This window comes from Lepisosteus oculatus, chromosome 4, assembly GCF_040954835.1.
Source record: "Lepisosteus oculatus isolate fLepOcu1 chromosome 4, fLepOcu1.hap2, whole genome shotgun sequence".
In the NCBI taxonomy this organism is placed as follows: Eukaryota; Metazoa; Chordata; class Actinopteri; order Semionotiformes; family Lepisosteidae; genus Lepisosteus; species Lepisosteus oculatus.
In genome coordinates, this window is record NC_090699.1 from 9,162,824 (window position 1) to 9,223,933 (window position 61,110).

The 61,110-nt window shown below is 40.8% G+C and overlaps 4 protein-coding genes and 2 long non-coding RNA genes across 15 annotated transcripts in view; 2 read left to right on the top strand and 4 right to left on the bottom strand.

Annotated features, from left to right (window-relative positions):
• Positions 1–3,037, bottom strand: part of LOC107077241 (uncharacterized) — a 25,047-nt gene extending 22,010 nt beyond the window's left edge. The window contains exons 1-2 of the long non-coding RNA XR_001478311.2: positions 2,905–3,037; positions 1,593–1,640 (exon numbers count right to left, since the gene is read on the bottom strand). This is a non-coding gene — a long non-coding RNA (uncharacterized lncRNA). The remainder of the gene's footprint in view (positions 1–1,592; positions 1,641–2,904) is intronic.
• Positions 3,038–7,278: 4,241 nt separating this feature from the next.
• Positions 7,279–11,080, top strand: LOC138238319 (butyrophilin subfamily 1 member A1-like). The gene is made up of 4 exons (XM_069188584.1): positions 7,279–7,613; positions 7,966–8,259; positions 9,598–9,626; positions 10,779–11,080. The coding sequence occupies exons 1-3, from the start codon at positions 7,376–7,378 to the stop codon at positions 9,606–9,608; spliced, it is 543 nt and encodes a 180-aa protein (XP_069044685.1). The 5' UTR covers positions 7,279–7,375; the 3' UTR covers positions 9,609–9,626; positions 10,779–11,080.
• LOC107077244 (zinc finger protein RFP-like) lies at positions 11,074–31,582 on the bottom strand. 5 transcript variants are annotated; one of them, XM_015346063.2, is made up of 11 exons: positions 31,280–31,582; positions 29,746–29,810; positions 29,436–29,483; positions 27,860–27,982; positions 26,278–26,343; positions 25,163–25,204; positions 25,001–25,042; positions 24,834–24,875; positions 24,678–24,719; positions 15,749–15,775; positions 11,074–13,982 (listed from the first exon to the last, which is right to left on the bottom strand). In XM_015346063.2, the coding sequence occupies exons 2-11, from the start codon at positions 29,801–29,803 to the stop codon at positions 13,459–13,461; spliced, it is 1,014 nt and encodes a 337-aa protein (XP_015201549.2). In that variant the 5' UTR covers positions 29,804–29,810; positions 31,280–31,582; the 3' UTR covers positions 11,074–13,458. The 5 variants fall into 5 exon arrangements, with proteins under 5 accessions (XP_015201549.2, XP_015201553.2, XP_015201550.2 ...); XM_015346067.2 differs by lacking the exon at positions 29,746–29,810; XM_015346064.2 differs by lacking the exon at positions 24,834–24,875.
• A 2,940-nt stretch (positions 31,583–34,522) lies between these two features.
• Positions 34,523–45,506, top strand: LOC102694932 (butyrophilin subfamily 1 member A1-like). Of its 5 annotated transcripts, none has more exons than XM_069188565.1 (12): positions 34,523–34,861; positions 35,332–35,447; positions 36,014–36,090; positions 36,702–37,040; positions 38,060–38,353; positions 39,883–40,002; positions 40,595–40,621; positions 41,187–41,222; positions 41,323–41,349; positions 42,144–42,170; positions 43,782–43,808; positions 44,464–45,506. In XM_069188565.1, exons 3-12 carry the CDS (start codon positions 36,021–36,023, stop codon positions 44,991–44,993), a joined length of 1,497 nt encoding a protein of 498 aa, XP_069044666.1. In that variant the 5' UTR covers positions 34,523–34,861; positions 35,332–35,447; positions 36,014–36,020; the 3' UTR covers positions 44,994–45,506. The 5 variants fall into 5 exon arrangements, with proteins under 5 accessions (XP_069044666.1, XP_069044664.1, XP_069044663.1 ...); XM_069188563.1 differs by having other exon boundaries at positions 34,525–34,861; positions 35,953–36,090; XM_069188562.1 differs by lacking the exon at positions 35,332–35,447 and having other exon boundaries at positions 34,525–34,861; positions 35,953–36,090.
• Positions 45,507–48,482: 2,976 nt separating this feature from the next.
• Positions 48,483–57,745, bottom strand: LOC102694347 (E3 ubiquitin-protein ligase TRIM21-like). Of its 2 annotated transcripts, none has more exons than XM_069188575.1 (9): positions 57,408–57,745; positions 55,662–55,726; positions 55,108–55,170; positions 53,664–53,750; positions 53,195–53,314; positions 52,429–52,461; positions 51,200–51,229; positions 50,139–50,165; positions 48,483–49,255 (listed from the first exon to the last, which is right to left on the bottom strand). In XM_069188575.1, the coding sequence occupies exons 2-9, from the start codon at positions 55,717–55,719 to the stop codon at positions 48,699–48,701; spliced, it is 975 nt and encodes a 324-aa protein (XP_069044676.1). In that variant the 5' UTR covers positions 55,720–55,726; positions 57,408–57,745; the 3' UTR covers positions 48,483–48,698. The 2 variants fall into 2 exon arrangements, with proteins under 2 accessions (XP_069044676.1, XP_069044675.1); XM_069188574.1 differs by lacking the exon at positions 57,408–57,745 and adding an exon at positions 57,147–57,386.
• Positions 57,746–58,076: 331 nt separating this feature from the next.
• LOC102694145 (uncharacterized) lies at positions 58,077–60,344 on the bottom strand. Its single transcript, XR_011189373.1, has 3 exons — positions 60,121–60,344; positions 59,140–59,229; positions 58,077–58,860 (listed from the first exon to the last, which is right to left on the bottom strand). It is a non-coding gene; the product is annotated as an uncharacterized lncRNA (long non-coding RNA).
• Positions 60,345–61,110: the final 766 nt, after the last annotated feature.

Here is a 61,110-nt window from a genome sequence, read left to right on the forward strand (position 1 = left end):
AATGAGCAGGTGCTCACCCTGCTCCAGGGGATAGAAGGTCACTGCCAAGCTGCTAGAAGAGACAGACAGATGAGAAAGCAAAGGAACCTGAAACCTGAGCTGAAGAGGAAACTGGTTGAACCAGCCCTGCTGCATTGAGAGGTACAGTCTAAATTAACTAGAAACTGAAAGGACTGCATTTGATTATTAAGAATAATAACTCTGAAACAGTATGGATTTCGAAAATAAATTTGATGCACTCGGCCATTTAAAATGTGTACAGAATCTTTATTGATTAAGCAAGTGAAATTCTTTAAGGCTTATCCATCCTTACTAAGAGTTTCATCAGTTGATGTCTATATGTCTGATAGATGATATCTATATGTTGATGTCTAGAGTGACGCTGTGTAGATCAGTTATAATAAACTATGCAGATAATACTGCCAGGACAAATCCATACACACAATGCAGATCATTTACAAAAATCAAATTAAAAGCACCAAGTCCACATTCTGTACAAATAATGCCAGAGAGTGAACAAATTTGGGTGGTGACAACAGGTGTTAAGGACTGTCCCTGCCTACATTTTGGCTTTAGAATGGCTAGTGTCTTTTTAAGGTGATATATTTGTCTTTCCTTGTTCTGGAGCTTTCCATTGATTAAAGGTCCCCGCGTAGATACTTATTAATCACCACACAGTTCAGTGTGGGATTGCAAGACTGATTGTCTTGCAAGTCAAGGTCTGACTGGGCCACAGAGTGAGAGGAGGGCTCTGGAACAGGGTTCAAACACACAATTCTTCATTATACTTGGCCATCCGCGTACAGCCTGTTGATCAAGGAGCCCCAAGCTATTAGCTCTGCCCACACCTGATACATCAAAGGGACACTTCCACCCCCCCCCCCCCCAGAACATGTACCTTTTTTACCAAAGTAAACCCAGTTTGCACCACTGCACCCAGGAAAGGACTCAGACACCAGGGCCTCTACGCCCCAGCATGGTTTTCCTCCCCCCTCTAACCCCAAAACTGAGTCTAACAGGGTAGGTTGCCGGTACGGGGGACCGTGAGGGAGCACGTTGCTCAGGGCGGCCGGGACTAAGAGCACGTCTGGAACTACACAGAGCCTTTTCTCTGTAGCAGAAGGAGGCACACCAGATCACCAAACTGAGCTGGTTTTGCAGAATAATGCTGCTGGGCTTTCCCTCTGGGACACTGGTTTAGGTAACTGGGGTTCCCGGGGTTCTGGAACTGTTGGGTGTCTAATTTGTCTAATGTGTTCTGTTGGCAGTGATAGAAATTGCTGTGTAATGGAGATAGTTTTGTATGTAGACTGATAGACTATAATTAAGAGGGAAAATGTATAGTATGTTTGTCTGGTTTGTTGGCGCACTGGTGGTTCTGGAAGATAAAGCCTGTTGTGGGGGAAATAGAGTCCCAGCACATTAAAAAATGCTAATTATTGTAGCCTGCTACAAAGTCTAAAATTATCCCGCATTTAGTGGTCACCATACCCTGAGCAAAAATTAGTTACTATAAATATGTTTCTTTTTTGGTTGGTATTCTTGAGGATCATGTAATTGCAACAGCTACAGATTTACTGTCGTAAACTCACCATTGTTCAGAGGAGTCTTGTCTTCAGGTTCTCAAAATCAGGAAAACACTGTAATAAAATACACAGTTCTTTTTCAAGACTAATGTATCGGATAAATTATGTGGAGGTGTCGCAGTGATATTAAATTGATAATGCATTGGTAATTTACTTATTTTCACATTATCCTTAAAACCTGTTTGCTAAATTAAATTAAAAATGTAGGGAAGTGTCAAAGATCTTTCAACATAGTAATTGTTAGTGCAAAAAAACCCACATTCACACGTTTCTATTTTAGCACATTATGAGCTTGTATTTTCTATTTCAAAACGAGGTTCAAGCAAACGTTTGACGAGTACGGCTGAAATTTCACAACGCCTGTACACTTGAATTAAAACTTGGTACTCCGGGGGGTTACGGATTCTCGTTTTCCTAGTGTCTGATTAAAGATTTTATCCATTTTGACTTCGGTTTTAATGTAGTATCATTACGGAGTTTACGACAGACTGTGACAATTATAGTTTCAAGTACAGTGCTTTTCTTAATACTCAATACTCAATATTTTCTCAGTTTCTCAATATAATCTTTTTTACTGTATATCAGTATATCATGTACTTAATGTCTCTGCTATATGGATTAGATAAATGTAAAAAAAAATACCGAATGAAAGCAATCAGTATCTCCTGGAAATCTGTATCCACATTTCAACATGCCCATGTGTGGTTGAATACGACACCAGCTTTATTATTCTTAATTTAATTCACCGCATCTACAATATCTGTCCTGACTGCGCTCTAAATTCAGATGAGCTCAGCTGTACCCTAGTTAATAAGCTAAATGCAAATCTTTAAAGTGAATTTGAGCTTCGTAACATTAAAGTGAAAGTGTTTCTGTCTCCATTTTGATCAATTAAGCGTCAAAAACCGTCTGAAATTCGTGTTCATTTCGTAACTGCGGACCCTGAATGTCTCTCGAGACCCCTGGTTACTTATTTTCAAATCGTTAAAAATCGCCTGTCAAACACATACTGTACTGTAGGTAACACACCTCTCACTACCTTTGCAGAAAGTACTAGCTCCCTCACTGAACCAAATGAAAACTTTCTTTGATGATACACTGCACATCTTCTGTGTCGCTATTTAAGAAAATGAGCCTGTACTGCCAATTACGCCCTTAAATCACAGTGAGTTGTTCATAGTTTGGACAGTTACAGCGCAAACAAAGTTTTGGGTCGTAGTTGTGTTTTGCGACAAGTCTCACCGTAGACATTCGTTGTACTAAGAGAACATATTGATAGAAGAATCACGATATTGAAAAATGTGATGTCTTGTGATACCTGTTCCTGGGGGTCTGTAGCCAGGCTTAATGGATCCGTCCGGGCGATACAGCTCTGTTCCAGCTAGTTGCTACTGTATATTACAGTTCGACAACAGCACAGCTGTAGCTCAGTCAACACAGGAAAATAAAACCCAGGAATGAATCTACCTTCAATTCTCGTCTCCCACACCCACTCAAAGCCTCCACTTTTAATTCTGGTATTTCCTTTGTTCAGTATAAGTTTCATTTTCTTTTAGATTCATTACAGTGAATTGCTTGAATTGCAGTGAATTATTTGAGATTTTCAGGCTCATCATTTTGATTATACAAATTGGTTGATTTAGAACTTTAGAAAATATAATTGTCTGTTTTGAAATAGGTCAAGCAAGCACTTCTGATTGCAACAACCAGGCTCACTGCAAACACCATTCGTCTGGGCAGTAGCCAGCAGAACACTCCACCTGAGTTTAAATAGCTGGAGAATTGAATAAGAACAGAAACGAGCTGAGTGCAACAGTCCCTAAAACATTAATAATTCGTAGTGTCAATTTTATTGTCATTTGAATCACTGTGAGTAATCATTTCAAAGTTTACCCAACCCAAAATGGTGTTATACAACCAGAGAGTGCATCATTGAGGATTTCGCGCAGTTAATGTCTCAAAGGGAGATGCAAATACTGACCTGTAAATTTATTTCAGGTAACGTTACTGTCCAATTTACGTGTGTGAATACAGGCATCTTTCCATCCTTAAGATGATTTGAAATAACTGTTTTGAACACGAAATGTTTCTCATCTAATATCATTAAATGTACTCTATGTATTGTAAAGTTGGAAATAATCTTTGAACGGAATATGTCAGCTTTAATAAGAGGCTTGTTCCTGAATAATCAGCATTAAAGAACATTTACTGTACGTGGGTGTTTCTGAGTCAAGGTTATTTTTTACATTCTTAATTACCTTGAAAATGCAGTGCATGGCTCTATCTGAATGAACCCCCTCAGAGCAGTTACTGACGTGAGGAAAAACTGCTTTAGAGTGATGAAGTGTGAACTTAAACAGAAATTACTATTTTTTTGCACAGCAACAGAATATATCGGTTACACCCAATGACATTATACAGTACATTAGTCTAGAGTCGGATCGCTAGGAAACACCCAGGTGTACTATAAAAAGAAGCCATTACTGTGAAAATGTTTTTACAGTACTTGTCAGTGGATACTCTGAAGATATTATGGTGTCCCATTCACAGCCTCAATCCAGAACTACATTGTGCTCACTTAGTTATCCTGAAGTGTGTCCATAACGTACTGTACCAGTCAAAAAGCACACTGTCGAAATTTTCCTTCACTCACCTCCAGCTGTTCAAGTTACTTTTTCACAACAGGGTGTATGAAGCGCTGATTGACCCAAACAACATGTACTGTATCATTACCCTTACACATTCTTACAAACAACATACTGTACAATAGGGTCACCTTTGATGTCTGTGCTTTACTATTTCCTAGCTAAACAACTAATCTTACTGACTGAACTGACTGAAACATTTTTTTTAATGTCTCTATTTTTTCTTTAATGTCATGACTTATTTTTTGTTCAGCTTCGCCTTGTCTCTCTTGTCCTGTTCTCTCTGTATTTATTCCAGTAAAACACAAATCTATTGTCCTCACATCACTAGTAACACTTATTTTTTTAGCAGCAGTCATACCACAGCTTTAGAAATGTACAATAATGTGTACAAATGTGGATTTAAAAACTCTTATGTGACATGGTCAAACTGATTAAATTATTTCAACCACGAAACAGAAACAAAAGAATAAAATTACTGAACAATTTAAGTTGATTTTCTGTAGGAAATTATTTAGGATCTCGAATGACTAGTTGAATCGACAAAATGGTCCTTGTTAGATTAAAATGTTTTTACATATCTAAAGCAAGACGCAACAGACAAAAAAAATGACACAACAGAAATAATCATATGACTAGCTAAGTATTCCCAGGGCTAGCCAGCAAAAGCTGGATCCTGATCACGACGAAGAAAATTCCCCTTAAACAGTTCTTGGTGACTAATCCGCTTACTAAAAAAGTGAATTTATCCGTGAATTTCTTCATTTTGAGTACAGGCGCAGCCTTCCAACAAGTAAAATTCTTGTTGTTTAACATACTTATTATTCATTAGCATTTTTTAATTTACATTGGAACTGCCAAGTCGGTCACTTTCACTTTCACAGTTTACGTTTAGAAAATATATATATTTTCTCTATACAGTATATATTTCTGACAGTTGTAGGAATGGGTGCCACACACATTGTAACTTAAACATACAGTATATAGGTTTATATGTTGTATAAAATACTTACACATTATACAGTATATGTATGTGTATTATTTATGTATTAAAAACCCTAACTCATAATGAGTACTGTAAAGTCCTAAGGGCTGAATAGCCCATTATTTTAAAAAGTAGCTTCAAATGGCCATATTATAAAATAATGGACCATTCAGCCATCAGGAATTTACAATAATCATTGTAAATAGTAATAAATTCCTTACACTTGTATAGAGCTCTATGGCGCAGTACATAACAAATGGAGATGACTATTACAACATACCTCATATCTCAGTGTTAAAAACATATTTCATATGCAATTAATTTAGTCGATTGTGACTCTTAACTCTCAGCAAGTAAAAAAGATAGTTAAGACTTTTTAAGCACTAAAATAAATTGGATACTGGGTTAAAATGACCAATATTCTTTTTCATATTTTTTTTATTTTTCCAAAATACAGCAAAAACAGTGAAAAAAAACATATTAAGAGTAGGAGCCCATGCTTAAAAAGAGATAAAAGGGTATACTAAACACAGATTTTTAAGATTAGACATCTGAACATACTGTGAATTTATTACGAGCAAAGACCATAGGTGGAGACTGAGGACTTCTGTGAATGAATACAGTCGACCGAATAAGACTCTGTCCATTCTTATATGATGCATTTTGCTATCTGCAAAGATTTATTATGCATGAAATGTCATCTTGCTCAAACACTGAAGGTAACAAACATTGTACAATCATTGAGAAGGAGCAGTCAGGCCTTCAGTGGCTCAATCACAACCCAAAACATGTTAGTCTCATTTTCTAAAGGTGCTCTAGAACAGGACTTTTCAGACCCCAGACATGTAGAAGCGTTTCATTAATCAATAATCTGAGATTGCTAAGATAATCAAGAGCTGTTATACCTCTGTGGGAGTTAATGATAAATGATAAATCTGTGCAGAGACATCAGGTAACCCTGCTAAACCTACTTTCTTTACATTTTCCCATATAAATCTCTTTTCATTTGGTCTAAACATTATCTCTAGTCTTTCATCTTAAAAATGGTAAAGACCCACTGAATTACACTACATGTAGTCTGTCATCACTATTACACACAGACATAAAACTATAGGCAAAATATTTTTAAAAGCAGACAGAACAATCAATGGGCTCATCTAGAATATCTCTGCTTTCTTTGCTCATTAATACACGTGATTCACAGCTGTGCACCTGTCCCACTGCTTGTTCTGTGCTTCCTCTCAGTTCACAGCATTATAGCTTTACTTTCATTAGTACACATATTATAGGACAGACTAACAGCATTACTGCTACTGACGTGTCACAGTCCAAACATCATATTTCACTGCCTGTCGATTATCTTTTCTTGTTTTCCTCTGGTGTTTCTGCTCCAGTTTCTCACATCTTAAACTTTAAAAGACCCTCAGAGTTTATAATAAATGTTTTCAGACCAGATGTTTGCTAATGCGATTTTAGTTGTATGTGAATAAAATGCTTGTCCCCTCCTGATGAAAAATACTAGCATTTTTCTGACATCCTGTCTTTTATTTAAAAGTTAAATTTGGAACAAGAATCCTCATTTCAAAGACTGGATAGAAAACAGAATAATTCTGTCTTATCCACTTCGCAATTTTATGGAATGAAGTAGAACTAGTTTACATTTTAAACCTGTGATAGTGTGGTCAGGTGCTTTCTCCAAAACCTGTTTGATTAGCGCATTCTCTTGTTTTATCTTTTTTACTGCAAGTTTCCTTTTTCGTCTATCTATTGGAATGTTAAAAAGTTTCTTTGCAAAAATAATTATCGTCCCTTTGTGGAGGTATAGAAGCTGAGGCCTTTCAAAATGAAGACAACTCAATTCTCAGCATAGATGATGATTAGCCCTGATGGACTAAATGGCCTTTTCTGTAATTGAATTGTGCTTTGTGTGTATGTCCTAAAGATCTGTCACATTTAGCAATCATGTGTGTCATGTGCATGATTGCTAAATCATGTGGGCTGTGGTAGGACACAGTAATGTCACACCAACTGTGTTGATTTTCCTTTGTTCCACTGTAGATAAATTTGAAGTCATCGTGCCTCTGGTCCCTGTGGTCGCTGATGAGGGCAGCGACATTGTCCTGCCCTGTCACCTCTCACCTCAGACCAGTGTGATAGGCATGCACGTGAGGTGGTTCAGGCAGAAGTTCAGTGAATACGTCTATCTGTACAAAGACAATATGGAGACAGTAGGATCGGGCTATGAGGGCAGAGCTTCGCTCTTCAGTACAGAGCTGGAGAACGGCAATGTCTCCCTGCTGCTCAAAGAAGTCAAGATCTCAGACGAAGGCCCCTACAAGTGTCATGTCAGCAGACCAGGATTGTTTGAGGAACCCCAGCTGCAGTTAACTGTTAAACGTGAGTCCATGTTCTTGTCACCCTGCTACTGAGTAGCATAAGACTGATAGAGATTTACACTAATTTCTTACACTTACATTTCCGCAACATAAAAGATTAAGTAAGGAATATGCATATTTTTAATGAAAGGACAGAATTGGTTTTAATTCCAGCATAACTTTAGCATAGAAGAAAGTGGTAACACAGGGAAATCCTGATAAAATATGTATTGTATTCAGCTGTTCTTTTGACATTACACACCTTTGTCTTTTTTATAACTGGGACAGACGTTAGCCCTGTCATTTGTTCTCGCCCATCTGTTATCCACTGATGATACTTGTTGTATTTGAATGTGAAATTAATCTGTCCACAGGCCAAGGCTCTGTTCCCCTGACTGAAGTTGAAAAGCTTGAGAAAGACTCTTTGAAGCTGAGGTGCAGCTCTCAGGGCTGGTACCCTGAGCCTCAGATGGTTTGGATGGATAAGAAAGGAAGAAACATCACATTTACGGCAGAGCCAGCCAGGCAGCAGGACAAGAACGGTCCCTTCTCCATCTCCAGTCACCTCTACATGATGAGGACCAGTAATGAAGAGGTCACCTGTGTGGTTGGCCCAAAGGACCGTACAGCACATACAGCACAGCTCAGGACCTCCGTAAAAATCAACGGTAGGTGAATTTGCTCAAAAGAATATAAAGTGCAAAGAATATATCCTCAATAGCCTTTGTACTAGAAGACTACAGTAGGGTAAAAGACTCCCAGTATGAAAAGCTGAGGACTTGACAATACAGTATATACTTAATCTAGAGGGTTATTTTGGTGGCTTCATAGACTCGCAGTATGAAAGCTGCTTAATGAAGGACAATAAGCTTTACCTTGTATTTAGCCAATCATGAATATTCTGTTCATTGAGAAGCAAACAAAGGTGACAACACATACACAGTGTGAATAGTAGCATTGTGTCCATGCTTAGATCATTTGATTGATTGAAATTTGAAAATTGATATGATTTTTTGTGAATTCTCCCTGGGGCACTTTAAAGGGACGAATCATCTTTGTAATCCAGAGTATTTAAAGCGACACCCCTCTATTTTATTACCCCCATTATTCCAGGGTCAAAGATAACTTACACGTAAGAATGAATCTTTAGAATATCTAACTGAGTTGTTACAGCTTTGACCGCAGATTGCAAAATAAAAATCAACAACCTGATTTTTCTTCCAGAACGGTTCTATGTAAGCATTCACCCTGTGAGTCTGTATGTCTCAGTTTTTTTTATCAGCCCTTGTCCTGGCCATGGTGTGCATAACAGCTGTGTTTTTGGATTAGCAGCCAAATTCCAATCCTTCGTCCATTCATATCAGTTATCCAGTACAGATATGCACCCTTCCGGTCACATACTATTGGGGATAACTTGTCAAAAATATGATTCAGTGTTTGGGATGAATTTGGCAAGGTGCTTTTAATTGAACAATAGCAATATGGTCTAACACAGAATCCAATTGGACCTTTACAACCTCAGGCAATACAGGTCTCTCACCTTGCCTCTAAGTGAAAACACATATGCTGGACTGTTTGCTCAATGGAATATTGGAATTATGATTTTGATAGTTAAGCCAAATAAATGTGTATTGGAATGAACCAGGGAGCTGCTGGAAGAGAGAAGATGGGGTGGAGGGGGGAGGAGAATGAATATCAGCTGGTGAGATATTCATGTGGAGGCAAGTGGAAGTGGCTGTATGTTCCTTCAGAATGTCTGTTTTTTAAATCATTTTAGTATATTAGTATATAGTATATAGCATATAGCATATAGCATATAGCATATAGTATATAGTATATGGTATATGGTATATCGTATATGGTATATAGTATATAGTATATAGTATATAGTATATAGTATATATTATTTAGTACAAACATACATTTTAGTATATTATGATATAGTTTTTTCATATATTGTTATACACCATCAAACATTTAAATGTTTTATGCATTCTGTCCTGTAGAGATGCTGTGAAGATAAACCCAAATTCAGGTATGAATTCTTCTTTTCTAAGGAAAATCTTGAAGAAAGTTTAATTATTCCTGAAACTGATATTACTGTATTGTAATTTGTTTAGTTTACAGCATGAAAATCAATTAATCTGGATTTTCCTGGTCCTGCATTCACTGATTGGCTGAAGAATGTATTTTGCTGTTTATTTCAGGAAATATGTTTAAAAGCATACTGAATAGAAAGAGCACAGAAAAGTCAGATTATATAAGGATCTGGCTTTATCAAACTCTTATTCCCTGAAAGAAGAGCAACAATGATCAACTGCACAACACTGTAGTTTCTAGAAACTATTTTATATAGTTAAAATTGTCACTATTCAGTTTAGTGGATTTATAAACTTTATTTGCAGATAATAGGCTAGATGTTAATACTGTTATTTACTGTTACTATGTTTTAATACTTGTGATCTAGCTTAAGGGCGGTACATAATAAACAGTCCTGAGCTGTGGAAAAGAAAGCGCTTTTAACAACCTAGTTGTGAAACAAAAAACAATACTCTTTGAGGAAATAATTACCTGTGCTAGAGAACATTTATACTGTATAACTTACAGTTTTCAAACTACAAAGTTGAACCGCTCAAAAGAAGATTAATACCCAGATGTACTTAACCTATGATTGGAACTGGTGGAGTAGGAGCTGGGAGTGCTTCCGATATGGAGTCCAGAGTAGAAATACAGAAATACTGTATTACAGTGATCTGCGCTATAGAAAGTCTGAGGTGTTTTAAAAAATTAAATTTGACTTAATATGTGATGATCAGCAGACATTTTGCAACATTGAAAGGGTTTGGTTGCATTCTACATATACATCAAAATTAGTCCGAAAATGCTACATACATGAATTTGAAATATATTAATTGTGCTTGCATTTTTATTTAAGATATGGATCTGAAGACAAGGGCTAACAAAAATCTTGAGATGACTTTGCTCCCTGCAATCTTTTTCTTTATGTCTTAGGTCTACAATAGCTTACTGTATATAATTTACAATATATGTAATATATCACATCTTAAATGTTATTGGCTTATGGTGGCCTCGGGTATGTTTTTCATTTAGCCACGTGTAAGTTGTATCTCAGCTGTGTTATCTGTAAACACTGTCTTCAACTGTGTTACCTGTGACCACTCTCCAGCTAGGACTGCAGTTCATCCCCTGCACAGAGGTGGCATGACAAGTGCAGATGTTTTGGTCTGAGGTTCTGACATCTTTGAGCAGCAGGGACACGTTGCCTCTCTCCAGCTCCTGATGGAACAGCTGCACTCTGCCCTGGTAGCCTGGGCCTTCTGTCTCCCTCCTGTCTGTGTACTGATGGACCAGCTCACCAGAGCTCCCTTTGCACCACCTCACCTCCAGAGACACAGCGCTTGTCTCAGGTGTGAGGTGACAGGGCAGGACAATCTCTTGTCTGACATATTAAAAAACTACAAAAAGTCATTGATCTCAATTGCCTTCTATGACCTACCATTTCTTATTCATTCAAGCAAGCTTGCAAAGCCAGACTCATCTCTGTGTTGAGCTAAGATGACAATACATGCTGAATTAAAAGGTGTAAATGTGGGGACTGGGGTTTGAAAGCAATGTGTGGGCTTTAATACGAGGCTTATCCATGAGTGATCAGTATTGGAGAGCAATTATCTGGGGGAACCAGAGACAAGGTTATTCTATATATTTTTAATTATCTTGAATATTTAGCTTATGCCATTATCTCAGAGCACTTATTGACAAGCAAAGAAAGGATAGTGTAGAGTGGTCTAAACAAAGTGTGAAACTAAGCATAAATGGTTACTTTTACACAACGAGAAAGCAAGCAGTAATCACATTAGTGTTGTAGTAATCCCAACCAATGATGTTATACAGTGTCACATTCTAGATGTGCTTGGCTAGGAATCAGACAGCTGACCTACAGGAACATACTGCTGCAGAAGAACTGTAAAAAGGAGTTCATCCCTGGCACTGGATGCTCAGCAGGTGTTGAGGTGTCACTTCACAGCAGGGCTGGTACTGTGATCATTAGAGTTACCCAGAATGGGAAATAAAACATATTCACTTATTCGTAACACTTTTTATGTTCTTATATCGTATGCTATCTGTAGTGTTGAGCCATTTACTTGATATGATAGAGTCAGACCTCAGAGCCAACACCCTGCATTGCAAGTCTCCATATTCCACATTGTATCTTTCCCAGTACCTCTAACCAGTCTGTAATGGGTTATTAATGAATGTGAGAATTTGATTTGACTAGCATAAAAAAATATTATTAAAACAAAAGTTAGCAAGCTGCACAATCAATTTAGACTTCACAGTATTCCAGTTCAATTTACACTTTAGCATATCATTGAGCTTATATAATTTGTTTCCTTTTGGAGACTCCTAAATATGCTAAAGGTAAAACACATGAGGGTCACTTCTAGAATCCCTGCCATCCTGCATAATGGATCAGATACAAGGCACTAGGCCATCTTCTTATTAGGAAGGTGTGTGGAAGCACTCCTCCATTCAGGCTGTAATCAAATCTTCTGCATTCTTTTGTCTCACTGAGAGAACACTTTACTCCAATGGACAGAGAAGCTCAGTACAGGTTGTGAGAGTGTGTCTGCATTGTTAATGTGTAGCAGCCAGCCAGTAAGTCCAGTGCTGTTATTGTGCAGTACAGTCTATGAGGGAGCACCAGTATTGTTAATGTGCACTAATGTCATATGTGAGAGTGTATCGGTGTTGTTATTGTGCATACAGTCTGTGAGAGAGTTTCAGTATTGCTAATATACAGTACAGTCTGAGAGAGTGTGTTAGTGTTTCTACTGTGCAGTACACCCTGTGAATGGGTGTCAGTTGTAATTGCGCAGTACAATGTGTGAGTGTGTGTAGTTTTAGTAATGCACTTTTGTTATCGTTTAATTGTGCTCTGCACGTGTAGGTTTTCTGGTCCAGTAGCCTGTGTCACGCCCTCTGTCCTCTCCCTAGTTTCCGGTCTGCTGTCCTTCCGGTCCCTCTCTTTCCCTTGGGCTATATATTTCCGGGTCTTGCACTCTGTCCTCGCTCAGCATTGTCGTTCGGATGTCCTGAGACCCGCCTAGCACCAGGGCGCCCCACGTCTGCTCCCTGAGGGCATAGGTTTCTATATGGCATTCCTGAACTCTTTGCACTATTGAGCCCGGGCCTTTTTCCCATCTCGTCGCTAGGCAAATGGGTCTTTTTCCGCTCTCCTACTCCCCACGGTTAGTCCCTTTGGACGTCCGTGACAGCCTGGCTTTCTTGCCTTCACCAGTTTGCACTGCAGATCTCCACCCACTGCCTTTGGATTTACAGCTGTCTCCTCTAACACTTGTCCCACAAGATACAATTTCTTCCTCTGGCAATGGACTTGATAATGGACTCTAGAGTGGAAAGAATAGCTTTGTGTTGATTTTTTGTAGCCATTTCCCAAATAATGGAGGTCAGAGATCGTTTGGCTGGAGTTTTCAGGGAGCTGCCTGACCTCCACCATGATGAAGTCACTAGTACTGAATGTCTTCAGTGCTGTTTCCTTTCACACCCCAGGAGCAGAGGAAACTTTGAGAGTCTCTGTATATTTCTCAGGGTTTCCACTGCACATAGAGAAGAATGTTATTCAAGGTTTGTTTCTTTTGAATTTTAAAAGAATAATCGGAGGTGTGAATAAGTGTGGGCCCTGTCCTTACTGGAATTCAATTTTGACAAATGTCATGTTTCTCTGCACAATGCTATTGTGATTATAGCAACAAATCTAGAAATATTTAAACAATATTGATTACACTACATGTTATTTCATTATTAATCTGTAATGATGACGATTCTTAAGATTCTGCAATCCTTAGGGGATCGTTATCATTGTTGCCAGGGGAAAAGAACGGTCGAATGTTTCTGTCTATTTTGTCTGTGAAAGTGTAGATGACTGAGTATACATCTTCTTTAACGTTATAGAAAGAGACCTTATCCTTCTCATACTCCACATGGATCCCCACTCTTGTGAGAACGTCTGTGTCCAGTGGGGTCTCTGGGTCAGTCAGGGCCGTCAGCTTCCCATCCCAAAGACTGAGGACCCAAAACCCAGCTCCAGGGTTCAGACTCAGTTGCCCCTTCCTGCACACTGAGTCTCGGGCCACTCCCAGCTCCCAGGACTTCTTGTTTCCAACCTCCACCTCCCAGTAACACCCCCATCTCATCTCTGGTAACCTGTTGCCCAGCACACAGGGGTTTTCATCAAACCGCTCAGGATTGTCAGGGAGATTCTGGCGCTGCTCTGTCCACCACACTGATCTGCCATCTTCTGACACCATCAGGTAGGGGTACATTGTGTCCTCATCCAGGGTCACAAAGACTGTGTAAAGAGAAACAAACAAATACAGATACAATCCTCAGAAATGTTTGAAAATGTTTGAAATTTGAGGGAGTTAAATTAAATGACAATTCATAAAGAAATTCTGATCTATATAGTTAATTTGTTTTGTAATGTGACGTTTTAATGGCTTGCTGTTCTCACAAAAAACTTTAAAGATGGTTTCTGAAGATGATGATTAGTAAAACTAACTTATACAGCAATGAAACAGCTGTCCAATATGTTACATCTGGCCGCTTGTCAATTTTGTGAATTGACTTTACTTTCTGAAACCCCATTATTACCTGTATGTGCACATCCATTGTAAACAGAAACTTGGAAAACCATTTCAAGATCTCAGCTTGACATTATTTACTTGTTCTGATATTTGTTTTAAAGAATGAATAAATAAAATGCCATCAGTGGCATAATGTAGAAACACCATCTATTTTCATAGAGGACTTCAATGGGTCTTCAATCTCAAAAGTATGTCGAAATGTTGAAAAGCTGTAATAAGATTTTATTTCTAAAAGTTTGGAGGAGCTTTCTTGCTTATCCTCCTGCTGTCCAATGGTATGTGGTGTAAAGGTAGCTTAAGTAAGAGGTAGCTGTTGTATAGCAAGGAGGGAGCTGCATATTAGCTGCCATGACCTGAATCATTTAATCTTTCTCCCATTCTTGTGAAATGCTACCACAGAAGTTTACAGAATGAAACTTTTGGCCAGCAGCCATATCACTCTGCAACTCACAGCTGGCAGCCCACTGAAGCTCAGCAGGTGTGAGCCTGGCCAGTACCTGGATGGGAGACACTAAAGTGGCTAAAGTTGATGCTGGAAGAGGTGTTAGTGGGGCCAGCAGGGGGCGCTCGCCCTGTGGTCCATGTTGGTCCTAATGCCCCAGTATAGTGAGGGGGACACTAAACTGTAAATAGGCACCATCCTTCAGATGAGACGTAAAACAGAGGTCCTGACTCTCTGTGGTCCCAGGGTGTTTCTCGAAAAGTGTAGGGGTGTAACCCTGGCGTCCTGGCCAAATTGGCCCATACCAATCATGGACTCCTAATTAATCCCCCTCTCTGAATTGGCTTCATTACTCTGCTCTCCTCCTCACTGATAGCTGGTGTGTGGTGAGCGTTCTGGCGCACTATGGCTGCCATCGCATCATCCAGGTGGGGCTGCACATTGGTGGAGGGGAGTCCCCATTACCTGTAAAGCACTTTGAGTGGAGTGTCCAGAAAAGCACTATATTCGTATAGGCAATTATTATTATTAAAAGAATAGTAAGCTATCTTGACATGATTAAGTACAACAATTCAAATAGTATGTTAGATTAATTTGGTAGACAGGGGTTTAGGTTAGTGTTGGCCAGCATTGTGCAAAGCTTACCTGAAAGTAATAGAAACATTAGGGTCTTTATTCATAACATTTAGAAGAGTGTGAAACAATTGGGATTTACGCAGCTTGACTTGTTAAATTTCAATTCCTGACTATTTAACTTTTACTGTTGTGTAATGCCATCAGAGATGACTCGTGGAGTAGATATACCAGGTAGAGTCGGCAGGTAGTTTCAGTGCCAGTAATCAACATATGAGTAAGTGGGACCATTCAATTACTTTAAGTGCACTGTCTTCCTCCTTAGTTTCTTGGTTGTGGTTTTCTTAGTAAAGTTCAGATTTAATTCACAGAACTGAAAATAACTCAGGTGTTGTGCATGAAAACAGATAAATCCAAAACTGACATTACTGACAGCGACAACAACAAAAAAAGTACCTTTCATGGCCCGTCTCACTAAAATATCTGGAAGAGAGAAAAAGCCAGGGTTCATTCATAAGGTAAACAAATATGGCACTTTTCCAAATCATTTATACATAGAATTTCCTATATCATGTGAAAGAAAAACAAGAACTTCTCTTTTAAAGCTTTCACAAAACCTGAATTTAAAACTATTTAAGCTAAGTATCACATCAAAACCCTGAAGGATCATGTAGAAAGTTAAGACAGGTGCACTTATAAGCAAAAGGACTATCTCTTGTTTCATTGGTAGAAAGTGTACAATATATGTTCTCATCACTGTAAATAAAGAAAATTACAATCCAGAATATACAGCCTTACAGACACACAGATACAGTAGGTCCAATAACTCAGCTTCAGATCAGGGAAACAGTTCTTCCCAAACACTCAACTCCACAGACCTCATGTTTTAGATGTTACAGAGGTCCCAATCTTTTTTAAACCCTATCACACAATTTTATTTTAAATGGAAAGTAATACAGCTGACTCTCAAGATGGAAGAAAAATGCTTATGTAGAATTATTATAAGATAAGATCACTTTATTAGCCATATACAATTTATTGTATTAGGAATTTGTCTTTTCACATACATGTACCCCAGCTTGCTCTCTATGAAACACACAGACAGGGAGAGAAGCTGGGGGTCAGAGTGCAGGGTCAGCCATTGTACAGCACCCCTGGAGCAGCTGGGGTAAAGGGCCTTGCTCAGGAGCCCAATAGAGTAGGATTTCTCTGCCAGTCACAGGATTTGAACCAGTAACCCTTCAGCCACAGGCACAGAGCCATAGCCACAGAGCCACCACACCACCCCTGTCTGTTTGCAATGACAACATCGCAAACACATTTCTTACTGTGCAGCTTTTCAACCTGGTTTTTATGGTCTAGTCTCTACAAATGCAAGCAACAAAAATTAAAAACAGTTCAACTACACTTGCTATCATAAATATTTGTTCCCCTTGGACATTTGTGTTACTATTGTGTTACAATATAATAATGTATTTAACTGGGAGTTTGTGTCATTGATTGACAGAAAACACTCTATAATGTCAAACACTCTATAAAGTGAAAACAAGATTCTACAGATACTCCTAAATTCGTTATAAATATAAAACAGAAAAAAAACTGATTGCATAAGAATTCACCCCCTTTGAGACAATATTTGGAAGAGGCATATTTGGGAGAAATAACAGCTATGAGTCTTTTTGGATAAGTTTCTACCAGATTTGTACATTTGGACACTGCAATTTTTCCCACTCTTCTTTGCAAAATTGCTCAAACTCCCTCATATTGGATGGGAACTGATCTGGCAGCCAGCAATTTTCAACTCCTACTACAGATTCTATAATCCAGGTCTGGGCTCTGTGTGGACCACCCCAGAACATAGCCTTTTTTTCTTTTCAAACCACTCCAATGTGGTTATGGCTCTGTGTTTTGAGTTATTGTCCTACTGAAAGATGAATCTTCTCCCCAGACCCATGTGTCTGGCAGACTGCTGCAGGTTTTCCTCCAGAAAATCTCTATACTTTACTGCATCCATTTTTCAGCTGTCTTCCAGACCCTGATTTTCACGCCCCACACTCTTACTCGGAAACGCCGTTCTTTCCCTGTCACATTCCACACTCTCCCTCGCAAACGACGTTACATTCCCGGAACCTCTGCTTCACAATCTCATCCCTGATTGAACCCATCACATTCTCACATGCATCAGATTCCTCAAATTCTCACTCCCTAACCAATCATCCAATCACACCCCTTTCCTTTCAGTATTTAAACCCCCTTCGCACACCTTCCCATGCTCACGATTGAGAAGCCTTTCATAGTATTCTCCAGTGCACATTTCCAAACCTTTTGACTGATCTCCTGTTACGAATCTTCTGCTTCCGCCTCTTGACCTCGCCTTCTGGATTTTGTATTTTGAATTGTTTTTGGATATCTCTCGTTACCGGACCCTCTGCCTCCCTTATCGACCCAGCCTTTGGATTTTGTCTTTTGGATTGTCCCTTTGCTACTCTGCGTCCTGTGGGATTCCAGTCACGCATAAGGATCCTCCTATTCCACGTATAGGTTCCGTGACAGAATAGTGAGCCATATTAAAATGGATCTAGCGGACCAGAGTCAACTTTCTATTCTCCTCGAACACTCCCGGAACCTGGACCTGCTAACTACGGCAGTCCTGCAACTAGCTGACCACTTTACACTTCCACCATCTCCCCCACCTGCAGCTCCTGCCCCTGCACCCCCGCTTCAAACACAAATTAATCTTCTACCCCCTCCCCTCCCAGAAAAATTTGATGGCGACTCCTCCAGCTGTCAGGGCTTTCTGACTCAATGTCAGATGGCTTTCCACATCCGCCCAGACTGCTTCCCCACCGATGGAGAAAGAATTGCTTTTATGGTATCTTGCCTCTCTGGACGAGCTCTGGAATGGGCTGGACATCTCCTCTCTCGAAACGCTCCTGAGACTGCCAACTTCCACCTTTTTCAGACAGCTCTACAATCTGCCTTTGGGCAGTTGCACTCTCGCCACCTCATTGTTGCACGCCTCACTTCCCTTACTCAAGGATCTCGCTCTTTTCAGGACTACTCTTCCGAATTCCATTTTCTGGCTGCTCAACTCGCTTGGGATCACAATGCCCTGATTCACTACTTCCGCCTCGGATTATCTGATGAACTCAAGGATCACGTTGTGCACCTGCCCCTGGACTTCCCATCACTGGACTCCTTCATTTCTCGAGTCTTTGAACTAGAGGTCAGGCTTCAACAGCGAAGATCGGGCAATCGAACCCCTCCCACACCCTCCCAACTGCCTTCCTTCCATAGACTGACCTCTGAGGAGAGAGATTGCCGACTTCGTGAGGGGCGATGCCTTTACTGCGGTTCCCCTGATCACCTCCGAGCCGCCTGCCCCAGTCGCCCTCCTCGCTCCTATCCACCTGCTGTTATGGCCAGCGTCCCTTCTTCCTCTCCCAGATCCGGACTCCTTCTCCCAGCCACCCTGTCATGGACTACTGGACAGACCTCTCTCTCTGCTTTTGTTGATTCGTGCTCCGAAGAGAACTTCCTAGACTCTGGACTCGCTTCGTCCTGGAATATTCCCCGGTTGCCAGTCACCCTGCCCATTTGGCTCCTCACTCTTGATGGCTCCCCCCACTCCCCTGGTCTGGTGAAGTGGCAGACCACTCCCCTCACTCTTCGCATCGGCGCCACCCACCAGGAAGTCATTCAGTGCTTTCTCATTCAATCCCCTTCTCACCCATTGGTTCTTGGTTTCCCTTGGTTACAGATTCACAACCCACACATCTCCTGGTCACAAAGGGAACTCAGCCTGGGGTTCCCATTGCCTTTCGCATTGTTGTCAGCTTCCTCAGAAAGTTTCTGTCTCCTGTATATCTCAAGATAACCTCCCCAATATTCCTTCCCAGAACTCGGATCTACACCTAGCCTTCAGTAAACAGAAGGCCCTATCCCTCCCGCCTCATCGCCCATCTGACTGTCCTATAGACCTAATTCCAGGGGTTCTACCACCTAAGGGCCATGTCTATTCACTCTCCCACGGGGAGACTCAGGCTATGGAAGATTATATACAGGAGTCCTTGGAATCTGGTTTCATCCGCCCCTCTTCCTCACCTGCCTGCGCCGGTTTCTTCTTTGTTAAAAAGAAAGACGGCTCTCTCAGACTCTGCATTGATTATCGCGGTCTGAACAACATAACTATCAAGAACAGTTATCCCCTTCCTCTGATTTCATCGGCTTTGGAATCACTCCGGGGCGCCACTATTTTTTCTAAATTGGATCTCTGCGGTGCTTATAATTTGATCCGCATTCGGGAGGGTGACGAATGGAAGACGGCATTCATTACTACCCATGGTCATTATGAATACCAAGTAATGCCGTTTGGACTGGTTAATGCTCCTGCTGTCTTTCAGGGGTTCATGAATGACATCTTTAGGGATATCTTGCACAAATATGCCCTGGTATACCTGGATGATATTCTAATCTTTTCCCGTAGTCCCCAGGAGCATGTCTCTCATGTGCACGAGGTTCTTCATCGTTTGATTCAGAACAAACTCTACGCCAAATTGGAAAAGTGTACTTTCCATGTTACCAGAATCCACTTCCTTGGCTACATCCTCTCACCCCTGGGCATTGAAATTAACCCTGCCAAGACTGAATCCATACAGAACTGGCCAACCCCCCAGAATTTAAAACAAATTCAACGCTTCCTGGGATTTTACTGCCGTTTTGTTAGGAATTTCAGCTCTGTCGTCTCCCCCATTACAGCCCTGACCCGAAAAGGTCCTGATCAAGGGAAATGGACTACTGAGGCAGACCAAGCTTTCCTTCATCTCAAGAGACTGTTCACCACAGCCCCCCTCCTCCGTCACCCAGACCCCAACCTTCCATTCATTCTCGAGGTGGATGCCTCAGCCAACGGAGTCGGTGCCATATTATCTCAACGTCATGGAGAGAAGGGTATCCTCCACCCCTGCGCCTTTTTCTCCAAAAAATTGTCCCAGGCCAAGACTAATTATGATGTTTGAGACCGAGAACTACTGGCTATCAAACTCGCCCTGGAGGAATGGAGACACTGGTTGGAGGGGGCCCTACACCCTTTTACTATTCTTACGGATCATAAAAATCTCTCTTACCTACAAACTGCCAAACGTTTGAATCCACGCCAGGCCCGCTGGTCACTTTTCTTTTCTAGGTTCCATTTTTTCATTACTTATACACCGGGATCCAAGAACATAAAGGCTGACGCCATATCTCGCCTCCATGATCCTCCTGGCTTTTTGGACCCTCCTGAACCTATTATACCCCCTGAGAGAATCATGGCTGATATTAGATGGGACCTGGAGAACCAAATCAAACTACCATTATGGTTCTGGTAGATAGATTCTCGAAGTCGGCTCATTTCATTCCTCTTCCTGCCCTTCCATCTGCTCAAGACATGGCTGACCTCTTCATTCTTCATGTCTTCAGACTACACGGCATTCCTGAGGATATCGTATCAGATCGAGGACCTCAATTCATTTCAAGATTCTGGAGAACTTTTTGCAAATCTCTTGGGACTTCCACATCTCTCACGTCTGGCTATCATCCTGAATCCAATGGACTGACGGAAAGAACCAACCAGGACCTTCTTACTTACCTTCGATCTTACGTCTCTGCTTCTCAAGATGACTGGGTCTCTCTCCTCCCCTGGGCTGAATATGCCCATAACTCTCTCTCTTCCTCCACCACTGGGATGTCCCCCTTCTATTGCTCTCTAGGATACCAACCCTCTCTTCTCCCGGACTCTATCCCTGATTCTGATATTCCCTGCCTCCAGACGCACCTCACTTTCTTCAGGAGAATTTGGAGACAAGCCAGATCCGCCCTCCTGAAGAACTCCTTGCGGCAGAAGACCACCGCTGACCGTCATCGACGACCTGTGCCCAGACTACGACGAGGACAGTTTGTCTGGCTGTCTACTAGAAACTTAGACAGCCTTCACATAAGTTGGGACCCTGTTATATTGGACCTTTTCGCATCCTCTCCCAGCTCACCCCTGTAACCTATCGTCTTGCTCTTCCTCCAACTCTCAGGGTGCACCCCTCCTTCCATGTCTCTCTCCTGAAACCCTACCACAGATTCCCCCTCTCCCGGCCTCGGCCACCTCCACCCCCACCACGACTCATTGACGGTCTACCTTCCTACACGGTCAATAAGATCTTGGATGCCCGCTGGCTCCGAGGCCGCCGACAATTTCTAGTCGACTGGGAGGGCTATGGTCCTGAGGAACGTTCCTGGGTCTGTGAGAAAGATATTTTGGATCGCAGCCTCATCGATGACTTCATTCGTACTCGCTCTCTGGGGTCGTCAGGAGCCGACCCTAAAGGGGGGGGTACTGTCACCCCCACACTCTTACTCAGAAACGCCGTTCTGTCCCTGACACATTCCACACTCTCCCTCGCAAACAACGTTACATTCCCGGAACCTCTGCTTCACAATCTCATCCCTGATTGAACCCAGCACATTCTCACATGCATCAGATTCCTCAAATTCTCACTCCCTAACCAATCATCCAATCACACCCCTTTCCTTTCAGTATTTTAACCTCCTTCGCACACCTTCCCATGCTCACGATTGAGAAGCCTTTCATAGTATTCTCCAGTGCGCGTTTCCAAACCTTTCGACTGATCTCCCGTTACGAATCTTCTGTTTCCGCCTCTTGACCTCGCCTTCTGGATTTTGTCTTTTGAATTGTTTTTGGATATCTCTCGTTACCGGACCCTCTGCCTCCCTTATCGACCCAGCCTTTGGATTCTGTCTTTTGGATTGTCCCTTTGCTACTCTGCGTCCTGTGGGATTCCGGTCACGCATAAGGATCCTCTTATTCCACGTATAGGTTCCGTGACACTGATGTAGCAAAGCTTCCCCACAGCATGATACTGCCACCCACATTCACCATAGTAAGGGTTGTGTTCTCAGGATTAACTTCACTGTCATGCTTGCGCCAAACATAACGCTTACCATTGAGGCCTGTAAGTCATACCATTTGATGTTAGGGTGCGTTTGTGCCCAGTTCTTGTTTCTTTTGTTAATCCTTGTGGCTCCACAAAGGCTACAAGAACTGTGAACCTCTCTATCAGAGAAAGACAAGAGTTGTACAGACACAGCCATAAAACCATATTGCAAGGAACAAAGTAGGCCTGGTGATTCTCAAGTCAAGAAAAGAGATTCCTAAAACCAGACAAAAGGCCACAAATGTGGGGCCACAACTTGGCAAGGAATGCAAGAAGGACTTTTGTAAGTTTCAAGAAACTGAGCAAACGTAACTTAAAATCATAGATATATCCTATGCACTGCAAACACCATGTTTTTTTTCATTCTACTGATATTAAATGAAGAAACCACATGATTATACTGAAAAGAAACACAGCCAGCTGCAGTAAACCTCATGCAACAAGCGATGTCTGAGAAAATACCCATAGATATCACTTATCTGGTTTTCCATTAAAGACCAGTCAATGCAAAACCGAGTCACACCTCTTTAAATGACGTGGAAACACCTCCCATTGCTTGTATAACAAATGAGAATTTTGACCCAATAAAACAGCATCCTTCAATCCTTAACACTAAAAGACTGTATGAAGTACTGGCTATGTTGCCACATCACATACTCCATTCCATTGCAAAAGGGTAAGTTAAAAATATTAAATCAATAAGTAATAGGTCTTCTCTTTTCAGCATGGAATAAACCTATTACTTGGTCCTTTGCAGCCTACGCATGCTGATACAGCTACCCACCTGAACATATTAAAATAATATACAATATAAGGCATCGTGATTATTTCAGCCAGCACACAACGGAGAAGAAGTAGCAAAGAGCTCAGCTGGACCAGGGAAGCTGCTCCAGCTGCTCCTCCCTCTCCAGCCCTCAGCCCATCTACTTGCACTCCACAGCAACGCTGGATCGGCTCCTGAGCAGTGGCACAGAACCCCTAACCTTAATAAATCTCCACTGATCAGGTGATGCATACTTCCCCGCTATTCAGAATGTAAGCAATAGGAACATACCAAGCACCCTCATTTTCACACCTCTTAAAGGAATAGGTTGCATTCACCTTGTACTTGGGTTCAGTGTTTGATAGCGTAAAAAAGTTATCATAATGAGAACTTACTGTACTCTTATGACTTTTGCCTTGAATAGAATTCAGATTTATTGACACTGTTCTGTATCTTAGCAACTTCTAATTCTTTATTTTCATCCATTTCCACTTCTCTTTCCATAATCCTTAGTTTGTATTATTTTACTAAATTAACCTATTTTAATAAACTAAAGCAGTCCTGATTTGAATTCATGCAGCTCAACCTCACCACTATCTTGGGTTGTTAGGCAATGTATTAATTATCACATTAATCTGGGTGTGTTTTCAGAGGACATGGTTATATAAGGGTTGGTGTAGTGACTAACACTAGATCACAGGACGTGTTTTATACAGTACCTGCTCTTGGTCTTTCAGTAATCTAGGACACGAGATATGGGTCTTGTGGTTGAAAGTACTTACAACAGTGTCTAAGGTTTACTCACAAGTGCTATTCTCCCAGAATTTGTACATAATTTGTACTTGCAGACTAAAAATCTGTCTTCCATTTGGTCTCAGAGTCTCCCACATGCCTTCTGGCAAATTGTAGTCAAGATCTGATGTGAATTTGTTGTCACTTTCCCATGAAGCTCAAATTTGTGAAGCACTCAGGCAAATGTCACGTGCATGGTTTCTCCCATCTCTGCCATGGAAGACTGTAATTCCTATAGAGTTGTCACCGGCCTCTTGGTGGCCTCCCTGACTAGTGCTCTTCTCTCCTTAAACTCAGATTTTGAGGACATCCTGTTCTTCACAGTTTCACAGTTGAGCCATATTTTCTACACTTCTTTATAATGGATTTAACTGTGTTTTGGGGATATGTAATGCCTTAGAAATTTTCTTAAACCTTTCCCCAGACTGGTGCTTTTCGTCTTTTCGATAACCTTATTCCAGATTTACTTTGAAAATTTGATGTTGTTTTGTACTAATCAACTGGACTCCATTCAACAACCTATGTGACTTGTAAAGACAAGAGCCTATTAAGGTGTGTCTTTGTAAAGGGGGTGAATACTTATGCATATTATGCACCTATTGTGTGTTCTATATTTATAATGAATTTATGAAGGTCTGTAGATTTATGTTTCCACTGACATTATAGATTGTTTTGTTTTGATCAATATCAATTGCAAAAAAAGCTCAAATTAATACTTTGTGATTCTATATTGTAACACAGTTAAATATGGAAAAAGTCCAAGGGGGGTGAATACTTTTGATAGCCACTGTATTCTGTATCTGTAGGGTAGAACTATTAAACAGAACCACAAACAGTCCTGTACCTCTGTCATTCTGCAGCTTCGTATTCTCTTCTTCAAGCTTCACTACAAACACAAACAACAAGCGTTAACAGTACAGTACAATACAGTCTGACTGATGGCTGTCACAGCTATAACTGTATGTAGAACTATTAAACAGAACCACAAACAGTCCTGTACCTCTGTCATTCTGCAGCTTCTCATTCTCTTCTTCAAGCTTCTCTATAAATACAAACAACAAGAGTAAACAGTACAGTACAGTACAGTACAATACAGTCTGACTGATGGCTGTTTCAACTATAACTGTACTGAAGAACTATCAAACAAAACCACAAACAGTCCTGTACCTTTGTCATTCCGCAGCTTCTCATTCTCTTCTTCAAGCTTCTCTATAAATACAAACAACAAGAGTAAACAGTACAGTACAGTACAATACAGTCTGACTGATGGCTGACACAGCTATAACTGTACTGAAGAACTATCAAACAAAACCACAAACAGTCCTGTACCTTTGTCATTCTGCAGCTTCTCATTCTCTTCTTCAAGCTTCTCTACAAAAGCAAAAAATAGAGAGTGAATAAGAGGGAACAGCAGAGTACAACACAGTCTGACTGATGGTGGTCTTGGTTATATTAATATTAATATTAAATATTTAAAGATTTAAAAGCCTATAGGAAGTAATTATGAAGGGTTGCACAGCAAACCAAAGGAAAGAAAACAAATCCCATCACAGTTTGGAGATCTACCTAGTATTATGCAGGCTCCTCACTTTCTACTTTCCCCACAAAATACAGTTTTACAGTTTGATTAATGTAACTTTCAGGTCATGCTTCATAAACTTTGATCACTATATTCTTCCCACTTGTTCTCTCCCTGAATTGTTTCACAGGGAGTGATTTTGGTTTTAACTGCCCACACCTGGGTTGAGTTATTGGGAGGTCAGAAGCCATTTGGGCTCATATCTACACATGATGAAAGTAAGATCCAAAATGGCTGTTTCCCTGGAACTTTATAATTGAGTCTTCCATAAATGAGAAGACTCATGTAGATTTCCACCCTTAGTTCTAAAGATAAGAATAAGAACTGGTTATATTATCCCTATATTTTCACTTGATAAAAACTGCAACTCAGATGTCACATCTAGACCGTGAAAGGTGCTTACACTCTTTTGTTGGTGCAAAGAGTGTCCAAGGACGGGCCAATTGTTCAGATCTGTTTTATATTTTAAATTAAATCAACCCCACCCCTGTAGCTGAAGCTCAGCAATGTAACAGGCATACGAAGAAACACACCAGTTGAATATTTAGTAATAGTATACCCAGTTGTTCCTTTAGTAGTGTATTGTACCTCCATCTACACAGGTGAAACGAGCTGAATCTGTTAAATCTTTCACAAGGTGTATGAAGGGATTCAGTTCTTGTGATCACTATAATATCACAATCACTAAAATAAGCTGTTCAGGTTCAACAGTAAAAGAGGCTCCTGGGTACACAGTTTCGGGACAGGAGCACTGACAAGATAAAATAACAGACTGCTGCTTTAAATGCAAATGCAAACAAGCCTAATATCTACAATCAGGAAAATCCAAGTAGTCATACAGAAATGTGATCATGTCAGTACTCACTGGGATCCTCACATGCCTCCACATCATGCTTGGTTTTCCCCCTACCAGGCAGGCTCCTAATACAGGCTGATGCACAGGGAAATATATTAAACACTTTAATTCAAACTATAGTTAAAAAATACAATTAACTCAAGTGAATAGTACTGTTGTAACAGAAGGAATAAGGTTCTTGATCCCGAGATGAAGTAAAACAGATGAGTTTATTGCATGCAAGGAACAATAAAGCCGAAGTCTTGTTTCCCGCAAGAAACAACAAAACCGAAGTATTGTTCCCCGTACTGTTACAAACTTTTGGGTTATATAGTGTTTTCTTCTCCGTTTCTGACGTCACTCAGTCTGATGGTAAAGAGGGGGGTTCATGGTATTTGGCCAGTTTACGATGTTCTGGGCAAATGGTCAGTTTAACATTACACCCAGGGAGGTCCCTAGCTTGCATCTGCAATCCTTATCAGTGAACCCCCTTTCCTGCCATAAACCCCAGCTTGTGACTTAGAAGTCTAAACCCCCTACAGAAAAGATTAAATTCAAACCCCCGTCTTCACATCTTTCTTCAGTACAAAGATTAAGAACAGAGCACAGCTGCTTGTTAAGGTCACCTAGTTTAATAAATTGGACCAATTGGACCAACGGAAGATACTGGCAATGTAGAAATGATGCAGTAACATGTCTAGGTATTATCTTTTACAAGACACATATATACAGTATGGGTCCACACATTGCACTTAAAAGTATGGGGACAGCAAAGTCAATCTGTAAATGAAATATCAGTGATAAAGTCAATGAGATCTGATCTCGACATCTGAGGATTTAACATTCGAACATTCGCTTATCTGCTATGTCGCCTTGCCACATGAAAAAAGAAGCAGAACAGGATGGAAATTTTAGCTGCAGAACAGACGAGTATTATGAGACTAACCTAGTTGTACGTACTATTTACTGTTGTTCATTACACAAAAGTATAGGGATGGACTTTATGTGATGAATTGTGATAGTTCCCTGCAACCAACCCTCATGAATGTCATGTCCTTAGCTGTACAGTACAATGTAATACACACTTGGTCATATTAGGACATATCATGTTATTAATATTCAACACTTGCACTTAAATAATAGCGATGAACACTGGAACAAAGAGGTTGCTTATGACAGAAAAAAAAACTTACTTTCCAGTTTCTTTTTAATTGTGAAAAAAACACAACAGGAGCTAAAGTATACTGTACATAAATTCAGCCAATAGTCACCTGGCTATATGATACAGCAGAGGCATACATCTAATGGTTCTGGGTGAAATAATTGTGATCACCAAGTTCAATATTTTGGATGATAAATCTGGCTAATTTAGAACAGGAAGATTTAGTTTGCAAAATATACATTTTTTCTCTTAAAGCAGTCCCTGCAAATGTTTCCAAAACCAGCAAACCAGCCCCCTACAATTAACATCATTCCCAGAATCAAACATCAAGAGCTCACTTGTAAATTTTTTATTCAGAGTTACTATAATCACCTGACCAAAGGAAACAATAAAGGCACATGTTTCTCAGAGCATGAATAATATTTGTGATGAGATCATAGATATACTTACATGGTTTTCTCCTTAAGCAGCACAGGATAACCAAAAGGAAAAACACTGCAATAATTAAGCCCACTACACATCCAACTCCAGCTGGCAGTAACCAGGAGAGAACAGCTTCTTCAGGCTGAATACCTGGACAATTGAATAAGAACAGAAATGAGCTGAGTACAACAGCCCTGGAGTCCACAACATGTTAATCATTAGCAGTGACTCCTGTACTGTGATTGAGACCCTCATCCTTCAGTCTTCAGTTCAACCACACCAGCACCAGCACCAGGTTGAGTTTTCACGTGAACAAATTGAAGCAAGGAATTTTCTGCTCTTCTCATCAGTATTTTATTGAAAACTGATGTACCTCAAATTAAAGCGCAGACAGAAAGGAAGAAACTCAAGAATTCTTGGTTCTATCTTTTGCAAAATAGTCTGTGAAAGTCTATGATTTAACAATTATACGGCCGTGTGGTAAACCTGAAAACAATACATGATTTGAATTATGGGATTATGGGATATGGGATTTCTTGAAGAGGAATTTATCTGTCTATGATTTCATGCTTCAATATCTTGGTAGGCACTGTGGTGCAGTGATTAGCATGGCTGCCCTGGATTTGAGTCTTGTGGTGCAATCTGTGTGGAGTTTGCATGTTCTCCTCACTTTTGCCTGCATTTCCTTCAGGTGTTCCAGTTTCCTTCCACGGGTAACTTCTACATGAGCAGCCACTCTAATGTGATGTACGGATAGACGCTAATCCATCATATTCACCAGTCTATTCCAGCTTTGTTACTTGCAGGTGATCCTCATCATAAACAATAATAATTAATAATCCTTTACATTTAAAGAGCTCTTTTCTGGACACTCCACCCAGAGGACTTTACAGGTAATGGAGACTCCCCTCCACCTCCACCAATGTGCAGCCCCACTTAAATGATGTGTCGGCAGCCAAAGTGTGCCAGTACTCTCACCACACTCCAGCTATCAGTGAGGAGGAGAGCAGAGTATGAGGGGATAAAGGTGCCAGTCAAGTTCCAAACAGCTCATAGATGGAGATTATTAGGTGGTCATGACTGGTAAGGGAAATTTGGCCAGGACACTGGGATAACACAGAGAGTGAAACCAAGGCCTTGAGATCTCATCCAAAGGACGGCACCTGTTCTACAGTATACACTATACTGGGGCATTAGGACACACAAAGACCTCAGGGTGAGCGCCCCCTGCTGGCCCCACTAACACCTCTTCCAGCAGCTTTCCCAGGAGTCTCCTGTCCAAGTACTGGCCAGGCTCTCACCAGCTGAGCTTCAGCGGGGAGCCAGTTGTGAGCTACAGAGCGATATAGCTACTGCCTATACGAGCAGCTCTAACAACGGTGCTCATATAAAAACAGGCTTGGAGACTTGTCTCCTCCTGGAGTTATGCATGAATAAATGAATTATCTGTTGAAATAATCACACATTAACAAAACAGGGAATAGCCACCTAAAAAGTAGAGAAGCTCCCGCCTGTTGAACAGTCAACAGTAGTACCGTGGCACTACAAACATACAATTGTTTACAGATCAATAAAAATTAACAACTTTCTTTCAAGCACAGACCTTGAGTCTTGGACATGTTCTTCTGGTGTCTTCCGTTATGAAGAGTACCTACAGGAATTACAAAAACAAACAAAACAGTCCACAGACATGCTGGTGGGTTAGTTGGCATCTAGGAAAATTGGTCCTGGTGTGAGTGTTTCTATGTTTGTGTCTGTGTGTGACATGTGGTGGACTGGCTCTCCATCGAGGATGTGTCCTGCTTTGTGCAATCAAGTAACTAATATTAATGGAATTACTCTTCCCTATAGATAGAGAGATAAGACTTTATTGATCCCGAAGGGAAATTGAGTTAATTATATCACAAACATACCTGCTTGACAGAATATGAACAGAATGACCACCAACATGATTATCCAGAGGTGTCTCATTGTGAAGCTGTGATAAACACATGGTGTTAGTCTGTTTCTATCTGCAACTGAGAAAACAACCTCAGGAAGATTACAAATACAGTATGAGTATTTTTCTGTTATCAATTCTTAAGGGAAACTGGCTAACGGTATAAGGTATGAAGGGATGAAGATGCCAGTCAAGTTACAAACAACAAAGTTGTCCAAGCAAACTTTAGTGAAAATGAAGTACAAATGAAATACTTTTTCAATTAAACATGGTTTTGGGATATGTTTCTGAAACTATGAAATTAACAATTTTAATTGATTTCAAATGTAATTTAGATTAACTTTTAGGCTAGACTAAAACACTTCAAGAACATTCTAATTTTATTTCTACCTGTAGTGTGAATGTAATTCTTATGATATAGGTTAGGTGTGCTGCGGAGCTAGGGGTAGGTTTAAAAGATCCAGTAAAAACTGACATCAGTGATCACTATGGCTGTTCTTTTTAAAATTAAGAGCTGGACAACCAGATTAGGTTTTGCACAAGCTTTTCAAGGGCTCCATATTAAGTTCTAGGTAGTATGTGGCCCTTGCACCCAAGATACTACAATTTCAGAGATACAAGTACAATTTTACTACTTCCATATTGCTAATCCTTTCAAAATCTTAGCCATGACCTGAATGACAGTCTAGTTTTAACGGTCGTCTCACTCTAACATTCTTAATATTCCCCATTAAGTTAAAAATAAAATTCTATTAATCATTAGATCAGACTAAAAACACCTCAGTATTCTTTTAATTAGATGTCTTAAACACGCACAACTTTAACTCCAGATGGGGTAAAATATCACATTTTAATGTTTTTGCCCTCAAATGTTAATGACTCGAAAGCTTTCTACAACTGCGTTTAAAGTACAGCTCAGCCTGTTACTGTCTGGTTACTGAAAGATGTCGGGATACGAAAGTGAAAGTATCTGGGATTTTCTTCATCTTCGGGGAAAAAAACGACAAAATAAATACTTGGTCTAAGCAAACATTCACAATTCTCTGGATATTTCTTGAGATCTACAGCGAAGACATATTTACATAACGGTTATGACTTTATTATAAGCCGTTCTTAACTGTTATCGGCGCTCAATGTACAGTAGCGGCTCGTCACTCCCGATTCTCCGTTTTCTAACGGTCACAAACAGAATATAGAGCCGCTTTCAATAGATAGAAGTTCTCGCGTAACGTTTGCATATGCTCTTCATTTTCAATGCAATTTAAGACTTATTTGCAAATTACAGCACTCTCGTGTCACCTATGAAAAAGAAAATATAAATCAGGACCGCTTCATTAGTCACGCCCTTAAATCAGAGCCACGTACTGTACAGTGTATTAACAATGCTCAGTTACATCGCGATTAATATATAAAGTTGCAGTTTGACAATTCACAAAGCAGACAATATGTGTGATAGTATATATCTGGTCAAAAACAGAGTAATTACAATTGTGTGATCGTGTTTTTACCTGCTTCTATCTCTGGATTAACGGATCGAACCAGGTCATATAGTTCTGTTCCAGGAGGTCTGATTGTATTAGACACCGACACCAGCACACCAGCTCAGCAACAGCGGCAAATGCTTTGCAAATTTGGACAGACGATTACAGAACACGCAATACAATTAGGGCGAAAAAGAAACTGCAACCAACTTCTTCTCCCAGTCCTCCTTAACATATCTTCCCTTTCCTCTTCCTTTGCGGCTATTGAGGTAAAAAATAATGTACGCTCCTCGTATTGAGGAGGAAGCGCACCCAGTCGCTGAGGGCATCGCAGCGCCTGCTGGGAGTTGTAGGCGGGGGGAGTCCAGGGGTCCGTAATGACCAGCAACTGACCCTGCTCATGTTAATAACCCGTGTCAGCTAAAGTGCTCTCTGAAGCTTTGTGTCCTATAATGTAAGTGTGTAGAGTCTGTTAAAAAGTTAAGACTCTAAACTTGTGTACGGGTTCCATCTGTCCACAAATGTGTGCGTAAATCCTGGTGCTAGGTTTTGTTTTGTAAAAGAGAATAAAAGCAGGTGCTTATGAGCCTTCACTGTCTCCTCTTGTCCTTTATCCTGAACGAACCTGTAGATGTTACAATTGGTGTCAGAAGCAGGCAGGATGGACAACCTGTGGCTGACGTTGGTGGACCCTGAAAGAGACCGGACCCAGCAGCAGCGCACACCTGGAGCCTGAGCAACTCCTGGGTGCAATGGGTGGCCACAGCCCTTGCAAGGGAACTGGAGCAACTCCCAGCTACTCCCGTCCGGCAGACGCTGCAGAGAGGGGATGCCCTTTCCTCAGGGGCCGGCCAGCTCTTCCTGCACCCGCCGGCGCGGGTGCGACCCGGTCGCTACGACGGAGAAGCGCCGTGGGAGACGTACGAGGCGCAGTTCCAGCTCGCGGCCCGGGCGAATGGCTGGAGCCGGGCGGAGATGGCTGGCCACCTGGCAGCGGCGCTGGAAGGAGCGGCCTGCCAGGTGCTCCTGGACGTCCCGGAGGAGGAGTGGGGTGACTGCGCGACGCTGACGGCGGCTCTCCAGCTGCACTTCAGCGTGGAGGAGGCGCTGGACCTGATCCAGGAGAGGCTGGCCCTGCAGCACCGCCGACCAGGAGAGTGACTGGACCGGGTCGCTGCTGATGTCTTGTTCCTCATCTGTTGTGGATACCCAGCATTCCCCCGGGATGGCGCTCCATGCCTTTCTCGAGGCCCTCTCACTCGAGGAGCTGTGGCGCCACGTACAGCTGGCCGCGCCGGCCTCGCCGGAGCAGGCCTTGACCCTTGCTACGCGGGCCGAGGCCGCGTTCGGGGGAGCTGGCAATGCCAGCAGACGGAGCGCGCCCTGCCGGCTGACCGAGGTAGCGACAGAGGAGCCCAGTGAGTGGAAACAGACACTCGCCATCCGACAGACCATGCATACGTCACCTGGCTGCTCAACTTTAAAGAGCCAAAGGGGCAGATGGCGCGATAGATAGAGGTCCTGCAGGAGTACGACTCCACTGTCGTGCACCGTGCAAGATCTCACCATTGTAACGCGGATGCTCTCTCGCGGCGCCCCTGTGAGGCAGCGGACTCAGCGCTCACGGCAGGAGCAGCGTGAGGGGACCATCCCCACCACGGCGCCGCGAGCGCCGCGGCCACGGCCCTGGAGGGGCCGCTGGGAGTGGCCCTGTCGGAAATGGCGCAGCAACAGGCAGTGGATCTGACGCTGAGCCGGTGCTCCACTGGAAAGCCTGCCCGGAAGGAGCTCGCCCCCTACCCAAGGTCCCTCAAGGCTCTCTGCTCTCTGTGGGAGGCCTTGCTGAGTGCACAGCCCAGTTCGCAATGTGCACATTCTGATGTACGATACGTACAGTGCAGTGCATTCAGTATATTGTAGCACTTTCGGGTTCTAGTGGGTATGCACCCTCGTCACTGCAGCCTCGGGTCAGCCCCCCCACTGCCTGGGACTCGAACCCAGGCCTCCGGCGTCACTCAACAGGGGACCAGCCAACTGAGCTAAAGGGAGATCTCCCATGGGCGCATACCCACATGAACCCGAACGCGCTACATTGGTGTCAGTAGTGGGATGAGATAGCTATTTGCTGAGGATGGAAAATTAAGGGGGAGAGAGTGTAACGCATACAGCCGACATTACAGGTTGCGCGAGTTGGCTTGCCAGCTAGGTGATGTCATCGCCCCTTCCCTGTGAAAAGCAGGAACCTCAGGCTGAGAGATCTCCCCTTAAGCTCAGCTGGCTGGTCCCCTGTTGAGTGACGCCGGAGGCCCGCGTTCGAGTTCCCACTGGTGGGGGGGCGCATAACCCCCTGAACCCGAAAGCGCTACAATATTGAAAGCTCACCACAGAACTGCACAGCACAACTCTCACATTATCCAGAGATGTCTTCATTACACCCTGGCTGAAATATATGGATGCCCGTTTCCGCCAGGGAGTAGAAAAAAAACGCGCTATAGTATCTCGCAATTGCGACTTAGTATCTCAGAATTTCGACTTCGTATCACAGAATTACGACTTGAAAACTCAGAATTGCGACTTCATATCTCCATACTATAGCGCGTTTTTTACTTCCTGGCGGAAACGGGCTTCCATAGAAATAAGTTAACCTCACTTTGGTGACTGAATGCACACGGTATGTCCCTCTGAGGCACTGACTTTGTTCTTGTTAATATTTAACGTGTCATATGATCAGACTCAGTAAGTGTTTCAGGCTCGCCGTGAAGAAATTTCCCTATACACAATTCTCGGGGATTTCCCTTTCTCCGGAAGCTAATGTGAACATATTCCCTGTGTTATTGTTGTATTATTCAGTTACGCAGTTTAAAATATTTTTGAGTTATATGGAATTCTCTACTTAAGTTTGTTCAGACTGTTCTGAAATTAACTTGTACAGAAAATACCTGTTTCCATCCAGATCCCTTCCTTACAGTCAGTGTTTATCCACCATCACAAGAGCTCTTCAGTTACACTTACTGTATTAGCGTCATGAAGGAAAATATATATTTTTTACTTTTACACGAGAACCCTTTGCGGTTACATTGCGGTAAAACGTGTGTCGTTTTCGCCGTTTCTGTGAAAAGTAGAACTGACGGGGTTTCCCTACAGAAATATGTACTGTAAAAGGTCTTTAGAATATATTTACGATTATGTCACGGTAAGATTTAAACCTACTGTTGGTTTATTATTACTGTAACGTTTGTAAAGTCAAAGTTGTCAAAGTCAATGCTACTTTGCATAGGATGGTATTATTGCATTTATATTGCAAAATATTAATAAAGTAGGTAATATTGTTCACGAATAATTCTCGCATTTTAATGCAAAGTTAACTCGTATAAACGCAAAAGGTTTCTCGTTTAAATGCAAAAAAAATGTTTTTCTCAGTGGCGTTAATACCCTTCCTTACCTTTTCACCAGTGAAAGTGAAAGTATTCCAAACCTCCATTTTGTGGGGACATCGCTGCTTTCCATCGAGACATTTTATTGTTTGTTGTAGTTAGTATTCCTTAATAATTCGTTACTGTTTTTGAAATAACACTGGGAGTGCGAGGCCGGTTACTTTTACAGATCACGGTAAATAAATACATTTATTTCTATATACAGTATAATATATCCATGAACGGATTTAAGTATGTTCCTGAGAGTACTGGGAATGGGCGGTGGTGATTTTTCCTAAACAATTTGCGTTCCTTCTGTATATTTTTCATTTTATTGCTTATTGTTTTGTTGTTCGTTATTGTTATTGTTTTAAAAAGACATTCTTTTTTATTTGTATCATTGCTATTTTTACTATTTGTTTACCGTTTCGCTCAAAAAAGTTTAGAAGTGTTTAAAACCCTTTTAAAGGCTATGTAAGTTACACGATGTTCATGAATATATGATACTTTTATTAAATTGTGATACAGTATGTACAAATGTTGTTTATATCACTGAAGGTGCGCATGAGTTATGTCAATATGTGCGCTAGTGGGGTAAAACTGTTGAAATCTGGGGCACTGTGGAAAATACACCTTGTGTGTGACTCGTTCCGTATTCTTCAGCAGTGGCCATTCTCATTACAATTAAACTCATCTCAAACCTTCACTGTGACCTTGCATCCCTACACCACTAACACCTCTTCCAGCAGCAACCTGAGCTTTCCCAGGAGTCTCCCATCTAGGTACTGACCAGGCTCACACCTGCTTAGCTTCAAGGGGTTGCCAGTTGTGAGTGGCAGGGTGATCTGGCTGCTGGATGCTACTGCATTGTTTTTAAATATATACTGTATCAAGAATTAGAACCGTTAATCTAATTAGAACCATTTGCTCAATTCAGTTCGTCATTCAACATCCTGAAAAATTGATCAAATCAACTTTCAGTTCAGTAATTGTATTATTTTTATTTGTTTCATGTTTGACAATTTTACAGTCTTCAATCGGTTTGATATTGGCTTAGAAGATACTTTAAAAGTCCATATTTGCACATACTGTATATTGTGAATTCAAAAGTTCTTCATATTTACCTATTATAATAACACTGTGTGACAAGTTGTTTCAATATATCCTTATCAAAAGAAGGTGAAGGGAGACTTTAATGATAATAGACTTACTGTCTACTCACAGTCATGAAAACACAACAACTGAATTTTCATAAAGCGTTGAATCAGATTATTGGTTTCCTTACAGCTGATGGTTTTGGAAAACATTCAGCCCCAAACTGAAAGAAGGTGACTGGTTTTCTCCACAGGTACACCATGAAACTAAGCATCTGTGTCTGTGTTAAACTTGTCCTTGTGTGCTTCTGCCCAGGAGCTTTTCAGCAAGGTAAGGATGAGCATCAGTCTGGTGCAGACAAAATTGCTCATTTTAGATTCAAGTTAAATTACTAATAGTTTTCAGACAGCCAGTCCTTTATTCACAAGTAAGTTTTTAAACAAAAATATTTTTTCAAAAACAGGATGGAAAACAATATTCTGTCTTATCTGCTTTTTTTAAAAACAATTTCATGGAATTAAATAAAGCTAGTCAACATTTTAACACAGTGATCACGTGGTCAGGTGCTTTCTCTAAAACCTGTCTGATTAGTGCATCCTCTTGTTTTGTCTTCCTGCCAATTTCCTTTTTCATGGAATGTCTTCTTTCTCTCCTACTGTTTTTAAAGAAACTAGCAAAGAATGTTAAAGAAATCCTTTACAGAATGAATTAGCATCACTTTGCAGAGGCATAGAAGCTGCAGCCTTTGAAAATGAAGACTGGCAAACACAATTCTCAGCATAGATAATAACTAGCTCCTACAGACTGAATGGTCTTTTATGTTATTGAATTCTGCTTTGTATGTATGTCCTAAAGATCTGTCATATCAGTAATCATGCCAAGTGTGGTTCAGAACATAGTAATGTCACACCAACTCTTGTTTTGCCTTTGTTCCACTGTAGATAAATTTGAAGTCATCGTGCCTCTGGTCCCTGTGGTCGCTGATGAGGGCAGCGACATTGTCCTGCCCTGTAAACTCTCACCTCAGACCAGTGTGATAGGCATGCACGTGAGGTGGTTCAGGCAGAAGTTCAGTGAATACGTCTATCTGTACAAAGACAAGATGGAGACAGTAGGATCGGGCTATGAGGGCAGAGCTTCACTCTTCAGTACAGAGCTGGAGAAAGGCAATGTCTCCCTGCTGCTCAAAGAAGTCAAGATCTCAGACGAAGGCCCCTACAAGTGTCATGTCAGCAGACTAGAATCGTTTGCGGAACCCCAGCTGCAGTTAACTGTTAAACGTGAGTCCATGTTCTGGTCATCTATTATTGTCAACACGCTGCTGAGTTGTGTAAGTCAGATATACAGATGTAGCCATTTCGAATGCATTAATTGTGAATTGCATTCTAAAGGCATGAAAGTGTGAGGTGAAGGCGTGAGGTGTCAGTCACTAGACCTCAGCAAATGCCACAATATGACAGAGACAGCACTGCGTCATGGCAAATAATCTGACGTGGGACTTCACTACTCTCTAAAGTGCCAGGGTGGTGCGGTGAATCCTTAAATTAAGACAGCTGTGTGTGCTTTTCAGCAGTATTAATGTTTATTAACCCATAGCTCTACAGTCCTTGTATAAAAGTTTGTGAGCTTGCTTTTCATTGTAAACATAAACATGCTGGTTTTTATTCTCGCAACCTGCATAAGTTAAGATCACTTTATTAGCCCTATACAATTTCTTGTATGAGGAATTCGTCTGTTCACATACCCCAGCTTCTCTCCATGAAACACACAGACAGGGAGAGAAGCTTGCGGTCAGAGCGCAGGGTCAGCTATTTATACAGCACCCCTGGAGCAGCTGGGGTTAAGGGCCTTGCTCAGGGGCCCAATGGAGTAGGATTCCTCTGCCAGCCACGGGATTTAAACCAGCAACCTTCAAGCCACAGGCACAGATCCTTAGCCACAGAGTCATCGCTCCATCCAGTGCAAATCACATATTATGTTATATTAAATTCTCAAAAATGAAATTCAGTTATTCAGACCATCTACAATATTGATTCACATGGTGTTTCCATTAATTTGTATTTTAGTTGTTGCCCCTCCCCCTTTAATAATATCAATTAAGAATCAAAATGGAAATTAGTTCTCATTCCAGCATAACTTCAGCATAGAAGAAAATTTTACACTGGAAAATCCTGACATAAAATTATATACACATTGTTGTCTTTTTTATAACTGGGACAGACGTTAGCCCTGTCATTTGTTCTCGCCCATCTCTTATCCACTCTTGTTGTGTTTGAATGTGAAATTAATCTGTCCACAGGCCAAGGCTCTGTTCCCCTGATTGAAGTTGAAAAGCATGAGAAAGACTCTTTGAAGCTGAGGTGCAGCTCTCAGGGCTGGTACCCTGAGCCTCAGATGGTTTGGATGGATAAGAAAGGAAGAAACATCACATTTACGGCAGAGCCAGCCAGGCAGCAGGACAAGAACAGTCCCTTCTCCGTCTCCAGTCACCTCTACATGATGAGGTCCAGTAATGAAGAGGTCACCTGTGTGGTTGGCCCAAAGGACCGTACAGCACATACAGCACAGCTCAGGACCTCCGTAAAAATCAACGGTAGGTGAATTTGCTCAAAGGGTAACTTAAGCAGGTTGTGTGGTAGAAGTCTACTGCAGTTTATAAGACTCCCAGTTTGAAAAGCTAAGAGCTTGGTGATACATTCTTCAGGGCTTTCACTGCGCAGGGCTGGATTTTCTGCACTTTTGATGAGCAGAAATAAGCACCACTACAGACCTGATGGTGAAAGTAACTCATTTTGTGCTCTTTCTTACAAAAAACTGAGAATGTCAAAGCTTGTGGCATCAGCGCTCATATAGATAATGGTTGAGGCAAACTCTTAGATTAAATGAACTGAAGTTCAAATGTGAATTTGGATCCTACTACCTTCAAACCATTTCACTGTTTTTTAAGTAGAAATTAAATGTTAAAGCTTACGTTTGCACATAGCAATTGAAAATAAATAATTTAAAATGTTTAAATTCAATTATGCACCCATACACCAAAGGGGGGAAGCTGTGGTTTTGTTTTAAGTGAAAGGGGGGCATTGTGTTTGAAAGGATGAGAGCCAATGATCAAGTGAGCTTTGTTGATGACTTTGACTAAATGCAATATAAAGATTATAGTCTTTGTTAAGCAGCAGACCAAGATGACATCTTGTATCCAACATTAAATACATGGAATATTGCCCTTTGGTTTAACTTTCCAGTGGTTTTAAAGGTTGACATTGACTTGTTTTCTCTCTAAAGGGTACCTCCTTAATTCCTCTGTAAGTGATGTACAGCTAAGAAGGAACCTGAAGTACATGTTGTTTCATTAACTGTTACAGTGTAATGTCAAATCTGAATACAGCTGCACAGGTGGTGATTTGTTAGAACCCAAGTGCAAGAGACCGGAAAGTAAAAAATGTGAAAGGTGAAAATGAAATAATTGATTCCTGTCTGGCAGGGCTTAATCAGCCCAGGCCAGTCAGTAATAGGAAAGAAAAGAAATGGGGAGGCACGACAGTCCCAGGAGAAACCTGCTAACTGCATCCCTGGTGAAGAGAGGTTGCTAAACACAGCCTGCTGGTTGTAGGGCGGCCCTCAGGAGTGTTAGGGGTGCAGATTGGCAAGTTCAAGGGTCAACGCAGTGTCCAGTGAAAAGAATAATTGTGGGATGGAGTTCGGGCTTGAATCTGAGGCTGCTGCGCAGAGCGAAGCACTGTCTTGAAGCCAAAAGTGCTGTCAAACAGAGTCCGCCGGTGGGAAACGGGGAGCCTTGGGTACGAGAGCAAGCCAGCCTCCTGAGAAAGCAGGTCTGCAGGGCAGGCTTGAGCCTGCAGCTGCTGCACAGTGTGAAGGACTGTCTTGCACAGCGGAGATACGTGGAGAGTCAAAGCTGTAGAGCCAGCGAAGAAAAGCCGGGGCGAAGTGAAAAATGATGAAGTGCCGCCAAAGTGGTACCTCAGCTCTAAATAAAAAAAAAAGCGGGAACAGCTAGCAGCAAGCCCTGAGAAAACCAGCTGAAGGACACCGTCGTGACATATACAGTACTGTAGCTATGGCTGCAGATTGCAAGAAAATAACCCAACCTGATTTTTCTTCCAGATCACTTCTTTGAAAGCACCCACCCTGTGAGGCTCTATGTCTCGGTTGTTGTGATAGCCTTTGCACTGGCCCTGATGTCCATGGCAGTCGCATGTCTTAGTATCCGCAGCCAAGAAAGAGGTATCCCCGTCCTTCTTCCATTCATATCAGTTATCCATGTGCATCTTCCCCGTCCTAGACTACTTGGAATAATTTAATCAAAATTGGACTCAGTGCATGGTATCGATTGTGCAAGTGGTTTTTTACTTGAACAATTATAGTATTCTCTGACATATTTTGGGCCACACGGCCCTTAATGTCATGAGTGTATACACAAAGAACTACAGCAGACCTACCAGCAACAGGATTCTGTAATTCATGGTTTCAGCAAGAAAAGATATTGAGAAATCAAATTGGTGCCTTACTGTTCCACTGACTGGGCAGACTTAAAGTTTAGAACTTCCTCGCTGGTCCTGGCCTCTCTGGCGGGGTCTGTCCTCTCTCCACCTGGCCTTAGATCATCAGAACACCTTCAGACACCTAGCTGAATAGGTCAAAGTACAGTTACAGAATGTGCATCACTAGTATTCTTCTTCACATGCAATTAGATAATGACTGATCTGGAAATCCAGTATTTTCCAATTGTCTGGTGCAGATAGCATGAGCTACATTAGCAATACTGCAATACAACTGTTCACTTTTTCTAACCCAGAACATCTCTATTTTCTTTCAGCCTGTAAGGAGAAGCTCAGAGAATATGGTAAGTTTTATATTCTTGGCTCAATGTTTGTAATTATGCTGTGAAATAAAAACTAAAAAGTATTTTGACTAACAAGGGGATTAGAGGTAAAGAATGCATTTCACTCTTCATTCCCACTTTTGAAATTTTACTAATAACAGAGGTACCATGAACTGAATTCTTATTTTTGGTATTTTACAGTTAAGGTGCAAAAGTACATGTTTTTTGGGAATTCATTAAATTATTCACTTTTATTTTGGTGCATTAATTTTCTAATCATGAAACAAGCAACACAGTCTTTAATATTAAACCTAAGTATCAAAAGTGAAATCTTGAGATTGTGAACCACAACATTTGATGTCTGTGTGGTGGCCTTCCGCCTTCATCTCTTTCCACAGCGCATTTGAGCACTTCTCTCTAATTAGCTGATTCCTGCTTTAGCTCTGAATCTGTATCACTGACTTGGCTAATCCTGATATATGTAGAGCGTCTATGTACGGTATGTGTACTGTTTTTAAGTTTTAAAAATGTTTTCTTCACATTTGCATTGAAAATAAATCTGATTGCTTTTTGAACTGTTTTACAGATTCTATCACTTCACAACTGGAAACAGCGAGGAGAGGTAAATGCCATTGCTGACTGCATGTTGACTTTTCCAACACATTTGAAAGAGGAGAAATATATACTGACTGTGAGATATAATCCTGTTTTTGCTCTTGCAGATTACAAGGATCAGACCCGCGTAAAAGGTGGGTGTCAATTATACAAAAGCTAGAACGAACATCTCTTTACCACACAGCCAAAAGCAAAATCACGCTTCTGAGAGTTTATTAAATGATGATTTAAGCACATGCAGTAGTCTGGATTTAGCTTGAGGGTCCTGAGGTCGATTCGGAAACTCTGCCCCTATGAAACGATCCAGAGGGATTGCTGCAGGGACAGTGACCATGGGCTTAATGGAGGGATGCTTGAGCACTGAATTCTGGGAATTGAAGTCTAGTGACCCGTAGACCCGTGCCTGGTATGAGCTGTTTGATCCTCTTTTCCAGCATCCATTAGGACCTCCACACAGCACTCCAGCAATCAACGTGTCTCAGAGTCCGTTAAAGGAGTACTGGCAGGCATTAGATTGAAGATTGAAGTTCTGTGCCCAAAACCCATTCCTCCCAACTTCCTATCTTCAGATTTGCCAGTGTTTAATTTCTACTATAGACAAAAACAGGAAATTTACCCTACAGGAAATGAAGAGGAAAAGCAATTCACATGCAGTTAAAGATTATACACACTGTATTAAATGGGGCTCTGTTTTCAGTGTTCAGTAACTAAGAGATGGATAAAGCAATGCACCTTTGCTATTAAAAGGACATCTTGCATATACACATTTATATATTTAACTGTATTTTGTATATATCCTCAAGGGAAGATATTTTATTAACCCCCTGAATTACAACAGTTGTATTAGTATAGTATAGTTCATTGTGTACCATAAGCAAAATATTTTTTGTAGCTACATTTAAATCTTTTATACTCCTGTCTTCAACAGATGCTGTAAAGTTTATCCCAAATTCAGGTAGGAATTATTATTTTAATTGTTTTTATACTGATTTTACTCATTTGTAACCTTACAATCTATCAAGCTGTCAAAGCATCAATACAAATGTTTTATATTATGTATTCATTTTTAAATCATTTTATGCATTCACTGACTGGCTGAGAAATCTGGTATTCGTGTTTATTTCAAAAGAGATAAGTGAAACCATATTGAACAGAAAGTGCATATAGAGCTCATTTTAGATACGGATGTGGCTTGTTGAGATCAATTCCCTGAAAACAGAGAAAGTGATCAATTTAAGACAGTGTAGTTTCTAGAAAATATTTACATAGTGATTATGGTCACACTTAAATCAAAGTATCAATGCTCTTTATGATTATATAATAACCTAGGTGTTAATACTGTTATAATGTATAATACATGTAACAAATGTAACAAGGGTTATTAGGGTTAGGATTAGGATTAGTGTTAGGATTGGGGTTAGGGTTCACTGTCCTTCAGATTCCTGGAAATGATCATCTTTGTCAATGGGGGACAGCCAGTTTTGGTTCGGATGATGACCAGGTTAAGGGTTAATGTTACTACAATACAATTTGTCTTCAGTACACATTGTATCTTATCATGTTCATGTTTTGTTAATAAATATATTAATAAAAATAGTTAGAACATGTTTATAAATAGCAGAGACAGTAAGTATGATGCAGCAATGATCATAGTTTGCTAAGTTTTACTAAGGTGTACAACACATAGAACAGCTTAAAATTTACTTATCTTTAAATTATATTACAATTGATCTTGGTTGTGAAGTATTTTGATCATCTTGATGAATGCCTACCAGAAGTCTTAGTGTTCATAAATTAAAATAGATATAATTTGAATTATAGGATAGCAAAGTTTTATTGTCAGCAGACATATCACCCTGCAACTCACAACTTGCAACCTGCTGAAGCTCAGCAGGTGTGAGCCTGGTCAGTACCTGGATATGAGACTCCTGGGAGAGCTGAGGTTCCTGCTGGAAGAGGTGTTAGTGGGGCCAGCAGGGAGTGCTCACCCTGTGGTCCATGTGGGTCCTAATGCCCCAGTATAGTGATGGGGACACTGTACTGTAAAAAGGTACCATCTTTTGGATGAGACATAAAGCCAAGGTCCTGGCTTTTTTTGGTCATTAAAAAATCCAGGGTGTTTCTCAAAAAGAGTAAGGTGTTACCCTGGCTTCCTTACCAACCATGGCCTCCTTATAAGCCTGATCTATGAACTGGTTCATCACTCTGTTCTCCTCCCCACTGAGAGCTGGTGTGTGGTGAAAGTGCTGGCACACAAGAGCTGCCCTCACATCATCCAGGTGGGGCTGCACACTGGTGGTGGTGGAGGGGAGTCCCCATTACATGTAAAGGGCTCTGAGTGGAGTGTCCAGAAAAGCACTATATAAGTGTAAGGAATTATTGTTATTAATCATTTGAACCAGTAATGTTGCCTAATGTAATATGGTACAATCAAAGCTGGTGGCTTAACATTGTTATACATTTTATAAAGACATTATTATCTGTCTTAATAAATATTTTATTAATTTATGAGTTGATTATTTATATTTAATAATTCAGTGTGTAATGGTGTCTTTTATTCTTCTAGTTTGGCACTGGATTTGCAAAGCTGCAGGTAACATCTTCATTTTACTTAGATGAGAGTATTTTCCGTTTCCTATTTAGTTTTCTGTTTTTAATTTTGATTTTGACACATGCTCTGTGGAATGGTTTGGTATGTGTGTATGCTTAGTCCAGATGGTGTCATAGTTTCGTGTCATTTTAATGTGCAAAGTACATAGTATCTTTACAAAGCTTGAAAACACTTTGTAAAGAGAAGGTGCACAGATATTGAAAATAATATAGAATGGTTCTACAATACATAAACCAATTTTACTGTTAATTGTGTGTGTGTGGTTACATTTGAATTGAAGTTCAAGGTTATTGTGGACACACCATCAAATGCAAGCTCTAATTTATTCTTTCCTATTAAATACACGATGTTAATATATTGTATTTGATAACATTCTTTTTTACATTAAACATTGAATTGAACTGTATATTTACAGTATTTGTATGCCATTAAGACCTATTTTTTTTAGTGGATGTAGGCCTCCCATGTTGTTCCAATTGGAGCGTGCGTATTGATATGTGTTTGTCTAAAATGTTCAGATTATAGTATGACTGAGGCTGAAATTCCAAATCTTAATGTTTTATGCAGTTTTGTTAGAGAGGTAAAAACATAACACATAAACCCTCCTTTTTACAGCATTGTTTTTTCTTCTCTTTAGTCGATGTGAGACTGGATCCTGAAACAGCACAGGAAAGCCTTATAATATCCGAGGATGGCAAGACTGTGACACTGGGAGATAAAAAGGACGTCCTTTCCAGTGAGAAGAGATTTGAGCGGCTGCCCTGTGTCCTGGGTAAGGAGGGCTTCACCAAGGGCAGACGATACTGGGAGGTGACTGTGGGGGAGAAGACTCAGTGGTATGTTGGAGTCTCCAAGGAGTCAGCGAAGAGGTCTGGGAAACTATCTATTGACCCCTCAGCAGGATACTGGGCTTTAGGCCTCCGGGATGATAAATTTTTTGTTGCTGGAAAACAAGAGACTCCTCTTCAGTCAAGCCTGAAGCCCCAGAGGTTGGGGGTGTATGTGGATTCCGAGGAGGGGCACGTCTCCTTTTACAACGCTGAGCTAAGGTCTCACATCCACACTTTCAACGACACCTTCGAGGAGAACCTCTTCCCATTTTTTGGCACTGACCCCCCATGTAAAATACCACTCAGCATCTCTCCTGTAGCCGGAAAGGCATCATAACACAGATCTAAAGCCTTTTAAGGCCAGCAGATGCAAGAATGGCTCAAGAGGTGAAGTAAGGAAGAACATACTGAAATCGCAGGCCTGCTAGGTATGAACATGATAGCACCCAATTAAAAACCCAGGGAGTTCATTTGATTTTTTGCACAAAACTGGAGAGATCACCAGTACAGTTAATCCTTGGGTAGCCTAAAGATTTGTTAAACTTGCATTCTGAAAGATTTATGGGCACTTTCTGTTTCACAGATATTTTAGAGGTGCAGTTCAGTTGCAATTTTTAACGTTAAAAACGTTTTTAACTCAGATGCTTATTTCCTACTTTTAACTAATTGTTTTTTTTCTTTTCTTCTTATACTTAGGACATTGCTGTGTTCTTAAATATATTATTTGTACTTGTCAAAAATCAGGATTTGGTTAATGAACATCTTGTTTAACATCTCGTTATGTGGTAATAAAAATATGGCTCCTAAAGAAAGCTGTTTGATTGACAATAAAGAATGTTTTATTGTTAAATTGGCTAGTGGATATAGCTCTCAATTGTTTTTAATATATTATTAAATTGTTAATGGTAAGAAGGGCAATTTTTCTCCACCGTTTAAAGATTTTTTCTATACCTTATTTAACTATTTTTCTAGAATGCTTGCTGTAAAGTGTGTGATTAATTACCTCTGACCTAATTTGAATATTTGCAAGTATGCTGACAACAAAAGCTACTGTACAGATCTCTAGGTAAAGCTTTAATAAGAATAATCTCTTAGGTACAGTTTGCAGCAAGGAAATCTAGCAGTGACCTGTACAGTTCAATCATTTAAAACATTTCAATAAAAAGCAGATTTTTTATCATTATTTATAAATTATAAGATAAGATCACTTTATTAGCCATATACAATTTCTTGCATTAGGAATTTGTCTTTTCACATACCCCAGCTTGCTCTCCATGAGACACACAGACAGGGAGAGAAGCTGGGGGTCATAGCACAGGGTCAGCCATTTGTACAGTGCCCCTGGAGCAGCTGGGATTAAGGGCCTTGCTCAGGGGCCCAATGGAGTAGAATTCCTCTGCCAGACACAGGATTTGAACCAGCAACCTTTCAGCCACTGGTCCACCCCAGTGCATACAGGAGCAAAGCTTGCATTAAAACAAAATAGCTCAAATTACAGGGGGTCTTTCCTAGCTTATATAGAATGGTAAGCAGGTTTGATGAATCTTGTATCACTGGTGTTCCCAAGAGAACAGAGCCCGATCAGCAGGAGTACAAGGACAAGGAAAAGGCAAATAAGGGTGCAGGTGTCACGTACTGGCAGCTGGGCAGTAAGCCAGACCCCCAAGGCTATGTGTGTTTACTGAACTAGAAACCTAGACTCCACTTTACAAGAAACTTTTTAACTCTATTACCTCAACTACTTTGCTCATTTCACCAGAATGGCATGGGCATGAAATGTTTCTTTTGTATTCTTAATGTTAAGGTGTGCTCAGACAAAAGCAAAATGGAACGAATTAACCTTTGTTGCCCCTAAGGGACTTTGTCTTGCACATCAAAACCTCCTAAACACGAAAACGTATAACATATGCAACAATAATACAGTACAGTGCCATGATAAAAAACAACATTCAACAACATTGCTCAGTCAGAACTCTTCCAGTACCATAAAAATGAAAAAAAAAACAGTCTATTAGCTGTCAAAGAGTCTAAAAACAATAACAAGATAATAAGATCCCTACCTGCAACATTTTCATTGTGCAATATTTGAATGCTTTTAGTTTTCAGAAGTGTGGGGGTTTTGTGATTTTACTGAGCCAATAATTAATTGTAGCAGTAATCACGAGGTGACTCGTTATGGCTTTTAGACAATCAATCGTCAGTCTGCCTGGATACAGGCGGCAGATCTTACTATGAGGGTTATCAAAATACAAGGTATATAATCTCGGAGAGATGCAAACACAAAGAGATACACAACAGAAAATATACTTCAATATACCGTTCGGGTATTCCAAATCGCTCATCAGTGTTATTACCCACTGTTACACTAGGCTCGGAGGTAAATATATTACTCATGAATTAAATTGATAACAACTTGTGGTGAGGTAACAACTAAATTCTCAAGACTTAATGTACTGTAGGACATGGGGTTTACTTATCCTCTGTGTATGGATTTGGATTTCCAAGCACGAACACCAAAACCAGCTGACAGGCTCTGTTGCAAACTCTGTCCCAGCGGTTGTCCAATAGGCGTCATCTCGGTGTCCTCTGGCTACCGGCCAACCAGTCGAGGTGCAGCTCGGAGTAGGACGGGCGGAGGAATCTATCTGCAGCGTGCAGGGCAGTCGTTGCTCCCAGGAGTCTACTAGTAGTCCGGCTGACTAGTAGAAAGTCTCTATGCACAGAGTGTGACCACGGGTCCTCGCAAGTCACTCTTTTGCACGGGAAGAAAACTGGTTCGTTCCCGGTCCAGCGCTGCTTCTGAATAAGCTATTCAGGTGTCGACGAGGGTCCAACTGTAGGCCGCCGTTGAAAAGCGGAGCATTCACGTTGGTAGAATTCTGAGTACGTACGGGATCCTCGGCCTCGTGCTTGGAACAAAGTCCAAGTCCCAGTGCAGACAACAGCAGTTGTCACGTGATTGTCTCTGAGGGTGCATGAAAATGGCGAAGGAGAGCTCTGACCTGAGCTTGCGCTAACTTTTTGACCAAGACAGAGATGTGTGCTGATTGGTTGAGAGTTTGGCGGGCATTGGAGACCCACATGGTGTTACCACGCCCTGCCAGTCCCCGATTGGTTGATCAAGGTGAGTCACTTACTCCTGACACTTAGGAATGCAGTCCGGATGTCCATCTGGCACTCCCTAGACAGATAGGCGCCAGGGAAGACCACTGATCATGATAGCCAGGCTTAGCTAAGTGCATCCCCATTTGGGAGTTGTTCCTTATCAAAAGAAAACACTTTAAATCAGCCTGCATGAATAGCTTCTCTGTGGCTGCACCAAAGAGATGAAGAGAGAGATGGGGCCTCATTTGGGAAAGCACAGCAACGCTTAATTCTGTCTCATTAACAAGATTTGCAGCTACAGAAGTTAATGACATAAAAGGAGAATCTGCACTGAAATGACTGACAAAAAAGTTGATAACTTTACAGTAACGGAAGTATATTGTTTTTGCTGCTCTTTGTATTACCGAATTCTATGTACGACATTTCCTAACTAAAAACAAAATAAACTGAAACTTATTGCAATACAGTACTTGATTAATTTTAATATAATTAAGGGTCAGGACCCCCAAAAAATATGGTAAAAAAATAAATTGAAAAGCACAGCTCATAAAAAGAATGAAATTCCCCACAGTTCCATTTTATACGTGAACTCCCTTCAAACACTTGATGTTTGAAAATGAATTAAGTAATCCCACAAGGTTAACTGACATTCTTAAAATTAAATTTTGGGAATATCTACCATAAGTTTCAAAGGTCTCAGACAAAATGATTTCAGACCTAATTGTTTTTGGAAATTTCTGAGGATGTAACAAGAGTTTATTATTCACATACACAACTTCATAAAATATGAAATTCAGTGGATTTCCTGAAATGTTTCATGCTTTTATACGAAGGGTCAATAAGGATATTCCAAGGAATCCAAAATGGTCACCAGGCCTCATGCCCGTACAGTCGTATATTTTGTCATAAAATCTCATTTGCGGGAATGTATTGAAGATTATTCAATTTCCATTCTTGCATTGGGAGTTATGATCAGAGGGTCCTGATCACTGGTGCCAGGGGAGAAGAAAGGACGGACTGTCCTGTCGATTTCCTCGTCAAAAATGTAGATGAGTCGTTTTTTCTCACTTTGGTTGGAATCTTTATCAACATTGTAGAAGCAGACCTTCTTCTTCTCATAGTCCAGGTAGATCCCCACTCTTGTGAGAACACCTGTGTCCAGTGGGGTCTCTGGGTCAGTCAGGGCCGTCAGCTTCCCATCCCAAAGACTCAGGACCCAAAACCCAGCTCCAGGACTCAGACTCAGTTGTCCCTTCCTGCACACTGAGTCTCGGGCCACTCCCAGCTCCCAGGACTTCTTGTTTCCAACCTCCACCTCCCAGTAACACCCACGGCTCATCTCTGGTAACCTGTTGCCCAGCACACAGGGGTATTCATCAAACTGCTCAGGATTGTCAGGGAGATTCTGGCGCTGCTCTGTCCACCTCAGTTCTCTGCCATCTTCTGACACCATCAGGTAGGGGTTCATTGTGTTCATATTCAGGTTTATTAAGACTGTGGAGAAAAACATCTTAAAACATAAATACACAATGGAACAGGTAAAGGTTCTATGCAGAAAGGAGATGAAAAGTTTAATCTGTGGTACCTTCTCAGCTGTGAGTCCTACTCAAACTTTATAAAAACACAACAGTGCAGAAAATAAGTGGCTATTCATACCAGCAATTGTAGTTAGTGATTTAGTTGTAAGAACAGAATATTGCCAGCAGCCATATCACTCTGCAACTCACATCTGGCAACCCCCTGGAGCTCAGCAGGTGTGAGCCTGGTCAGTACCTGGATGGAAGACCTACTGGGAAAAACTAAGGTTGCTGCTGGAAGAAGTGTTAGTGGGGCCAGTAGGGGGCGCTCACCCTGTAGTCCATGTGGGTCCTAATGCCCCACTATAGTGACGGGGACACAATACTGTAAAAAGGCACCGTCCTTCAGATGAGACATAAAACCAAGGTCCTGACTCTCTGTGGTCATTAAAAATCCCAGGGCGTTTCTCGAAAAGAGTAGGGGTGTATCCCCAGCGTCTGGCCAAATTTCCCACTAGCCCTTACCAATCATGGCCTCCTAATAATCACCCTCTCTGAACTGGCTTCATTACTCTGCTCTCCTCCCCACTGAGAGCTGGTGTGTGGTGAGCCTTCTGGCACACTATGGCTGCCGTCGCATCATCCAGGTGGGGCTGCACATTACTATTATTAACTATTCTAAGCATCTAGTGTTGCCTGTTTTTTAAGGCCATATTAAACAAAATGGCCGGGAAGTTTGTTGAAGACACCCAGGAACAAAATACCTTAATGCTCCTTAAGCTGGCATTATATTTGTCTGCGAATAAATAAGAAATAAAAGTTAATACATTCTAGAAATGAATGAATGAGAAATAACCTACCTTCCAACAAGCGTACATTAGGGAGATCTGAAAGACATGAAGCCAACAAGACAATGGGTATGGTTAATGAATGTTACATGTTTGAGCAAAGCTCGCTCAGTTTCAAAACCTACAAACCATTGCAAAAACCCTTGTTTTTTCTCCATGTTAAGTTTTAAATTTAACAAAACATCTTCGTACAGAAGTCACTCCCATCTCAGTCCACGGTGTCTGAGAAAACAATGCTCATGACAAATATTTAATGGGTTTGTCTTCAGTCCTACAGAATCAAAAAGAGGATGAGGGAAGAGAGAACTCTGCACATAGGTGCCAACATACTCTAATCCACAAGCATCTGACTTGATCAAATAACTGTTATTCTTCAACTGGAATCTACTAAAAAACTTTCAAAATGAAAGCATAACTTCAGAGTCAAGGAAAGGAAGGAAAAAAAAACTTCATCATGTGTGAAATGTTACAGCTGTTTTATCTTGCTGGTTATACAAGGTTGGGATAAATTATCCTATTCTGTTTTAAATATATTCCTCAATACTATTAGGAACACTTAATACTTTGTTTAACTGACAGAACAGAACAACTAACAGAAAAGGTTGTCCTATATTGTTTTTTTTTATTTTGTTCCTGCCTGTAACCCCTGAAGGCAGATACTAATAGATTATAAAAATTACCTGGTACAATACAATTCAGAAGTGCCAAACAAATTCAAAAGATTGGTGAATGCCTTCTTACGTGTGGCAAAAATCTCTACATGCATTTAAAGGATAAATCTTACGGCCTGCAGTCTATAATACTGTTAGGAGCCCTTTATCTGGAAAACAGAGTGGCACCTACTAGAACTAAAAAAAAACGTATTTTGCCAAAGATACACAGATTCACTGACAAACACCTACTACTAGTACGTACCTACTAAACTCAAGAGCCATTACTAATGCCATCTTAGCTGTCATATTGTTCTGATTATACATATAAGAGTAGGATAAACTATAGTTTTCAGTTTCTTCATACTGTATATTACTTAATACATTTAAGAACTGTTTTACTGACAACTGTACAGTACTTACCATATCCTTCTCTTACTTTTTCACTGCTTTCTGTAGGTGAAGACACACACCAATAATTTATGAATTACCCAATAAAATGCAGTTTAGACTGCGAAACACATGAGAATGGCTGGAGAATGTGAATGATTATTGTTTCAGCCTGAAAGCCGCACAGTCTTACTCAGGACACAAGAGCCAGCTATGAAGACTCCTATAACATTATTAATGCAAACTTCTGAAAAGCATTAGAAACACAACAGCATTCACAGGAGAGACAACTCTTCCCAAAAATAGCATTGATTTTTAACAGGCTTAATTTAAACAATTGTTATGTCCCAGTGTGTGGCCCATGGGTGTTTTTGTTGCTATATTTCACACTTCCCGACTTTGATTGTTCTCCCTCACCCATTGGTCCTTCATTACACCATTGTTTCCGTAAGACATCATAATCAATCAGCTTCTCGGCCAATCAGAGTGCAGCTTATTCAGTATAAAACTTGGAGGTTTTGCTTCGTTTTGCTTTGTGTGTGTTCTCGTATAGCTTCAGCTTTTTGTTGGTTTGTGTTTGTCTCCTTGTACTTTCGTTTGTTTGTTTTATCCTGTATTTCGCCATTACCTTGCCCTAATGTGTTATATCAACCTCTGTGTTCTTTTGTACCCTATTCCTTGTCTACTCTCGTTTTCCCTTATTTGTATTCCTAGTTCACTTGTGTATTTGTGTGAACTTTTGTTAAGGGTTAGTTAAGGTTGTTGGGTACATTGTACACACGTAGCTGAACTCTGTATTGGTAACAGTAGTTTAGTACGGGTGAGTGCTGTTTGTCTTGTATGGTTTTGGGTAGTCAGTGGAGGTTAGCTATGGCGTTTGAAGATGTCGAAGACCGTGTGTTTCAGGTTTTCATTTGCAGTTAGATCAGCTTCCCCTCACTTTATTAGCCAGTTCCATTTTCTTGGTTATTTTTTTTTCTTTGGCACCACTCTAGTTCCCTTTCCCTGTTTGTTATTGTGTCCTAATTACGTACCAGTCACTTATTCACTTTAAAGTAAATTACATTGCACCGCCCTCACCAGAAACCCACCTGCATCCAAATCATCCTAAATGTTACACCCCTTTACCCCTAGACACTTGGGCTCATAAATTGTACATTAATTGTATCATTAAACTGGAGCAAAGTCCATCTGAAAAGAGATATATTTTTAAATGTCAAGATCAATACTGATTCAGTATCATACATGGGACTGTAATTCACCTGAGAGACGGGCGTAGCTCATTCCCTGATTTCCTGTAAAAAATGTAACAGAACACTTCAAGTCCATCTGATTTTCAACACACTGTTTATCAGTTTCAGTAAATAAAACACTATAAAGACAAGGAGTCTCAGATGTGGATCCTCACAAGTCTACTGCCTTCTGCTTATTTTCAATCAAACCTTTCAGCTACATAGTTAATTAATTCATTACCTGTTTAGTTGTAGCACTTATAACCAGGAACATTTAAAAGCTAACTGTGCCTTCAGTGAAGCAATTTTGTTTCACTGATCAAAAGTAGAAGCATTAAGAAAAACCCCATACATGTCTAAGAAAATAATTACCTTAATTGTTTAATTGACTACCCAGAGTGGAACAAAAACCAGAAGACCCAGGATGGAGTTGTGTACTCATAATTACTCATAATTAACTAGTGTGCAGTTTTCAATTTAATAAAGTTCATCCTTAATTATTAAAGAGATCTTCTGTACCTGGGTCAATTAAGCAATTAAGGCTTGGTACAGAAATCAGTTTATTAGAAGGTTAGTGGGGCAGGGTTAAAGAATATCTCACAGAAATATCTCATAGAAATAAACACACTTCTTAAGTATGAGACACAGTAAATAAAAGCAATTAACATTGGAACAACTGTATTTATTATATACTACTAATTACTGGGTTATGTGACAGAGAAGAAGAATGTTTAGAATGTTGTACGTTTGGATGACAACATTTGGCTGACTTGCAACTTTAGAATGAAAAACATACCTTGTCGTCGATTTAAGCACAAGCAAGTTATTACAATTCCAATTCCAACAACCAGGCCCAAAACAAATCCAACTCCGCCTGGCTCTAGCCAGGAGGGCACAACGACTTCAGTCTGAATATCTGGACAAACGAATCAGAACAGAAACAATTTGAGTGCTATAGCCCTGGGGTCCCTAATGTTTATCATTAGCAGTGCACCCTGTAATGTGGCTGAGACCTTAATTCTGATTAAATCATCCACATCAACATGCTTTGATGTGAAAAACACAAGCAGAATATCACTGAAGACGAGAGGTTGTGTCTAGAATTGTACATGTGTTTTCATGTCTACTAATTTACAGTAACCAAACAATTTGCTGCCCTTTGCATTTTCTTTTGCTTTCTCTAATGTATTTTAATGGAAATGTGAGGCACGCATATCAATTTTGAGCACAAAAAGGCAAAAAGGAAACATTCAAATATTTCTTACCTTTAGCATTTGCAAATGAATCTGTCAAACTGTTGGACTGCCAGACTGGATTACTTCCACTTCGATAACTACCACTTTGTGGTAGACCTAGAAATGAAGAACAACATCTGTTGGACTGTATGTTATAGGATTTCCATCCATCCATTTTCTAACAGCTTCATCCAATCCAGGGGAGCCACAGCCTATCCCAGCATGCAACAGGCACAAGGCGGGGTTCTCCCTGGACAGGACACGAGTCCGCCACAGGACACACACACACAGACACAGACTCGGACACAAACTCACACCAGGGCCACGTTTCCCAGGAGCCAATTAACCTACCAGTATGTCTTTGGATTGTGGGACGAAAACAAGACACCTGGTGAAAACCCACACAAACACAGGGAGAACACGCAAACTCCACACAGACAGCACCCCAGGAATTGATCCCCAGGCCCCAGGAACCCTCAATGACTGCAGCAAAAAATATGGTTGCTAAAAATGGATGATACATAGTGTGCCACACAATGTTGTTTTTTTCTCTTTCACGGGTAATTACTTACTACCTAGCATGTTTTTGTGGGCGCACTCTTAACATTATTATGTAGTTCATCATCCATCCAGAGGAGGGCAGCACCTGTCCATGATGAAGCCTAACATACCATTCACAATTGCTTCAGGCAAATACGCTCATATTAGCAACGTGTTCAAACAGCATGATTCCACATCCTGGAGTGGCTCAGGGAGGCCACCTGGCAAAAACCTGTTTGGATTTCAGCCATTTCACTGCGAGACAACACAGCCAAGCAAACACTGCCTACCACACCTGTGAGTCCGGGAGGCATTAAGGAAGGAGAAAGGGGTTGAACACACATCTCACAACCCTGACCTGACACCCAGTAATTTCCAAATCTCTTTGGACCCTTAGTGATATGCCTGTATCATATTGTAGTGGTAAAAAGGATGGCTCTCAGGATAACAGGAATAGGGAACACATCTGGATTTATGTACTGCAGCTGTTTCAGACACCTCAGCTGTTTCAGACACTGGATTCCCCCCTTAGGCTTCCAGTGGAGAGATTACCTGCCAGAAGAATTGTCTAAGAACCAAAACATACAGTGTTGAAGCCACTCCTAAAGCTACAACAGCTTATATCTAAGTAAAGTTATGTTTAGGTAAGGGACTGTGATGTTTTCAGTATTGTTTCCCTTTTTTTGGTTATCTGACTGAAGTCTTGCTACCCAAGATCATGTTGCAGCTGTCTGGATCCTTACAGCTCGTCCTTATTCATTCATTCTCCATAAGTCATCAATTTGTTCACACATGCTACGGATTTCTGCTGTAGCTGAAGAAAGTGGTTAAATCCTGGTCTCAGCAGAAGGACATCTGCCATACCATGTTAATCACGAGGCTTATGACAGGACTAGTGACATAACACGTCTGAAAGTAAAACCAAAATACAAACTTTCTTCTTCAATGTGCTCAGTCTGTTTCTTCTGCTCCTGAAGGTCTCCCATGTACAGGGGCGCTAAAGGAGCAAGAAACAACAAAAGGAAACTCGGGCAGTGAGAAAAGCAGCAACGCTATTACTACTGCCGCATTGTCTTGTGTGCTATCCTGTTCATGAAATAACACCGTCATGTGTGCTATCATAGGGCAATCCTCATGAAATAACACTGTCATGTGTGCTATCATAGACCAATCCTCATTAAATAACACTGTCATGTGTGCTATCATAGACCAATCCTCATTAAATAACACTGTCATGTGTGCTATCATAGTGCAGTCCTCATGTAATAACACTGTCATGTGTGCTATCATGGTGCAGTCCTCATGAAATAACACTGTCACATGTGCTATCATAGGGAAACCCTTGTAAAATAACACTGTCATGTGTGCTATCATAACACAATTCACATGACACTGCCTTATGTGCCGTCGTAATGGTGTCCTCATGAAGTGAAACTTTGCACAGAAAAATAAACAGAACAACACACCTCACCAAGTTCACTAACTTACCTGCTACACAAACTCTTGACAGACAGCCCAGCAGTGCCAACCTCCAGAAGGACCCCATTGTGAAACTGTGAAGAAGACATTGCGCTGGAATGTTTCTATTTGAAACTATAAGATCAACTTCAGGAGACTTAAAACAAGATTCTTATCAGATTAATACCGTTTTTGATTGTTTTTGTTCTCTCTATAGGACAATGATATACCTCTGAATGATGTTCTAGCTGATCTTTTAATAATGAGGATGGAAGATTCTGTATTTAAAAATATATATATGTGAAACAGAATGTATACTGTATGTTCAAGGTCGATTGTAACCAAAGTACAATATGTCTTATTCTTTAAGAACACTGAACACAGCTGTTGCACACACTGAAGAATTAAACACCAACACTGTGTATAAACCATGTTCAATACCAGTACAGATAACGGTACATGCGTTAGTTGTACCAGTTACCATTACCAATACAACAAAAAAAATGATCAGGGGTCATATATAGAAAAGAGACAAATACGATTTTGAATTCACGTTTAATGTTTAAATCCATATGCAAATATAAAAAGTGGAACCACTAACGTCTTAAGCAATAAAAACGTCTTAAGAAATTTTGTTACAAATGCAGTTGATGTTTTATGTCGGAAAAAGGCTAAAATGCCAATATGATACAGACACATTCCAGCTTCCATCAGAAATCGTCTTATTCCTGGGAAGGGAGTATCCCGGAATCTATCCCTGAAATGTAGCAAGCAAGGCAAGACACACACGGATAACTCAGAGACACCCCCAAATCTGGCCAGAGTGTCTTTGAATCCTGGGGGTTACAAAAGAGCACCCGGAAAGAGCAAGGAAAAGTTGTAAAGATCACAAAGAGAGCGCCCCCAATCAATTATTGAACTCAGACCCTAACAGCTGTTAGGCAGGATTGTTTACCGACGAATCCACCTGTGGCTTTGATTAAAAATGTACAACTGCATGCACTGTGTCGTTATTTCAAAAGCATCTAGATCTCATATTTCGCACAATGCTACAAATACCGTAAGGCGGTTTCACTTTAGAGCATTGAAAACCAGTTCTCTGCCGTTACTTGCCATAGGTCCGCACCCCTTTTTATCTGGTGATTAATATCCTGCAGATCGTGGAGTCTCTCGCTGCTTCAATTAACGCTGCATACAGTAAGTAGAAATGTAAGGTTTAATCTATGTACTGTAGGTTCGCGTATAGGAATCGTAAATGTATAATTTAATTAAGTTTTCGGGTTGACAACATTAAATATCTGGAGACACATGGAATCAAAATACACTAACATTTCTAGCACAGCTTTTCTGACCAAACAACCTTTAGAACTTTTTTTTTATCAAGTGTACTTACTGTTCAGGTAACGGTGCATTGAAAAACACCGTAAAACATCAAATATACAGTATTGTCAGCTGTGGATAGCCGACAGATAACTGATAATAGAATAAAACTAAATAAAAGAATAAAACTCTTACCTGTGAGGTTTATGCATGATCAGTTTTAATTCAACAAAATATAGCCGAAGAGAAGAGTTCTGTTTTTAACTATTTACTTTGGTGGGAAAAGCAACCAGCCTGCTGGTTGAGCACTCGACTCGCACTTCAGTACTGAACTGTTACAATATCATGTGAGATGAGTCATGTGGTTACAACAATCAGGAACTGTTCATGCTATACTGAAACAAGATAAACACCCTTTTCCTGGATCATAATATGATTTCAACGCTGTTAGTTTACCTGTTTAATCAGGTTTTTCCTGACTCAGTTTCTTCCTATTTTGTGTCCTCTGTATTTCGGGGTTTCGTGTTACGCATTTTAAGGAGAACGTCTTACTACTTTCTGTATCCTGTTTCTTTCGAAATGCATTAGCTAAGAAAGCCGCAACCTCAACTGGGTTACGGTCGGACACGTCCAAGGGAAACCAGACTGCCCCCGAGTGGACAAGCTGGCCAAGAGAAACTCCCCCTTCTGCTATCCGCGCCAGACGTTCTCCAAACCATTTCCTCAGTGTGGGCTACCGCGATGGTAGTCATCGGTACCCTGACCACTCGGTCATCAAGACACAGTGGCAAAGATCTAAAGCGCATAGGTGTTAAACAGGTTCTTTTGTGAATACAACAGGTGTCTACACAACGTGTCTGTTTATACAGCACACAGAAGTCAGTTTCATGTCATAAGATATATTGTCACTACACAGTATATTCCATTAAAAGGCATAACCATATTGGCCAGAAGCACTTACTGGACCTGGGGATGAGGCACGCTACAAAACACTTCTGGTTTCCTCTAATCTTTTTTGTTTAAGCATAACTTAAGTTATCCTTATAATTCCACACAGCAAACTAACGCACAAACTGAAATCTTGTACTCTATCTCATTATCCAAGTTTCCCGACCACCACACAGATGATTTTAAAAACAAACATTTTATTTAAAAAGTTCTAAATTCCAGTATGGGATCATAAATAAACATGGTATTGTTTTTGCAATGTTTCAGTTTCCATTTACACTCGATGTTCTTAAACCTTCTACATTTCTGGCAAAACTATGGCCTTTGTCTCTTATGAGAATGGCAAAATGAAAGTAATACAAGAAACGCAAAAACAGCTTAAACACCAGCATATTGTTTCTTAAGGCTAAGGTCTCAAGTTACTTCTTCCACAGTGTACTAAAGATACTTTTTTAATAATTTCTAATTACGTGATAATGATCAGAGGGTCTTGATCGTTGCTCCCAGGGCAGAAGAAAGGACGGACTGTTCTGTCAATTCGCTCTTGAAAAGTGTAGATGATGGTGCCCTCATCAACATTGTAGAAGCGGATCTTCTTCTCCTCATAGTTCACTGGGAACATCTGTGTCCAGTGGGGTCTCTGGGTCAGTCAGGGCCGTCAGCTTCCCATCCCAAAGACTGAGGACCCAGAAGCCTGTTTGAGGGCTCAATGTCAGCTGACCCTTCCTGTGGACCAAATCTGTGGCCACACCCAGCTCCCAGGACATCTTGCCTCCAACCTCTACCTCCCAGTAGCACCCCTTCTTGTTCAGTCCTATGGTGCCCAGCACACAGGGGTATTCATCGAACCGCTCTGGGGTGTCTGGGAGAGTCTGTCTTCTGTCTGTCCACCTCACTTCTCTGCAGTCTTTGGACACACACAAGTAGGGATTGATTGTGTTCACATCCAGGGTCACTTCCACTGTACAGTAGAAGGTGGAAGAAAAAAAAAATCTTTTTAGAAGGTGGAAACCTCTAGGCACCAACTTAAACCCATTCAGGGAAACAGCAATGTTTTTCTTCAGGGGATCTAGGCATTAGAGTGATTTAGGTTGGCCATGGCAGTACCCTATGAACAGCAAAAGAATTGGTCTTTATAGATTTAGACTGGGATGTACTGGTCTATTGTTGAATCTCAGCATGAAGATTACTGTCCCTCTCAACTTTGTGACTATACTGTATAATGTACATTACTACTTACCACTCACTGTGTGGTCTGGTTGATCCTTTTTGCCTGTTTCGTCCCTCTCATGTTTTGCTTGAACCTCTTGGCTGGTTCGGTCCTCATTGGCTGGAAATAGACAGCTGGAATTAATGTCAGGAAATCTGTAGGACATCCATTGAGTCTCTGGTCAATCAGTATTGACACTTGCAACATGTCACTTATGTTAGATAACTCACCGACCTCCTATTCCATTGCTAAAGGTAAGGCTGGAGTCTGTGCCATATTGGGAGTCATTCACAGTGGGGATCTGGAACAAACTGTTCACCTATAGGATTGGAGCCAATACCCTGACTTTCTTCACAATATGGCTGAAAAAAAGGCTTAATTTGGATCAAATATCTAAAAATGTAAAGATGGAATAAAGGAGTTAAATATGTTCATTCTAGAACAAAGAGGATTGAAAAGAGAATGATTCATGTGTTGATGGAGATCTGTGTGATGAAGTTGTCCTGTCGCACAATCTGGAAACCTGCTACAGTAATACTACGATTAATTTGCCCTTTAATTAACAATCTGAATTAAGGTCACCCATCTTTAATCTGAACACTGAGAGTTTTATCCCCATTTAATTTTAGAAATTCACGATCTGAAAGTGAAGCAGGAAATTTGATTTTCCTTAAGAATAATGAATTTTACATGAAGCAAGACATCTTCGGATATCTGACACATTGTCACATTGGGTTGCTTAGAAAATGAAAAGTTATTTGTATTAACGTAGAGGTCAAGCTGCAGTTGTAGGTGGAGTTACGTGACTTTGATGCACAGAAACTCTTTTCATGTTGTGGCACCTATAATGTGTTGCAACACAGTGGGGAAGATGTCACAATAATCGAGGTAAAAACTCAGTTACAGACTTAGACTGGGAGTCATTGGCCTCTTGTTGAATCTCAGCATCGGGACTACTGTCCCTCTCAGCGTTGTTCATTACTCAGTACAGTTCAGTTCATTACTACTTACCATTCGCTGTGTGGTCTGGCTGATCCGTTTGGGTCATTTGGCTCTTACGTTTAGGTTGAACCTTTTGGCCTTTTTGGTCCTCATTGGCTGGAAACAAATACAGACAGCAATAGTTAATGTTGGGTAGTTTGTAGGACCCTCTGTTGTGTCTCTGGTCAATCAATGTTGAAGCAGTGAAGTAAGCCAGGTCCTGACATGATTTTCTGAGCCTTCCAAAAAATAAACGCATTAGGACACTTTCATGAAAAGAATATACGTCATTCTGTTGCTGTTGAGCTACAGACATTGAAAGGCTCTTTTTTACATTCCAAACACTATAAATAGTCTTTCTAGGCTCCAGGAGTCAGCGAGACAAGAAAATGAAAAAGGTTTGTTAGATCTTCACTTGATTGATTGGCAGACAACCAAAGGAAAGCAAATAAAACATAGCTTTCTCTCTGAACACCTATAAACCTCCCCTAAATGGTTAGATTTCACTGACTGACAGATAGTTTTATCAGAGAAGCATAAAAGGCCTGTGACCCCTGTTTCTCTCATCTTTGAGACTTTGAATATAGCAAATCAGGATCTGAAAGTGATACAGAAAAATGGATTCTCCCAGAGCTAGTCTCAATTCATATACATTTTTTTCTTAAGGACATCTTCAGACATGTCAAATTCGGTTGTCAAAGAAAGTTATTAACTAAATTTATAATGTTAATGTAGAGGTGAAGCTGCAGTTGTAGATGGAGTTATGTGGCTCTGATGCACACAATCACTTTTCATGCTGTGGCACCTATAATGTAATGTGACATTATATTCAAGTTCTCTGACATTCCCCATGTGAATGACAAATGAATATCACCTGCTGCTGATGTTTCTGATCCAGCAGGTATAGCATTTCAGGTGAGGCACACTGCTTCCTTTCCTGCTTAGTGGGTATTTTTATAGATAGGGATATAGGCTCATATTTATTTAGTGGCATCTGGGGTGCAGAAAGAGATTTAACTG

What these genes read in the sequence shown, in the direction of transcription:
- LOC138238319 (XM_069188584.1), top strand. Translation starts at nt 7,376, where the DNA reads ATGCACGTGAGGTGGTTCAGGCAGAAGTTCAGTGAATACGTCTATCTG. An exon ending in GCTGCAGTTAACTGTTAAAC is followed by an intron (nt 7,614 to 7,965) that starts GTGAGTCCATGT and finishes ATCTGTCCACAG; the next exon opens with GCCAAGGCTCTGTTCCCCTG.
- LOC107077244 (XM_015346063.2), bottom strand. Translation starts at nt 29,803, where the DNA reads ATGAGACACCTCTGGATAATCATGTTGGTGGTCATTCTGTTCATATTC. An exon ending in GAAGCTGCAGAATGACAAAG is followed by an intron (nt 25,043 to 25,162) that starts GTACAGGACTGT and finishes TTGTATTTATAG; the next exon opens with AGAAGCTTGAAGAAGAGAAT. An exon ending in AGTGAGACGGGCCATGAAAG is followed by an intron (nt 13,983 to 15,748) that starts GTACTTTTTTTG and finishes CTCTTTACACAG; the next exon opens with TCTTTGTGACCCTGGATGAG.
- LOC102694932 (XM_069188565.1), top strand. Translation starts at nt 36,021, where the DNA reads ATGAAACTAAGCATCTGTGTCTGTGTTAAACTTGTCCTTGTGTGCTTC. An exon ending in GACCTCCGTAAAAATCAACG is followed by an intron (nt 38,354 to 39,882) that starts GTAGGTGAATTT and finishes TTTTTCTTCCAG; the next exon opens with ATCACTTCTTTGAAAGCACC. An exon ending in TATCCGCAGCCAAGAAAGAG is followed by an intron (nt 40,003 to 40,594) that starts GTATCCCCGTCC and finishes ATTTTCTTTCAG; the next exon opens with CCTGTAAGGAGAAGCTCAGA.
- LOC102694347 (XM_069188574.1), bottom strand. An exon ending in TGAGCACATTGAAGAAGAAA is followed by an intron (nt 53,751 to 55,107) that starts GTTTGTATTTTG and finishes CTTCATTTCTAG; the next exon opens with GTCTACCACAAAGTGGTAGT. An exon ending in AAAAGTAAGAGAAGGATATG is followed by an intron (nt 50,166 to 51,199) that starts GTAAGTACTGTA and finishes CATGTCTTTCAG; the next exon opens with ATCTCCCTAATGTACGCTTG.